We start from the raw sequence: 72089 nt of genomic DNA, 5'->3' as shown, positions 1-72089 counted from the left end.
CGGGATTCTAGTGATAAATATTAAATATTATAATGTTAAATATTTTAGAAGTGAATTGTCAGGCCATGCCCTTTAAAAAAGCTGTAACAGGGAAATACAAGTTGGGCAGAGGAAGCCTTGTTTGGTCTGATTGTTTTTACCTTTTATGCTGGGTTTAGCCTATCACAATTCCTAATGCACAAAATTGTCTGAACACTGTATAAGCCCCTGCTACCTCTTGTGTCACCCCCTCTACCTAATAGATTGTAAGCTCTTTTGAGCAGGGCCCTCAGTCCCATTGTGTGAAATGACGTTCTTTGTTATGTATGTCTGTCTGTATCTGAACCCTATAAATTGTACAGTGCTGCGGAATATGTTGGCGCTATATAAATAAAATGTATTATTATTATTATTACTGCTTCACTACTGAGGCTGAGTTTTTTTCTTGCTTTTCTCTCGTAGTGAAATCGATTTGATGTTATTGAGCTCTATGGGAGTGTTTCCTAGAACGGTCTGTACAGGCAGGAGGAGTCATGTCGTGCTATGACATGCTTTACTGGCAGGACTTGATACAATGTTGGGTCAGTGTTGTTATCTATACAATTGTTATCTACTATTGTGATCTTGATAGTCTTGTCTGTTATGTAAACTGTGAGGTCATTGCTCTAAAGAAAACTCCTACAGAATTGGTGAGCAATTAACAAAATTAACAAATTAACAAAAGAGTCAAAAATTCTAAAAATATGTTTTGCATACTTTCTGTTGAAATATTTCATTTATTGGAGACATATTCATAGGGATTGCCTAGCGCTTACATATTGTAAATGTTCATGTGACATTTACATTGATGTTTTTATCGCATGGCTAATGAAGTTCAACAATCAAATATAGATTTATTATATATATAGTTCTTTTTTTCTTGCATCTGCAAAGTTTTTCATTGTAAATGAGCCTTCAGTACTATTCTGTTATCTATTGAATCTTTCTGAGTAAATTCTGATCTTGATTCTAACAAGTAACAAATGATTCTAACAAATATGACACGTCTGTAATACACTAAAGATACAGCAAAATTTAGCTGGTCGTTTGCTTTTAGCATTTCTCTTTACTAATGAACTTTTGAAGAAAACAATCATCATTCATTTACGTATATTAAAAGAGAATACATTTCAATGACTAATGAGAACATTTCTCAATCGAGTTGCAACATTTGCAATTCATTTCCTGTGAATTCAATTTCCTTCTGTCACACGCTGGTGGAGATTACTACGGATCTCAGTAAAATATTGCACAGTACATGTCTAGGAAAAGGCAGTGAATTTAGTCTAGTTAGGGTTTATTCAAGTATTTACCACTTCACTGCAAATACTGCAATGTCTTTTAGTGCTGTTAATAAGTTAATAAGTGCACTCAAATACCTTTACCTGGTATCTTCCGCATTTGTTTACCTGAACAACTTTGTGTGTTTTTCAACAACTGCCATGATCCCTTGGGCTTCACTCAGAGCTCACACACACCACCTCCCTGTCACACCCTCTCCCTACCTTTCTCACTTACACCCCCTCCCTGTTTCCCTAGCTAGCCACTACTTGCCCTTCCTAAGTAACTCAACCCCTCACCCAATCATACTTACCTTTCTTCCAGTATAGACCTTCTGACATGTAAGTATGATGGGGAGGAGGGAGCGGGTTAGTGCAAGTGACATTCTGTTTCACATGACTACCCCGGAGATCAAGGTAAATATATATTTTAGGTATACTAAGTAATTTAGAAGGTAGGCGTGGGGGGAGGATGTTTAGCTAAGATTATGTTGGACAACCCCTTTAAGGCGTAGCATTTTTGTTGTAGATTTTACTAAGTTTGAAGCAAAGCTATGTATGGCTTTAACAGAAGAGAGAAGTATAAATGTTCCCTTTGTGTTTACTGTTCCTGCTGGGTTTGGCAAAAAAAAAAAAAAACACAAAAAAAAATCTGCAACCAAAGCAGCTTTTCCGTAACGTGGAGCCTTAGCTTAAAGGAAATAAAACGAGCTTAATTGATGAATAATAGCTGAAATTTTCCACAATTGCCACTGAAGTACATGCGGACACATTCTATTTTCTGCAGGTCACTTTTAAGTTTTACAATACAGAAGATTACAATACTGTTGTACTGCCATCTAAATGTAAGGGGTTAATATATAGGATGAAAGTACAAATGTAGTGCTAAAGGCCTAAATAATTTAGAGATAATAATCCTAGAATTTCTGATACATCTATTGACAAATTCTGCATATTTCCTACTAATTATGACAGTAGATTACATTTTAAGGCTAACTTTAATGACATAAGCACAATAGAGCCATTACTATCGTACTGCCAGGGACAATGTTCTACTTCTTCTTTTTGACAGCAAGGAAGTGGTTAGGAAAATGCGCATTCATTATTCCTAGAAAGAATAACCTTTAACAAAGCTAGAAATACTGAAACATTATTGAAAAATTACTTCTGACCTGAATGACCTTTCACGCCCATGTAAGTGGGCCTTGAGGGCCTGGCGGTCAAGGAAGACATAAGAGTTTTTCAGAACTTCTCTGATTTTAGATACACAGTGTTCAGTATAAATCATGTATGGAATGGAAGCAACAGCACTGCCGATTGGTCATGGGGGGGGGTGTCACATGACTGATTAAGTGATACTTATTGGGCCCTTTCACACGACTGAGTCTCGTTCGTGCAAAGTTATCCATGTGTGGTCTGTTTTTCCTGGACTGACCTTGGCCATGTGCATAGGAGTCAATGTATTGTAGTCAGTCATGAGGTTTAATAATTAGAGATGAGCGAACACTGTTCGGATCAGCCGATCCGAACAGCACGCTCCCATAGAAATGAATGGAAGCACCTGTGACGCTGACTTTGCTGACGGCCGGCTGGCGTCACAGGTGCTTCCATTCATTTCTATGGGAGCGTGCTGTTCGGATCGGCTGATCCGAACAGTGTTCGCTCATCTCTATTAATAATGAACTGACATAATGTTATCACTTCATTACTGTACAGTATACTTGACTATGATCTATCGACTCTTATGCACATTGCAGAGTTCAGTCCAGGAAATATAAGCCACTCACAGACCATTTTCCATTGATGGGACATGGTTATGTGAATGGGCTCTTAGGACTTGTTCACAAAACAGGGACATTTTTGACATTTTTGCATTCAATTCCAGTCCGTTTTTTGAAGGCTGAGTGTCATCCACTTTGCATCATATTTTAATAGACAAACTAAAATGGCCACTGCCTCTAAATTATAATACTCTGGAGTCTCTCTGGTGTGACAAAAATACAAGAACATTAATCCTCACCTTCCGTTACCTTTTCTGGGCTTTCTTGCAACATCCAGTGATGAATATCTTCCTCCTCTCAGAGGATGACATCACAGAAGGGAACTAGAGTCAGTGTTTGGCGCTCTCCTGATGTTTTGACACTCAGCATGCGCAAGTCACAGGCCTTAGCAGTGATATGGGCACGCCAAGTGTCTTCATGTCACAGAAGAGCATCAAGAGTTGACTTTGGCGCTCTTTGTGACATCAACTACCTGAAGAAGGATCGCCAGATGCCACTAGGAGGCCCAGAAGAGGTAATGGAAGGTGAGTATTCACGTTTTTATTTTTGCCACCTCCACTGGGCCTCCAGCAATTATACTCTGAGGTCTGAAGAAACCTCAGAGCATAATAATTTACTGGCGGTGGCCATGAATGAATTCCAAGATGAATTCCAAATTGTTTGGTTTTGTTAAAAACCGAACAACTTAGAAAATTTGTGCTGAACATGTCTAAGGAAAGGAGATTCGCCCATTTCTAATCATGGTATGAGTGCAATATTCAGACATGGTGTTAGGGTAATAATTAGAGATGACTGAACTGACTGAAGACGAGGCCATTTTCCTGTGGCCGAACAGACAATCACGTAAGGGGGACCGCCCCCAATGCTGTTTGGAGACTCATTTGCATACAGTGAAAACCGGGAGTATCACCGGAACAGGGGTGCGGAGAAGACTTCTAAAGGTAGGGGAAGAATGGCCTTTCTTAAAGGGATTCTACCATTAAAACACTTTTTTTCCTGCTTATCACATAGGAATAGCCTTAAGAAAGGCTATTCTTCTCCTACCTTTTGATGTCTTCTCCACACCGCCGTTCGCTTGAATCCCAGTTTTCGTCAGTATGCAAATGATTTCTCTCGCAGCACTGGGGGCAGGCCCCAGCGCTCAAACAACACTGGGGGCATCCCCAATGCTGAGAGAGAACTCTCCAGCGCCACCTCCATCTTCTTCAGGAACGTCCTTTTCACGTATCTTCTTACTGTGTAAGTGGCCATTTTCTTGTGGCCTGTGGGCATGCACAGTCAGCTCTTCCCGAGGCCTACAAGTTTCACCACCTGTGCCGGAATAGGATGGAGTCAGTGCTGCGGAGTTCTCTCACAGCATTGGGGACGCCCCCAGTTGTGTTTGAGCGCTGGGCCTTGCCTTTACACTTCAGCTCAGCCACGTATCGTACGGTCATTCATGAGAATTAAAATACATGAATGACTGTACAATAAGTGGCTGAGCTGAAGTGCACTGGCAAAGTAGTGAGGGTGTTCCAAATATGACACTTGAAAATAGGTTATTTTCATAAGAAAACCTCTTTAAGCAAGTCAAAAATCTGAGTTCAGAAAAACACTTCTGCACACAAACTGCTTCTGACTGTTCTCATGCTAAAATACAACTGGGGGACCTGAAAGTCCTGAGTCCCCTTATATCAAATATTGCTGGTAGTCCCAAGATCAAATTTGTATCCCTTATCTTTAGAATAGATGATTGAAGTTTATTGTTTGAAAGCCAAGTTGTGTCAAAAGCCTCAAGCTGTAGAGTTAATAATTGTGGAGCGTCTCTACAAAATACACAGTGCACTTTGTGTAGTATACCTTGCTTCATGATGGAAATATGCTGAATTGTTTCACCTTGGCATTGTAGTGACCATGAGCTAGGAAGAGATAACCTGCACACACAGGTTTTTGTTGTAATGGGAAAAAAGAGAATATTGCATGTCTGAAACAAATGATCAAAAAAAGATAGTGGGGATAACGTCTATCCTTAGGGAGAGACCACCTTCTCAGGTGTGTGGAGACTTATACAGCCATAGTTGCTCCACTGCAAGGGAACATGGGAAGAATATGCAAATCTGTCTCCCAAGATGTAAACAGGGAGACAGTGCTTCTGTTATGCTGCCCTCTATAGCAAGCACCCTGAACAACATGCCCGACTTCCCAGAAGCCTTCACTGCATGATGCGAGGTTATACCCAAATCAATTTCTCAGCTACGGACGGCACCGTTTCTGTCTCTTTGGACTTCATCAGCGCAGCCTAGAGAGAATTGATTTGGTTTAAGTGAGAGGCTGAGAGACCAGATTGTGGAGATAACGTCTATCCTTAGGGAGAGACTACCTTCTCAGGTGTGTGGAGACTTATACAGCCATAGTTGCTCCACTGCAAGAGAACATGGGAAGAATGTGCAAATCTTTCTCCCAAGATGTAAACAGGGAGACAGTGAAAAAAAAAAAGATAAAAATAATTATTTTCTAACAGGACTCAGGAAACATAACATAGCAGTTAATAGTAGAGATGGGCGAACCTCTGAAGAATCATTTAGTTTCAGGTTGGGACGGTTCAGCCTAAGGCTGAATTCACACGGAGCAATCTGGCAGGTATACGGCGTGTCAGAGTTTGCGCGCTCAAAAAGATCCCATTGATTTCAATAGGAGTTACGAGCGTATACGCCGCGTAATTTTGCACCCGTAATTTTGCGATCATTTGTGTCCAAAATTACGGGTGCAGAATTACGTGGCGTATACGCTCGTAACTCCCATTGAAATTAATGGGATCTTTTTGAGCGTGCAAACTTTGTATACATGCCAGATTGCGCTCCATTTTTCTCTGTGTGAATTCCCCCTAAAGATTTGTTTCAGGCCAAACTTGTTTGGATAGAACAGGAAGTGAAATTATTATAATCTGGGGTCTCTTTTATAATAGATGGAGGCCTAGGAGAGATGTAGAAAAATAACAAACAGTAAGGTTGAAGCACCATGATGCAGAAATACAACTTTTTTGGTTGCAGATTTTGTTGCGGTTTTTTGAGCCAAAGTCAGGAGTGGCTATAAAAGGAATGGGAAATATATAGGAAGTTCTTATAGACAGGGCCAGCTCCAGGTTTTTATGGGCCCTTGGGCAACAGAGCCTCAGTGGGCCCCTTGTAAAGGAGGTGGGGGAGTCGAGACACTGTGCGTCGCAGATGAAGTGAGTGACGTCACGCATCGCCATACCTCCCAATTTTTAAAGAGTTGAAAGAGGGGTAAAATGTGCGGCGTGCTCTGCGCGCCGCGGCAAATTTGGCTCCACCCACTTTTATGTTGACTCCGCCCATTCTCATTCTCATACCTATGGCGTCACCAACGCCATACCTCCCAATTTTTAAAGAGTAGAAAGAGGGGTAAAATGTGCGGTGTGCTCTGCGCGCCGCGGTAAATTTGGCTCCACCAACTTTTATGTTGACTCTGCCCATTCTCATTCATTTATCATGTGCTCCCACACAGTATAATCCTCCTACAGTCACCCGTAAATTATATGACCCCCTCCATCTCTCCCCTAGTTTCATATACATCCTTCCTCTGCCCCCAGTTTCATGTTCCCCCCTCCATCTCTGTCCCCAGTTTCATCACGTTCTCCCCCTTCGTCTGCCCACAGTTTCATGTCCCCCATCTCTGCCCCAGTGTCATGCTGTTCCACCCCCCCATCTTCCCCAGTGTCATGCCGTTCCCCCCCTTCCCTTCATTTGCCCCCCCAGTTTCATTGTCCCCTTCCATCTCTGTCCCCAGTTTCATGCCGTTGTCTCCCCATCCCCTTCATCTTCCTCAGTGTCATGCCGTTCCCCCCCTCCCCTTCATTTGCCCCCCAGTTTCATGGGCTCCCTTCATTATGTTCCACCTTAATATTTAATACAAAACAAACACTTACACTCACCTGCCATCATTCCCCCGACACTCCTCTCTCCGCTCTCCCACTCCATTCACATAGGCGATTAAAGCAGGAGCTGTGAGCTCAGCTCCTGCTTTAAAGCTGCGGCCGGCTTGCGTGTGTAGGCGCGATGTGATGACGTCATCGCGCCTACACACGCAAGCCGGCCGCAGCTTTAAAGCAGGAGCTGAGCTCACAGCTCCTGCTTTAATCGGCTATGTATTCAGCTCATCGGCATCCGTCGGACGCCGATGAGTTGAAATCAGGACAGGAAAGTGCTGGGGCGGGCAAGTGCTGGGGGGCCCCAAGAGGCTTTGTGGGCCCCGGCACTTGCCCAACTATGCCGTGCGCTGACGCCGGCCCTGCTTATAGCTTTCCCTTCTGCTCAATCCGCTCTTGGGTTTTGCTCAAAAATATGCGGCAAAATCTGCAACAAAAAAAAGCTGCGTTTCCGCAATGTGGGGCCTTAGCCTTATACTGACCTTCCCTCACCTCTTTTTTGCCTCCTTGTATCGTCCAGCACTCACTCTTGGTCCTTTTCTTGCTTCTTCTAACATACTGCGAACAGTAAAATGTTTGAGATTCGATATTTGTTTCGAGTAGCCCCTCAATATTCGACTACTCGAATCGAATATCGAACCCTGTCATAATCTATGGGGGAGAAAATGCTTGTTTCAGGGGTAGGCAACATTCGATCAAATTATACTTACCAAGTCCACAAGTGAGGGTCGGGCTGGATCCTCCGAGAAGTCTTCTCCATGCAGCGTCCCCGCGGCATCTTCCGGCTCTGAATTCACTCTGTCAGGCATCGGGCCTGGGCAGAGCTGACTGCGCATGTCCGCACTACAAGCGGGCATGCGCAGTCGGCTCTGCCCAGGCCCGATGCATGGCAGAGTGAATTCAGAGCTGAAAGACGCCGCGGGGAAGCTGCACAGAGAAGACTTCTAAAGGTGGGAGAAGAACCAGCGTTGATTGGCCGACTGTATAGCATTTGGCTAATCAATGCTGGTTCTGCATCAAACTTTTCCATTCGAACAGCGAGTGGTACTCAATTGAGTACAAGTATTTTGAATACCGTAGTATTCGATCGAATACCTACTTGATCGAATACTACTCGCTCATCTCTAGTTTTTACCCTAAGGAAAGTGATCATATATCTCTAGAATACATCATCACTTTCGAAACAGTGGAGGGCTAAACTCTGGACCTCTTATAATCCTGAGAACGTGAAAGCCACAAACTAGTGCTGCAGCAAATTTACTAGGTATGAATGAAGTGTATTCACATGTGGCAATGGAATCAGGATTTTGTAGAACCCATTGTATTTTGTCATGCCAAAATGATAAAATATATTGAGATGATAGAAATATATACTGAACAGGAGCATAACTACCAGGGATAGCAGTGGTAGCAGAAAAGATCCCAGAGTATAATAATTGTTCATGGGTGTCCACAATCGGGCATAATATTGTTTGAAGGGGCCACTATAGGGCATAATACTGTGTGCAGGGGCCACTATGAGGCATCATAATGTATGCAGGGGCCACTATGGGGCATCATACGTGTGCAAGAGCCACTATGGGGCATAATACTGTGTGTAGGGGCCACTATGGGGCATCATAATGTATGCATGGCCCATTATCGGGCATCATAATGTGTTCAGGGGCCACTATAGGGCATCATACATGTGCAAGAGCCACTATGGGGAATAATAGTGTGTGCAGGAATGCGGGCCAGTCGGGGGTTGGTCGGTCTGGGGGGAGCTCCAAGTCAAAAGTTTGTCATGGGGCACCGCCATTTCTAGTTACGCCACTGATCCTGAATATCTATGGTCTTGTGCATAAGCAACACCTTTCAGATGTATGACACACATTTTTAGTTGCAGAAATTTCTTCAACAAATCTTCCATATGTAAACATTGTGTAAGTCCTTATTCACACAAATGTCAAAAATGGTTGCTTTTGTAACGGCTATCTTTGGCACAGTATGGCGCATCTTTGGCACAATGTAGAGCATTTTACCACATCTATATTGGGCTTAAACTTTTCTACATACTAGACATATGGATTCTCAAAAAGGGGGTGTGAATTAAATGAGCGAAAAATGAGCCAAAATAGTGTTGAAAAATTATATTTTCTAAGAATATGCTGGAATTATACGTATAACAGAAATATATAAATAAATACATTGCGAGTATTTTCTTGGGGTCTTTGGAACATTGTGGTGATATTATGACTCTGCCACACCAGCTTTTGTGATCCCTAGAAAGTCCAGAAGGTCTGGGGAAAAAACAATACTCACATTCCAAAGAGGTATTTAACTTCTGCATTTTACTGTGTCATTGAACTTTGGAATTGTCCTAGTAAATTCTTAACTACATGTTCACAATCACATAGTGACATCCTTGGCAGAAGAAGACATGTTTCCTTGAGGTGCCAATACAGTAGAAAGCATAAAGAATTGACCCCATTTTGGAAACTCTACCACTCAATAAATTGATCAAGGTGCAAAATAATCATTTTCATCCCATAGACTTTTTCCAAAAATGAATACACAGCAAAAATTATTTTATGTGGTATAAAGGGAAATTGAAAATTTTAGAAACTATTTCAGTGCCTAATAAGTCATGGCCTCTTTGTGTCAATAGAGATACAGACTCCTACAACTTTATGCTGCAACCCAATGGAGGAACTGGAAGATGGGAGTAGTAGTAATTGACTCAATGGTAGGCCAAGGACTCTCAAATGACTTCTCCGGACCCACCTCCCAAGTTTGGCAGGGTTAAGGGAATTGTGGTGTACCTAGTGGTAGTTCCCCTGGGATCCCCTCCTCTCCTGATCTGGTGATGATATTCAAAAATGTCCTTATGGCAAGGGCAGGAATGACTCAGGATACAGAATAGCAGTTCAACCAATGGTAACAAGGAACCAATGCAGCTTCCTGGATGAGAGTAGTAGTTTGGAGTTCCACTGTGGGATACTGGTATTCAATTTGGTCAAAGGGATGCCCAGGATTGGATGGTAACTTGTATCTTTTATCTCCACTCCAACACAACTTTATTCTGAATCTCGCACTATCTGTGTGGGAGCTGTATGTGAATAAGTTCTAAGGTACCATGTTTATCTGTGTACTTCAGGGTCCAAGGCTTTGAGGATCTAGGAAACCTCCACTTTTACTCCAAACTAGGCACTTCTCTCCCTTCAGGAAGCTTTACAGCAATTCCTCCCTGTCTCAGAGCTACAGCAATGGTACATAGGCAGATGGCTCTGAGCCCAACACTCTTCCCTAAGGGGTCTCTCATCAAGGTCTGTTCTGCTCCACTGCAAGGACTAGACTCGGCTCACAGCTTCTGCTGACTTCCGGTCTCCTCCCCTAAACTCCAGACAAGGAAAGAAACCATGTCCTCGTGAAAAGAGGTGGGTACCAGTCCAAATTGGAATGCTCCATAGAACAGGCCAAAACACAAAAGGGAATCTGAAAAACATTACATACAGAGAGGAAAATACATAAAAACTTTTTGGCTTTTTGAAGTGCAGCTTTAAAAGGACTGGATTTTGTCTACCAGTTTACTTTTGTCCAAGTCTCAAGGTGCCAATATAGTGAAAATTTGTTTCCCCAATTGGTTCCCTAATCCCAGAGGCTGACAAAGTAGTCCTGAACAGAAAGAAGATGAAACCCAAGGAGGATGTGACCCTTGTGAAGCAATCCAGGATAGAGAGCCAATTTTGATAGTGGGCAAACACTATCCTGTTGGAGGTGCAGTAAGTGTTCACCAAGGATTCTGGTTGTGAAGGGGATACCTACAGTTGGGAGGAGGCTGTAAAAATGGTAGCATCCAGTGAGAGGCCCAAGGTAGATGTCAGGGAACATGTGTTACCTGGAGCGATACATTTTCAACATCTCCTCAGAGAGAAGTTATTTGCTGCTAGGTTGTGACTCTTTACAGGAAGGAGATATGATCCTGTGTAGATGTCTGATTGTCTGATGGCACTGATGTAACAATAGAGATGACTATATTAGACCATTAGAAAGTTACAGTGAGGGATTATTGCCAATGTCACATGGTTAGTGCTGGATATAGTATAGAGTGCCAATGCCATGCTAGTGTAGCTTTTTGGCTCCCTGTAGCCAAAGCCAAGCTCAACCTAAAGTTTGCGTGTGAGCTAGGTCTAGGGACAGTAGAATGGAGCCCAGAAGAGGAAGGTTTCCATATAAATAAATATACATACAATAATTTTTTTTTTTTATAAAGTGTTAATAGTTTATTTTAGTCAATTAACAAAATGAAGTTAATGAAGAAAAGAGAAGTCTAATCAATATTTGGTATGACTGCCCTTTGCCTTCAAAACAACATGAATTCTTCTAGGAATATTTTGTAGGAACTCGGCAGGGAGGTTGTTCCAAACATTTTGGAGAGCTAAGCACAGATCTACTGTAGATGTAGGCTTTATCAAATCCTTCTGTAGATGTAGGCTTTCTCAAATCCTTCTGTTTCTTCATGTAAACCCAGACAAACTTGATGATATCATTGCTCTGTGGTGGCCATATCAGCATTTCCAAGACTCTTGCTCCAAAGGATGCTCACACCAAATATAGATTTGATTTAGAGTTATACTTTGTTCAGTTTGTTATTTGACAAAAATAAACCATAAAGTCCTTATGCACATGTCAATGTTTTGGTTAGTGATTTGCATCAGTTCACATCTGCATCAGAGCCTCTGTTACCTTTTCTATCAGAAATCAATGGATGAAAAAGTGGTGTAAGCCTTCTTCATCACACAATTTTAGTTAAAAAAAGGACACGTGATGGACATCTGTCAGACCCCACTACAGTCACTGGGGTCCCTTTGGATCGATTCTTGTCCATCTTTTCTGGGATCCTGCAATGGACCAGAAGAATGGATAGGACAGTACAGATGTGAACACAGCATAATGCAGGGTCTATGCGTTAAGATCGAGGAGGATGCTTATTTTTTCATTCTGCTTTCATCCAGTGGATAAAAATCAGACCATCGTCATTTGATAGTCCTTGGTCATGTGATAGTCACTCAGATGTACAGATAAATATAATTGTTTGTGTATTGAAAAATTAATTTGCAAAATAAATAAATGAAAAATTAATTTGCTGAAACTGGACAACCCCTTTAAAATCTTTTTGCATCCCTTTTCTCAGGACAGATGCACTGGGATTCCACTACCTGGTCGAGAACAAGGTAAAATTGAAAGGTTTTTAATCTTCCTTAGTAAAACGTGCTGTAAATTCTCGAGCTTCTCTAAGTAGCGACTCCTTGTTATATTCCACACACATTTATTTTTTCAGCCTCATTACAAAGTAAATATTTGTTCTCTGAATGACCCTCAGCTAAATCCTCTGATGAATAATCCTGCTGTGACTGCAACTTTATCTGGAAAGGTGGTGTAATTTCCTCAAATATATTTATCATTGCCATCTACGACTATACTACACCAAAAATTCAGGAAGTTGAGCAGTAGGTTGTAGGCTGTATGCAGTCTGCTATACAAATGGTGATATTTTGAAATGCATTGCATAACTGATAAGGTCCCCATGGGTTCAAGACCTCTAGGGGGTCTAATACCCCCCCCCAAAAAAAAAACAAAAAACCAAACAAACTATTCCCCCAGAATACATATAAAAGCTAAAAACCACTGTGAAAAAGATACACATTAGATATCCTTTGCATATTATCAGATCTTCTCCAGGCAGTGCTGACACACTAGATGGGAAAACATCTTTAATCCAAATTGGCAGTTTGCTACTTTTAAACATGCCTGGAAAAATAAAATTTAATTTGTTGCAAAATTCTAAGACAACGAGAACTATGAAGGTAGCCAGAAGTCAACAGAGTTCTCCTCATGTGGAGCTGACAGGGATCACGGCGCCAACAACGTGCTGATTTTATGGCGTCCCAACGAGCTGCTAAGATGCCGGAACAATCACGGGCACAGCGCGAGGAATGCATTGAGTAGCAAGCCAGCTTAAACGCCGGAGCAGGTGGATAATCAAAGCCAACAACACGCTCATTATATGGCGTTCCAGCGAGCTGCTGAGATGCCAGAACAATCACAGGCACGGTGTAAGGAACAAGTTCAGCAGCAGGACAGAAAGAGCTGCCGAACCTACTGGAGTAGGCAAACCATCGATGGAAGTAATTTGCTGAATATAGACAGATCATCGATGCCAACAACACGCAGACAAAGTTGCGGGCAGAGACAGACACACAAATGACATACAAAATACATGAGTGCAAAACTGGGCAATTCTTATAGGGCGACTACACAAACAAGAAATGAAATATACCCGCGCAAAGCCGGGTCCTCCTGCTAGTAAAACAGAGTGAATGTCATATAACAAAGCCTGTAAAAAAGTCGCACAAATGTGCTTTTTATCTAATTCTACCCCATTCTGAGTTTTTTTTCCAGCTTTTCAGTACATTGTACAGAATAATAAATGGTACCATTATAAAAAACAATTTGTCCCGCAAACATTAAGCCCTTATATGGTTCTGTGAACAGAAGAATAACAAAGTTATGGTGTTTGAAAGGCGGGAAGGGATTAAACAAATTTTACTGTTAATATCTGGGATGCAGTTGATCATATGATGGATTATGTCTATAGAAGTCTATGGAAAGGGGAGGCAAGAATGAACAAGAAGTGCAGGAGAGAAGAGAAGACAAGTCTAGACTGATGTTGGAATTGAATAGAATTTTTTTTTTTATTTAGATTGTGAGCCCCATATGGGGATCACAATGTACATTTTTTTTCTCATAAGTATGTCTTTGTACAATGGGAGGAAATCCATGCAAACACGGGGAGAACATACAAACACCTTGCAGATATTGTTCCTGGTTGGACTCAAACCCAGGACTCCAGCGCTGCAAGGCTGCAGTGCTAACCACTGAGCCACCGTGTTGCCCCTATTGAACACAATTGTTCTATCACAACTAAAGGACTTTGCTCACACCAATAAAGGTCTTTCCTATGCAAAATTCAAGTCGTATAATGACCAGAAACAGTATGACTCCTCATGGACGCACACATGGCAGCTTCTCATGAAAAGTCAAATGAAAATACAGCTACACTTTAAAATCATGAGAAAATGACCAGAAGGAAAAACAGCACATGTAGGAAATAAAAAAAAAACACAAGACAGATAAACTAATACTGTCTAAGGGAGCCTTCACACGGAGTTACTCTGTGCTCATTCTGAACGCAAAAACATGTTCAGAATGAGCGCGTAAAAAGCAGCTCCCATTGACTTGAATGGGAGCGGGCATACGTGCGCTCCCCATTAAAATCAATGGGAGGCTTTTTTCCCTATTGCTTTCAATGTATTACGTGCGTGGAGCTGCTTTTTACCTCCATGTAACTCTGTGTGAAGGCTCCCTAACTTTTAGTCTTATACCATCAAATACCGTAGTTTGGTGCTTGCAGTGTTTTACAGTCACTACAATGCGAATCCCATCCACACATTGCAGAAAAATATGTGCAGCGGAAATGCTGCAATCTCCAAAACCGTTCCAAAACCTTCAGAAAGGTATAATGCAAGCAGAAAGTCCACAGAGGATACCTGGGCAGGTTTTCCCACAGTGCTTTTTTCTACTTATCTAGCTATCTTGAAAAAACAGTGAGCCAAACACATTGGTTTTACTTATTCTCATGTATGGAAATAAGAGGCAGCAGAGGCATCTGGAGACACTTGTTTCTGTATCTATCTATTGAAATAACATGAACTCTTGGTCAAGATAAAAGTGCATATTTGCAGTGCAGCGTGTTGAGTCTGATCAGTATCAGCTATCAGCTTTTATGTCTGTTCAACCTAAAATGGTTAAACAATCCCTTTCCATGTGCCTTGTTAAAGTCTCTAGATTCTAGAATGGGAATGGGTTCCCTCTGCTTTACTTAACACCCCAACATCTGTAGGATTAGTCGCTACACTGTAGAAACAATTCCCTGATTCCTATTGACACAGGCTTGAGAGATAACCACTGTCTATACTGGGCAATAACTGATCATCGGCAATGGGGGAAGCGATCCAATGATCAGAGAGTGTCCAAACCAAACAAACCTTTATCCTCTTTCCGACATTTGACATATAGTAACTGTGTCATCCACCCACTTCCTACAATGTATATTCAGGGAGGAACATTTTAACTAGTTCTGCTCCTGAAAGGTTAACCCATCAGATGGTGAGGTCAATAGTAAAATTGGCATCTGAGCAGTTGACCCCCCCCCCCCCCCTGTGATGAAATTTCAAGTGCTAAGCAGTGGTCATGGTGACCAAATAACCAAAAGCCTACACACAGACCTCAGGAAATCACCATACATGACTATGAATAAAATCTGCATAGTTTGCAGTGGCGTAACTACCGCCATAGCAGCGGAGGCAGCTGCCACAGGGCCCGGGACATTAGGGGCCCGGTGACAGCCGCTACTGCTGCTATCATTATACACAGGGGTCTTTTCGGACCCCAGAGTATAATGATTGGCGGACCGGGAGAGGTAAGAAACATAAAAAACATGTTACTTACCTCTCCACGATCCTGCCAGGCCTCCTTCCTGACGTCTCTGACGTCACATGAACCCGGCCTGCGTCCCGGGTCATGTGACGTCCGACGTCATTACAGAAGGACGGCAGCGCAGAAGGCAGCGCAGAAGAAAGCATGGGAGCCTGGGGACAGGTAAGTAACAGTAGTTTTTTATGCTTTTGTTCCCCCGGGTCTCCGATTATTATACTCTGGGGTCTGAAAAGACCCCAGAGTATAATAATTGTTTATGGGTGTCCACAGTGGGACATAGTACTGTGTGCAGGGGCCACTATGGGGGATAATACTGTGTGCAGGGGCCACTATGGGGGATAATACTGTGTGCAGGGGCCACTATGGGGGATAATACTGTGTGCAGGGGCCACTATGGGGGATAATACTGTGTGCAGGGGCCACTATTGGGGATAATGCTGTGTGCAGGGGCCACTATGGGGCATAATAGAACTCGCAGAAATGCGTAGGAGGGGGTCGGTCGAGGTCTTCGGTGTCGGTCGGGGGGGGGGGGGGGCCATGTCAAAAGTTCGCCACGGGGCCCCGCCATTCCTAGTTACCCCACTAATAGTTTGATCTTATGGCCATATTACCAGTGATTAAAAAGTGGAGGAGAAGGGAAGATGAGTACATTTAAAGAGGACCTTTCATGTCCTTGGGCCCATTTGCATACTTGAAAGCTGAAAGTGCGGTGAATTCAGCGGTGAGGAATACTTCCTCCAGTACTGGTCTATGGACGAGTACTGTCAGAGGTGGAAGAGGCGTCATGGCTGGGTGGTACGGAAAACGCCTTATGATAGTAAAGCGCTATGGACAGTACTATCAGGAGGGGCGTTCCCAGCTAGACTATCAGGAATGGCCTTCTGCACCGATATCTATTCCTCAGGGGCACGTAATGGGAAAGCCGACAATGTACTGAATTAATTGCACTGTCAGCTTTCTAATGGTGTATAAAACCGCATGTGCCCGAGGACATGAAGGGTCCTATTTAAAATACCACTGATGTCATTCCAAAGGCCAGAAGTGTCCAAAATAGGATGTGGGCCATTGTATGCTGCAAAGGAGCCATAGAGAGCTAAGACTGTTATGTTTATTCACCTCCCCTTGGAATCCTCTTATTATTCTCTGTGGTCTGAAGAGGCTCCAAAGTATCGTAATAGCAGTTACTGTAAGGACAAATCTTGCGAGGTTCACCCAACATTAGTAAAGGGAAGTGGAGACATAATAGAACAAAAGCAAATATATACATCAATTCATTTTTACTTAATTCAAGAATGGGACTGGAACACTAGTGAGCGAGATCACCAGTATAATACACACCAATACTCTTTCACTGTGGCACTGCCTTTGGCTGAATCTAACAGGTTAGCTTATGATGGTGCCTTCCATAGGTCCCCATTCACCAATACAATTCATCAGAACTTCGCAATTGCATTACAGATGGGGGGCCCTGAACCCTTACAAATGCCGCAGTCACTATTAATATGACAATAAATAATAGAGCAGCATGTTAGATGTATGTTACAACTGACACTTGCTTCCAATTGCGACAGCTCTGGTGCTGACCTGGCGTCATCATCATACCCTATAGCATTACACGTTAGTACGTCTTGGAACCTGGATTTCTTCTTGGTGCTGCTGACGCTCACTCCTGCTCCTGAATCCAGCAGTGTCCCTCTTCTATAGGGATCATGTTATGTGGAAAAAAAATAGATAGTCATAGAGAAGCTCATTTGGATTGAATGCCCTGTTTCACTTATGTATAGGTATCAAGGTGAGTCGCCCCGGCTCGGCCTATGTAGATTCACGGTGCGAGCAGGCCCGACACCGGGGGCGGCAGCGCCTTGAAAAAGGGGAGTTTTAAGCAAAAATGGATTAAAGAAAAATAAAAGTTTGTCGTGACGCCAGTTGGGGTTTCGGCTTGAGGTGAAGCTGGGCACTGTAGATAGGGCCTCTTGGAATAGGTGGTGATGCAGTGCCAGATGTTATACCCTCCCCAACCAGGGCAGGTCCCAGGGCCAGATGATATAGGTGAGGAAGGGATGATTTCCAGGAGGAGTAACAGAGGATTGATGAAAGAACACAGTCCAGACAGGGGTTAACCAAACACTTACAGTTTACTTCTGTAGTCAGCAGGAGATAACAGATGTTACAGGAGGATTCACCTTGCTCCAGTATAGTGAGATGCCAGTCTTCCCTTTTACCACCAGTATGATTCAGCCTTCCATTGCTGCTCAAACTCTCTAATAGATTTCCTCTGGTCCTGGGTTCCAGGAGCTCAAAGGTACAACTGGGTAGATCCCCCTTCTGGACAGCAGGTAACGCGAGTTCTTTGGGATGCTGGATACACTCACCCCAACTCTGTATGTTACTGAGCCTCCAGGAATACTGCATTCACTAGGCCTGGGTCCAGTGAGTCTCTCAATATTCTAAGTGTTTCACACACTAGTTAGGAATTGATGGTCCTATAACTGCAGCTCCGTGCCTGTGAGGTCTCATCTCACCTCTGCAGGTCTCCGGCCTCCTGTGCTATCACACCATGAGGCTGCAGCATACCCTGCACCTCAACACACCTGCTCCTCTCTCCTACACACTCCTGCACCCTCTGAACTGGAACTGAAAAAGAGAGAGATCCTCTTCCAGTCTGTAGCTCCACCCCTTTTCTTAAAGAGATAATGGCTGTGGAACTTTGTGTATGCTAACAAGTTGACTGGATCTCACTATACCTTAACAGTACACAGTATAGATCACATAAGATGACATTTGTAGTGACACACTCTGTGGGGCGCTACATTCCCCCCTTGTTAAAAGTAGCACGTCCCGGGCTACCCTTCCGGTGGACTAAGAAGAGGGTTAGTAGACAGTAACATGAACATCATACTGTTTGAAGGACATTACATACAAGTGTAAACTTCATATGTAAGTAAATTCCCTAAGGAGAAAAGTGCAACTTACTCAAGATCAATTTAAACTTTCACAAAAACGTTCAAGGAAACACAATTTCTGTAACCTGTTAGTCTCTGATTGTGTATTCCTTACAACCCAGCAACATTCACGGTTGCTTTCCTTGCGGATTACAGCCCCAAACCGCTTAGTCCACCTCCTTAACTCCGAGTGCAGCTGCGGAGGATTTTGGAACATTCATAATTCTTCACTGCACAGGCTGTTTTGATGGCTCCTATCCGACAGGCCGCCATATTTGAAACATCCCCCAACCCCTGAGAGCGTTGGTGCACCTGCATAAATTGCATTCCATGCACTTGAAGAGGTTGGGAGACAAATGGAAGTTTGAAAGTTTCAATACCACAAGAAAGTTATTGTGGTAGGAACCCTGAAAAACTAAACATGTTAAGCACTGGCACAGTTCCTTTAGTCCATTCTCTCTTGGTAATGCCATGTTCAGGAAAGTAAGTAGTAATGCACAGGTCGTATGTCTGACTGCACTGTAATTAAACCTTTAACGTTGCATAAACTGAATTGAACATATACAAATACAACACAACTATCTGTAAACATATTGGGTTAGTATGCCTCTACTTATTGTCCCTGTAACGTATGGGGAGTTGTCCCTGTGTATTGCGCTGAGATCTACGCAAAAATGGGATTCCTGGCAGTCTTCTCCTACTTACTGGAGTCACCAGGGAAACGGTAGACATACTTTCACTAGGAATCGGGCTTACTGGAATTTGCGCTGGTACATCATCAGGAACTGGGATTGGCTGTTCTTGAGAATCCGTTATCTCCTGAGAGGATGTTTGTGGGAACAGCATTACTGGTACTACTAAAGCACCTTCAATTTGCGGCCAAGAACTAGGAAACGGCCCAAGTATGGTCTGAACTTCTGTCTCAGATTTTCCTGATTGTTGAGGATTTTCTTCCACTTTGCTTCCTGCTTCCTCACGTAATTGAGACGGACATAGTTTCAGATTGTCTCTGGATACAGTTATACAAGTCTTTCCGCCATCTTTGGAAATCTTACATACTTTGCTGTTATCGCTATTAGATGGTTGGACAGTATAGGGTTCAGATTCCCATTGATCATCTAGTTTGTGGTGCCTTCTCTTTCTTTTCAATACTTGCTCACCAACTGGTAAAGGGGAAGCTGGGGCATGTTGGTTGTAGCTTTTCTCTTGTCTTTGCCTAGCTTGGTCAAGGCTTTGCTCTACACACTGCTGAACCTTTGTATACTGCAACTGTCTTTCAGCAATCCAATCAAGATGAGGTGAGTTGGGCACTTCCTCAGGATTTAGGACTCCCATCTCCAAGTCAATAGGAAGTTTACCTGGTCTGGCACGCATTAGGTATGCTGGAGAATACCCTGTGGAGCTAGTCGGGACATGGTTGTACATTTCAATTAAGTCAGGCAATTTTTCAGGCCATTGGTTTCTCTCTTCCAAAGGCAAGGTCTGCAACAAACTGATGACCAGGTGATTCATTTTCTCACAAAGTCCGTTCCCTTGAGGGTGGTATGGGGTTGTTCTGATCTTCTTACATCCATAGAGGAAGCAGAACTCTTTGAATACCTCCGCTTCAAATGCTGGACCTCTGTCAGTCAAGACTTGGTCAGGATAACCATGGAGCCGACAGAAATGCTCTTGGAATGCTTTTGCAGCTGTTTTTGCAGTCTGATCTTTAACTGGAACAACGACCAGGAAGCGGGAGTAATGATCCACAATGGTAAGGGCATAGGTGTATCCCGATCTACTGGGAGTCAGCTGCACGTGGTCTAAGGCCACTATCTCCAAGGGTTGCTTTGTCTGGATAGGTTGCAGGGGGGCCTTTTGAGTAGTAGTGTCTTTTCTCCTGAGATTGCACGTACCACATTCTCTGCACCACTGCTCAATGGATTTTCTCATACCCGTCCAGAAGAAACGGTCTCGGATCACCACTTCTAGTTTTTTCCACCCGAAGTGTCCTGCTTGGTTGTGATAAGCTCCTAGCACCATAGGTATGTCCTTTTGGGGTACTACGATCTGCCAAAGTAGTTCATGGGTTCTTGGATTGATAGCTCTTCGAACCAACTTCCCTTCAAAAACAAAGAGCTTCTTCCTCTCTTTCCAGAGCTGTTGAGCTTCTGGTGGTGCATCCACAGGTAAAGAGGTGTTTTCTACTCCAAGAAGTTCTTTGACAAGGTGCACAGCTGGATCACTCTCTTGTGTTTCGGCCCAGCCATGATGAGGTAATGGATTCAGGGAGATCTCTTGAGTTGCTAGACTTCTTCCAGTCATACAGCCAGAGTTATGGACCATTCGATTGTTGTAGAAGGCTGGCATTTCTACCTCCTCTAAGTCATCAGATTCCTCTGGATCAGGAGGGTTGGGCATGCGGGACAAGGCATCTGCATTCAGGTTCTTCTTGCCAGCTCGGTACTTGATGACAAATTCAAAATTGGATAGGCGGGCAAGCCATCTCTGCTCCAGAGCTCCAAGCTTAGCAGTGTCCAGGTGTGTCAAGGGATTGTTATCGGTGTAGATTGTGAATCTTGAAGAAGCCAGGTAATGCTTGAACCTCTCTGTCACTGCCCATACTATTGCTAGAAGTTCCAACTTGAAGGAGCTATAGTTGACTGGATTCCTCTCAGAAGGACGAAGCTTCCTACTTGCATAAGCAATGACTTTCTCTTTGCCTTGCTGTTCTTGAGAGAGGACAGCTCCAAGTCCATTGTTGCTTGCATCTGTGTACAGTATGAAGGGCTGACTGTAGTCAGGATAGGCTAGGATCTCTTCTCCAGTGAGGGCTTGCTTTAGCTTCTGGAAAGAGTCTTCCAATTGGGGGTTCCACTCCACTAGGGGGCTCTTGCCTTTAGACTTGTTGGATTGGCCGACAAGGAGATCCTGCAAGGGGGCTGCTAGGGTAGTGAAGTCCTTGATAAATCGTCTGTAGTAGCCAACTAACCCTAGAAATTGGCGGATCTCTCTGATGGTAGTTGGGGCTTTCCAGTCCTTGATCACAGTCACCTTGTCTGGGTCTGGGGCAACTCCTTCTGCACTGACCACATGTCCTAGGTACTGTACCTTTGGTTTCAGGAGGTGGCATTTGGAAGGCTTGACCTTCAGGCCAAAGTTGGACAAGGCCTCAAAGACTTCAGCCAGGTGTTGCAAGTGATCCTCATATGTTCCGGAATAAACAATCACATCGTCTAGGTACAATAAGACTGTCTCAAAATTCTTGTGTCCTAGGCAGCACTCCATCAGCCTTTGAAAGGTTCCTGGCGCATTGCATAGGCCGAAGGGCATGACATTAAATTCGTAAAGACCCATGGGAGTCGTAAAGGCAGTCTTCTCCTTATCAGCCTCTGCTACAGGAACCTGCCAATACCCGCTGGTTAGGTCCAGGGTAGAAAAGTACTTAGCCGTCCTGAGCGCTGCTAGTGACTCCTCTATGCGCGGCAAAGGGTAAGCATCCTTGTGCGTGATATTATTAATTTTTCTATAATCCACACACATGCGCATTGTCCCATCTTTCTTGCGAACTAACACTAAGGGTGCTGCCCAGGGGCTATGGCTTTCCCTGATTACCCCAGCACTCTTCATGTCCTTAATCATGTCCTTAGTACACTGATAATGTGCGGGTGGAATGGGCCTATACCTTTCTTTAATTGGTGGATGGTCTCCTGTGGGGATGGTATGTTGTATTACCTTCACCTGCCCAAAGTCCAAGGGAGTCTTACTGAATACCCTTGCATACTCTTGTGCTAACCGCACAACCCCATTCCTTTGGTATTGAGGAGTGCTGTCAGTGCCAATGTGTATTGCTTGACACCAGTCCTCTAACTGTTTTGGGGAATCATTAACATCTGTCTGATCAGAGGAAGCCAAGGGCTCTGTTGGCTGGATGTCATTGTTACTGACAGCGAACAGTTTAGCTACTGTGGCATACCTGGGTAAGCAAGCCTCCTCCTCCCCACAGTTCAATATGCGCACTGGTACTCTGCCCTTCTTCACATTAACTATCCCTCTAGCTATCATAACAGTGGGTCTACAGTCAGAATAGACAGGTTCCATCAGGGCCTGGTAGTCTTGCCCTTTGATGCCTATTGCTGCTCTGCACCAGACAATGATTTCACTCCTGGGGGGAAGCATGATGGAATTGGGGTCACTTACCCTCACACTGCCAATCTCTCCACCTGCTAACTCCACTTGTTGACGCTGGACAAGGGCTTTAATCTCCTTATTCAGAGCATATCTTTCTTGGTAGGGGGTAGATCTCAATGCGTCCTGTAAGATGGCAATTACCTCATCTAGACAATTCTCCAACACATTAGTCCCCAATGTTAACATATTAGCAAATTCCCCTTCATCCACATCAACAATTATTAGACCTTGGGATTTAAGATCCGTGCCACCCACTCTCATGGTGACCTCTTTATATCCCACCTGGGCCAGGGGCTGACCATTACTAGCAATTAGTACTAAGTCCCCATTTGGATGTTGGGTAATATCAGCATCAGTCCAGTACCTGCGAAACAAAGTCTGAGGAATAGTGGTTACCTGTGAACCAGTGTCCAGTAGCGCTGTGAAAGGGACACCATCAATTGTAACTGGAATTATAGGACGTCCACCTACATACCTGCTTTTCCAGCTAGTTGGACCAAATCGTCTTACTCCTGAAGGTTGGTCCTCTACTCCAGGAGTTGCCCATTTAAAGGACACTCTCTCTCAACATGACCAACCTTATCACACAGTCTGCAGATGGGTCGGCCAGAGGGGTCAAACTTGTCAGTGGTCCTCCTGCCGTTGCGCGTCAGTCGCTGTTGAGGAAACAATGTTCTTCTTGAACGTCTCCAAGGTAGATCCTCTGGGCTGGAAGCAAGCTGGATCTTTGCTGGAGAAGAAACTTGGAGATCTTGAACAGTTTTGGTTAATGCAGCTACATGTTTAGTTAGCTCAGTCATTTGTAACCGCAGCTCTGCAGCATCATCAGATTGGATCTGTGCACACTGTACAGTAGATGGAAAAGGTGCAGCATTTGCAGGGCTCACAGGTGTTTGCCTGTGGAGAGCAACTTGTTGCTCCTCCGTCTGTCCGCATGGATAGACAGGTTCCCTCAGGATACGGATGGATCTGTCCTTGAATTCAATAAAGCTCATATCAGGATTCTGCAGCGCCATCATGCGCAGTTGGGCCTTACCGGATTCTGACAATAGGCCTTCTACAAACTGTTCTTTTAGCATCCTGTCCTCATCCTGAATACTATCTGGATCTACTTGTTTAATAACCCACAAGGCTTCTTGCAGATTAAGGGCAAAATCTCTCACAGTGTCCTGCGGTTTTTGCTTACAGCTGAAAAACCGCATCTTTATCTCTGATGTTGTGCGGGTGTCAAAGGTGATCCTGAGTTTGGTAAAAATGTCCTTTACAGATCTTTTATCATTCAATGGCCAGGATTTAACTTCCCTTTGTGCTGCACCACCAAGTTGACTTATTAATATTCCAACCTTTTGCTCCTCTGTCATAGGGTATAGGTCAAACAGGCTACTCAGCTTTTCTTTAAAGTCTCTGAGGCTATGGGACTCGCCTGTATACTGGGGCAGCCAGGATGCACCTGGAATGTATGGCATTGTTAAGGGTAATATAGGTGCCATAGTTACTTGGTTGTGACCACGGTTAGAGTCTATGGGGGATTCAGAGGGGCCTGGGGATGAGGATCCACTTGCTTGATACATCACCCCCCCTTGTTAACCCCAGCAAGGCCACACTCACCGGACTTGATACTGTAAGGCGTTGATCCGGATGGATTTATCACTGCAGTTGAGGATGATGCAATCTGTATCTTTCACTGCTCCTTGCACAGGCATGTCACATGTTCTGCACTCAGTGTGGCTTGCAAGGAAGAGAAACCAACCCTGCAGTTCAGTGTAACTTGAATCATGCAATTGCTGTTCATTGCTATTGTGGAAAGCAGGGAAAATTTTGAAAAATGCAACAGTCTTTTGAACAAAAATAAAAGTTTTGCGCACTTTCGCTATCCTGTTCGTGACGCCAAAAAGGTGAGTCGCCCCGGCTCGGCCTATGTAGATTCACGGTGCGAGCAGGCCCGACACCGGGGGCGGCAGCGCCTTGAAAAAGGGGAGTTTTAAGCAAAAATGGATTAAAGAAAAATAAAAGTTTGTCGTGACGCCAGTTGGGGTTTCGGCTTGAGGTGAAGCCGGGCACTGTAGATAGGGCCTCTTGGAATAGGTGGTGATGCAGTGCCAGATGTTATACCCTCCCCAACCAGGGCAGGTCCCAGGGCCAGATGATATAGGTGAGGAAGGGATGATTTCCAGGAGGAGTAACAGAGGATCGATGAAAGAATACAGTCCAGACAGGGGTTAACCAAACACTTACAGTTTACTTCTGTAGTCAGCAGGAGATAACAGATGTTACAGGAGGATTCACCTTGCTCCAGTATAGTGAGATGCCAGTCTTCCCTTTTACCACTAGTATGACTCAGCCTTCCATTGCTGCTCAAACTCTCTAATAGATTTCCTCTGGTCCTGGGTTCCAGGAGCTCAAAGGTTAATTACAACTGGGTAGATCCCCCTTCTGGACAGCAGGTAACGCGAGTTCTTTGGGATGCTGGATACACTCACCCCAACTCTGTATGTTACTGAGCCTCCAGGAATACTGTATTCACTAGGCCTGGGTCCAGTGAGTCTCTCAATATTCTAAGTGTTTCACACACTAGTTAGGAATTGATGGTCCTATAACTGCAGCTCCGTGCCTGTGAGGTCTCATCTCACCTCTGCAGGTCTCCGGCCTCCTGTGCTATCACACCATGAGGCTGCAGCATACCCTGCACCTCAACACACCTGCTCCTCTCTCCTACACACTCCTGCACCCTCTGAACTGGAACTGAAAAAGAGAGAGACCCTCTTCCAGTCTGTAGCTCCACCCCTTTTCTTAAAGAGATAATGGCTGTGGAACTTTGTGTATGCTAACAGGTTGACTGGATCTCACTATACCTTCACAGTACACAGTATAGATCACATAAGATGACATTTGTAGTGACCCACTCTGTGGGGCGCTACAAATGGAGCCCAGGGACGACAGGCAATCTTTTGTAAGTGACACAAAGCAGCACACTTCCTTTTAGGACAGTTAAGGCCAAATCTGTGACAAGAATGATACAGTAACAGCCCCATCTCCTCAAGGAAAAATTGTAGCTAGTTCTGTGTTCAGCATTATGTGCTGGTAATCACCTTTTATTTTTGGGTTAATTTTGGATTTTATATTTTGACTGTCTACATCAGAGGTAGGCAACCTTTTTGTTTGGCGTGCCCAGGGGTGAACCTACCTTTTTTGCCACCCGAGGCGGACGACAGAAATCCGCCCCCCCCCCCGGGAGGAGGGGGCGGAGTGGAGGGGGCGGAACAAAGCAAAGGGGGGCGGAGCGAAGGGGGCATGGCGGAGCGGTGTTAGCAGGCAGAGAGCAGGCAGGGAGAGGACCTGCTCTCTGCCTGAGCGTGAGGGGCGGCCGCTGGAGCAGCGCTGTGTCCACAGGGCCTCCCCAATCCACCGCTCGCTTCCCGTGCCGGGCTGCTGAGATGGTGACGCTAAGCTTGTCCTGGACTGGCTTACATAGGCAAAAATGCGCCCCCCCGGTCGCTTCAGGTTGCCTCATGGGAGGTGCGGCACTGGGCGTGCCTATTTAAATGAAAAATAAATAAATAAAAATATGAGGTCCTCGGAGTGTCGGTCAATAATTGTAAGGCTGCCGACCCCTATACTAAAGTCATATATCACAAACCATAACACAGAAGTGCTGGTACCAGATGCTTTAGGACATGTGCGTTTACAGTTATTTCCTGGGATCCAGCTGTACTTTCTCATTAGAAGCAATGAAAGTCCTTGTGCAGCCCCCAATTAGTTGTAAATGAATGCATCCAGGAGCACCGAATGGCAGCATCGTTATGGTGGAAACACACTATGTATCTGGATGCAGATATATTCTTAGGTCACTGGAACTTTTACTTCAATGTAAAACTGCATTCACATGGTGCATTTTGCAAAAAAAAAAAAAAAAAAAAAAAAAGCTTGTGTTTTTCGTGCAAAAACAAACCTTTATACAAAATAATGTCCCATAGAGGCCACTGCAAATTTTGTTATGTCCCATAGCGGCCACTACACATGTTATTATGTCCGATAGCCACCCCTACACATGTTATTATGTCTGATAGCCACCGCTGCACACCTTATTATGTCCAATAGCTGCCCCTGCAGACAGTATTATGTCACATAGCAGCCCTGTACCCTGCACACAGTAGAACGTCCAATAGCGACCCCACCACAAAGTATAATATTCTAACTTTAATGCAATTCCAATTTGTGCCACTCTTATTTATTATAATACTGTGGGGTGTCTTCAGACCCCAGAAAATAATAAGCGGACGGTTAAGAGACAAACATGAAAACCAATGTTACTCACCTTTCCTGCACTCTGGAACCACTTCATTCTCTTAGACGCTTCTGCCTAAAAACAGTGACTACTGATTGTGTCTCAGGGGTCACCTCTGAAGAGAGCCCTTAGTATAATAATAGAAGTTTCGCTGAGGACTCAGGCTGCCATGTCAGGGAAATAAGCATAGCGTGCCACTTGGCACATGTGCCGGGGGTCGCTGATCTTGGTCTACAATAATGTAATTTCTAAAAGCATCCACAAGGACAAATCCCAACAACGTGAACTGTGATTTTTGTATTATTTATAGATACTGTTGATTATCAACGATATCGAGGTCTGGACCCCCACAGATGGGCTGGTTAATTCTCACCAGACCAGTAAATCCAGTGATCAGTCATCATCTGGCTACAGTCTGATCTTCACAAATGCCCAAGTGAGAAAGCGACTCAGAAATATTAAGACGGGCAAGGGCCGCAGGGCCAGATGGAATCAGTGCCAGGACTTGTGGGGACCAGCTGTGCAGTGCTATTACACATATATGAGCCTGAAGCTGGGAGCGATTCCACAACTGTGGAAATCATCTTTTGTAGTACCAGTTCCAATATAGCCAGGACTACTGAGGGACAAGCTGGTCCTTGTTGGCCACCACCTGTCCAACTGCATCCTAGACTACCTCACAAACCGACCACATTTGAGCTATGACTAAGAAACAACAGTTTCGAAACACGTCAGTTTAAACAACCAGGTCTGTCATAGAACCACATAATTCCAGCTTGTCCATGTACCATCTGATTTCGTCACCTGCATGTCTGCAATTTTTAAATATGATTTAATAAAAGGCGTTTTTTAAAGAAAAGTGGATATCGCTGGACTCCATATCTATTGGGATGCAGTTTGTGTGGTCACGTTCCCAGCCAGAGGAACTTGGAGTTTCCGTGTGGATTTTCCACTACATATAAGTGAGTGTTCCAACTATCTTGATTATTCGAATTTGAATTTGGACTTTGATATTTGTTTCCACCTAGGGGGGCTGTGTGTTCCTTTTCCCCTTTTTCCTTTGGATTGTGCTACAGTATGTGAGAGCCGGGGGCTGTTTGTCAGACACTGTGATCTGTAATACGGGGGCACAACAAGGTACAGTTCTTGCCCTTTTCCTCTTTATACTGTACACTGCAGATTTTAGGTGCAACTCATCTAGCTCTGCAATAGTAGGCCTCGTCACAGACAGAGATGACAGGGAGTACAGAGAATTAAACCAGGATTTTGTGGATTGGTGCCAGTGAAACCACATCAGGATTAATGCTGGGAAGACCAAGGAGATGATGGTGGACTTTTGAAGACCAGTGAACATCCAGGGGATGGGCATTGAGATAGTCAAGACCTATAAGTACCTGGTTGTGCTCCTCAATAATAAGCTGGACTGGGCAGATCACCTGGAGGTGCTGCACAGAAAGGGTCACAGCAGGCTCTACCTGCTCAGGAGTCTGAGGGCCTTTGGAGTCCAGGGGCCACTTCTTAGGGCCTTTTTCAACTCTGTAGTGGCATCAACCATCTTATTTGGAGTGGCCTGCTGGAGTAACATTTCAACCAGGGATAGCTGACTAGAAGGGTCAGCTCTGGCCTGAAGGGCCACCTGGGCCCAGTGCAGGTTGTGGGTAACAGAAGGATACTGTCCATGGTGAGCCCCATGTTGGAGAATAACTCCCATCCCATGTATGAGACCATGATAGCACTGGGCAGTACTGTCAGTGACCGACTGCTTCGCCCCAAGTGTGAGAAGGAGCACTATCGGAAGTCTTTCCTCCCCATTGCAATTAGGCTGTATAATCAACACCAAGCTAAGCGGAGATCACTCCATACAGAGAACTGAAAGATCCTTAAATTGTGATATCCCTCCTACTATCTTCTTTACCTTTATCTTTTTATCTGTACCTACTGTCACTGTAATGCCTCTACCGTGGAGCTTTTTGTACTCGTATTTTGTATTTTCTATTATTATTGTACTACCTATCCTGCTGGAACACACTGAATTTCCCCATGGTGGGACTATTAAAGGATTATCTTATCTTATGTAGACCATCAGTTTTCACGGAACACGATGACACCTTTTAAATATATTGCTAAATATCTATTTCAGCAAGTTAGTTGTGATCCAGCTATGACTTAGACAAAGTTGACAAAAGGTTACACCCAGAGTTCAGTGAGGTGACACCACGGGTATATAAGTGCTAAATTCCACTTTCTAACATTGTCAGTCTCAGTATCTGCTAAGGCAACAACACAGGAACTGAGAACTGCTTAAAGCTACAATTGCATAAGAGAAAGAGGATGGCAAGCAGGAATGAAGGTATGTCAGTATGTGTGTGCATGTTAGTGTGAATGGCCAGTGCATAACTGTAATATAATACAATATTCTACTTTTTGCATTCATGAGTGATTTTTGATTCATTCACTGTAATTTTGATGAATAGACCCTGGTATTAGGCTAGACTTCACTGAGTATATTATAAAGGTTATGAACTTTTATTGTGTACTAATAAAAATAAATAATATATAAATATTATAAGGAATACTGAACAAAAATGTGTGCTAACAAAATAATAATAATAACAATAACAATAATAATAATAATAATAATAATAATAGAAACAATGTTAACATTATTATTAGCAGCAAAGAGTATAATATTGTGTATTGTGTATAATATTGTGTCAACATAGATCTATCCCTTGTAATAGCCATATCAGAGCACCATAGTGTTATAATAGCAGCACTATGTATGGTAGTAATGGAGTACTTTGCTGCTAAATTGTAATTTTAACATTATGATTATTATTTTTTGATAGCACATTTTTGTTGAGCACTTATTATATCATTTATACTTGTATTTTAGACCACTTTAGAACATACTCAGTGAAGTCCATTCATGAGTACCCACAAAATATGGGATTATGTGTCTACGTATATGTTACTGTTTAGTAGTAAATGTATGAATAAGATCAAAACATAACGATTGTGAAGCAAGTAAAGGTATGGAGATTGTTACACTCTGCACATTGCTCATTAACCACTTCCATAAATGACATAGTGAACTCCAATCCTTTTGGGTTCTCATTTTTCATATACATGCACTTGTGTGTGTATGTGTATATATATATATACATATATATATATATATATATATATATATATATATATATATATAATGAGATGGTGACAGGGAAGGACGCTATATCTCCCTTAGATTCCTCACTTATGTGTGGTGAGTGAGGTTAACACAACAGGGCTGTAGCAAAACCTCTCCTGTGCGCTTAACCACTTCTTGTCCCACTGCAGGAAGGAGTTCTCATGCACAGGTGGGAGCTGGGCCTCATTGCAGGCCTATAAAGCCTCAGTCCCGGGCAGTTCCTGGGGGCGAGAGGAACTGCTGGGTCCTGGCACAATAACCTGACCTATGGTGAGAGCTGTGTGAACGCAGCCTCTTTTGTTTTTTTCGTGTGGCTGGAGCTTGCCACACGTATAGTCAGGCTTACTTCACACGTGAATACTGTGTGGCGCAATTTGGTCTGGGAAAAAAACGCTTCCTAATTAGGAAGCGGTTTTTGGACCTTGAGGCGTTTTTTCGATCCGATTTTGGTAAAAACCGCTTCAGAAAACGCCAGGCACTTTTTCCCTCCAGGACAGTGAATGGACCAGAAAAAACCGCGTTGCGTTTTTTTGCCAAAAACCGTGATGTGGTTTCTGCCTCCCATTCACTTGTATTGACTTCCTGAGGCAGAATCCACCCCAAGAAAGGTCATATCGCTTCTTTTTTCCGCTAGCAGAAAAATGGTGGTCTCCATAGACCACCATTGTGAGGGGGCGGATTATGACGTGGATTCCGTGCCATAATCAGCCCCCTCTGTACCCGTGTGAATGGGACCTCAGCGTCCCTGTGTTTAGTTAGCAGCTCAGGTGAGCAGGTTTTGTTTTATTAGTTTTCCCTGAAGTTAAGGCCTGTTTTTGTTTCTCCCAGTTTTGTTAAATAAACGCACAGGGTAAAACCTGTTTTATACTAGATTTTTGCGTGTCTGTCTCTGTCTGGGTCTGCTGCTGCTATCGCTGAGCTTACTCCCCTACTGTAGATCCCATATTACATATCTGCATTTGGATGCCTACACCCTGTCTGGTACTCTCCACAACATGATCGTTGTGTATTGATAGTTAATGCACATACAGTATTATGTCTTAGCTATAACTAATATCCCAAGCATAAAATGGGTGCCCTATTCCATATGACCAATTTGAGATACTTAGAAAATGATAATGAAAAATAATCCTTACAATCTTAAAAATCCTGCACCACTCATAAAAGTCGAGGTTCTACACCAATAAGGTTAGAAGGGACCATTAGGTGGAATTGTGAACATTAGAGATGAGCGAGTAGTACTCAATCGAGTAGGTGTTCGATCGAATACTACGGTATTCGAAATACTCGTACTCTGTCGAACACTACTAGCTGTTCAAAGTTAAGATTCAATGCAGAACCAGCGTTGATTGGCAGAATCAACATTGACAATCAACGCTGGTTCTTCTCTTACCTTTAGAAGTCTTCTCCCTGCGCAGCTTCCCCGCGTCCTCTTCCGGCTCTGAATTCACTCTGCCAGGCATCGGGCCTGGGCAGAGCCGACTGCGCATGTCCACACTACAAGCGGGTATGCGAAGTCGGCTCTGCCCAGGCCCGATGCCTGGCAGAGTGAATTCAAGGCCGGAAGATGCCGCGGGGACGCTGCACAGGGAGAAGATTCCAGCCCGACCTTCACTCATGGACTTGGTAAGTAGAATTTGATCGAATGTTGCCTACCCCTGAAACGAGCATTTCCCCCCATAGACTATAATGGGGTTTGAAACCTGTTCGAACAGTTGAACAGTGTGCGGCTGTTCGAATCGGATTTCGAACCCCGAAAATTTTGGTGTTCGCTCATCTCTAGTGAACATATAATTATTTATTTAGTCTTTTTTTACAGATCATGATTGTGAATGTACAGAAATGCTCATATAAAACCTGTGTCATTTTGCGTGTTTTATTTATTTATTTTTCTAGAGGGGTAGGATTCTGCATCCTTTAATGGAGAGTCGCTCCTCTGACTCTAGCGCAGTTGCACCCACTGTTCTCGAGCAATTGTCAGTTAGCCTTGGTGCCTGATAAGCTAATTCTGTTCTTTACTCCCAGATTGATAGTCATGGACCAGAGCAGAGAAGGGATGTGATTCAGAGTTCTTACATTGTCTGCCTCTGATTGGACAGTGCCAAAGAGCTCAGAATTCAGCCCCTTATCTGCTTGTAACTGAGACCACCCACCCACCATTAGAGCATCTAATTGGCATATTGGGAACCAAAAGAAACAGCACTTATTGCTCAGGAACTGTGCGTGATAGAGAAAAATTCCAGTTGCATTGGAATCAGTGATGCACCTATTACAGGATGCAAAGAGATGGAATTGGTGGAGATGGTGAAGCTGCTCTTTAACCCTTTGGTGACCAGTGTATAGAGTTTCTATGTCAGTTACTAATGGGATTTATTCCACCACTATTGACTTTCTACATGACTTGCAGCAGAATAATGTGGGGTCTTCCACATTCTCAGATGTGGGTGTCCGGCTGTGAGTACTACTTGCAGCATCTATGTGGTTTTGGAGGGAGGGTCAGATACTTTGCTACAAATGGAACATCCTTTTAGGGTGTGCCAAAGGTGAAACATGTAAAATCTGGAAAACACTTTAGCACCAACAGTGTGGTATGGTGGCCTAAAAGAATTGCTCCTCATGGCCGGAAAAGTCTCTGCACATTTCAGCTGTTCTTATTTCATTACCAAACGATCTGCCTTTGTCCCTCCTTATCTGTACCAACTTGGTGGTATCTGTGTAATTCTGATGTACAGTAAGTGTCTCTGAAATTCTGGTCTATATAGAAGAGTTACAAGGTGGGACCTGTATCTATTGCAGATTCAGGGCATGTGCTGTGGATATGGCATACATGTGTAAGATATAAGTAACCCTTTAGGAGATTTCTAATCTCTTTGTACTGTAAAGTGCAATATTGTCTAATGAATGAATTAGTGCCGGTACCTCAGACTAATCTCCTTTGTCTGGCTTCCTCTCAGCTCAACAACATTTTGACTTATGTATCACTGACAATAATAAAAGTCACCAGACTGATGAAATCTCTACAAAACGTCTAATAGTCAGGCGTGGCCAAGACTTCAAGATCTTGTTGCAAAAATCGGTCAATGGTGGCTCTGAACTGAAGAGAGAAAATATAATGTTTGTAATAGAAGCAGGTAAGTCATTGACCACCTACCCATTATAAAGAGCTTAATCCTATTGTGTAACTACAAATGCTTGAGATTGACAATACCAGCCGGTGCAAGAAGGCGAAGGGTTTAGTAGCGTCATCATAGAATGATGGATGAACTGAATATGTCCGAGGATGTTCTTTTGTGTTAAAGGGAGTCAGTCACCAGAACAGTCCCTACTAAAATGTTACATAGCCATGGTTTTGTTGATTAAAATACTTCTCTGCCTGTCCTCTCTGCGCCGCAGTTCCATAGGAATCCCGGTACTTGTCGGTATACAAATGAGTTCTCATACAGCACTGGGGGCGGGCCCCAGCGCTCAAACAGCAGTGGGGGCATCCCCAATGCTGCGAGAGAATTCTCTCCAGCGCCGCCTGTATCTCCTTCAGCAACGTACTCTTCATCCTCTTCTTCCTCTGCCCAAGGCCTAGAGGTTACAAGCCACCGCCGGATGAAGAGGACGCTGCTGACGAAGATGGAGGCGGTGCTGGAGAGAGTTCTCTTGCACCATTGGGGATGCCGCCACTGCTGTTTGAGCGCTGATGGACCCCGTTCATTACAATGGGATCTATTGAATCTGTATTGTATTATTATTAGTGTCTATCACCATGCTGGATTAAGTCATGCAGTTTGCTGCTCTGGTACATTCTTCAATGTATTACTTCCATACTAATGGCGTCTAAAGCACCGTCTACATTATATACTAACACAGCCTATACTATATTTTCAGACCAGGCTGCCTCACTATATAAAAAAAAGGTAAAAGTTCATCCATAGACCATAAAGCATGTTATGTGAAAATCATTCATTAACTCCATAGTATAGTACATCATATAACAATATAGAGGAAATTAAATAGGAATTTGGAATATGTGACTAGGTGCGTCCAGACGGGCGATCTGAGCAGGGTGTGTTAAAGAGCCACAGTTTTAAGCTACATTGGCACCAACACTGAGAACAATGACTGACAACTTCCTGTTTTTCTGATTGCCATTTTGCATTCGTGATGCATACATCTTCAAGGATCTCTCATAGTCTCGAGTCTAGACTTGAGGAATATTCTATTTTTTTCATGGTCTGATCATTGTGTTCTAAAAAAAGCTGTACCCTGCTCACTCCTCAGTTATTTGCATCAATTAGTTTACAGCCTTTGTTCAGTTTACAACATACTGTGAGGTCACGTAATACATGCATTTTATACGTAATTTATTTTTCTTATGAAACGTTGATTTTGGTTTTTATTTAAGATGTTGACAGTTTGCGAGAAATTGAAGAAAGCAATTTCCAGTCTAAAAAATTAATTTCCTTCTGTTGGAAAGATTATTTTATTTATCAAAGCAAATACGCCTAATATTCTGACAGCCCTCGCAGTAAAGTTCTCCTACAACTACGCATGAATATTGCTTTCATTTAATGTGGTAATGATCATTTTTTATTGATTTTATTCTCTCTTAGGAAACCCAAACCTTAGACAATCTGGGAAGAAGAAAGTCTTCGGCTTATCAAACAGTAACAATAAGAATGACTGGAATGCATCAGTGATCTCTGAAGACAAAGCCTCTATGGGAATAAAGATCTTTCCTCCAGCGGATGCTATCATTGGACTTCACACCTTAGATTTGCAAATATCTGATGCTCGACAATCCAAAAGCTATGCCCTTGGGGAGTTCATAATACTGTTTAATGCTTGGTGTACAGGTATTATTTATAGGGCTCTTCATGTATTACTGACTGGTTGAGTCTGTCTGTGGCTTATCGCCCAACCGATGAACACATATGCATTATGAAGGAATCTGAAGCTACCAAATTAAGGTTGGACATCTGTATGCAACAATCCTATACAGATATAGCCTTCCTTTACTCTTGGCTCGGCATAACCCAAGATATGGTGCCAGCTTTAGCAAAAAAAAAAATCATACTTTGTCACAAGCAGGAGTCTGGCCGAAACAGTAACTAATGGTCCTTGGACCCAAAGGCCTCTGTAGAGCGTAATAATTACACCTTGTTTGGGTCCTCACTAACCCTGGTCTATAGTAGGGATATCTTCTAGTAATGGTCATATTTGAGGTACTGTATATACTCGAGTATAAGCCGAATATTTCAGTCCAGTTTTTGTGCTGAAAAAGCCCCCCTCGGCTTATACTCAGCACAATTTTTTTTTAGGATGGGAAGGGGGGGGGGGTATATGACCAGCCACTATATCAATGTATAGAATCTCCCATAAAACAGTACAGAGAAAAAAGAGTAGATTTAAAAAAAATAAATAAATAAATACAAGTTCTAAATCACTCTCACTTTCCCTCTTATACATACAAAAGTAGAAAATTACTGCGAAACACATACACATTAGGTATCCTGTGTCTGAAAGTGCCCGGTCTACTGAATATAGGGGATCTGCAGTGCTCCTACATTTCCCCTCCTAGGCTTATACTCGAGTCAATAAGTTTTCCCAGTTTTTTGTGGTAAAATTAGGGGCCTTGGCTTATATTCGGGTCGGCTTATACTCGAGTATATACGGTATTTGTTTTGTCCACCAATGATGTAGACAGGGAAAATGTCAGTCTGCAAATAATAATACGTTTGAGGCAATCACTATACACTTTACGTTCCAGATTTATGGGTGTGTTATTATTGTAGTACTTTAGAATGTTAGTATGTAGAGATGAGCGAACAGTGTTCTATCGAACACATGTTCGATCGGATATCAGGGTGTTCGCCATGTTCGAATTGAATCGAACACCGCGTGTTTGATTCCCCTCCCACCTTCCCTGGCGCCTTTTTTGCACCAATAACAGCGCAGGGGAGGTGGGACAGGAACTACGACACCGGGGGCATTGAAAAAAATTGGAAAAAGTCATTGGCTGCCGAAATCAGGTGACCTCCATTTTAGACGAATAGTGGATTTCAAATCCGGGTCATATGAGAATGTGAACTTTGTGACTATGAGACAGGGATAGCTGTACAGGCAGGGATAGCTAGGGATAACCTTTATTTAGGGGGGAATGTTATTAAAAATAACTTTTTGGGGCTCTATCGGGTGTGTAATTGTGATTTTTGTGAGATAAACTTTTTCCCATAGGGATGCATTGGCCAGCGCTGATTGGCCGAATTCCGTACTCTGGTCAATCAGTGCTGGCCAATGCATTCTATTGGCGTGATGAAGCAGTGCTGAATGTGTGTGTTTAGCTCAACTACACCGGTGGAGTAGTTGGCTAAGCACACAGATTCAGCTCTGCTTCAATCAGCGCTGGCCAATGCATTCTATTAGCTTGATGAAGCAGAGTGTGCACAAGAGTTCAAGCGCACCCTCGGCTCTGATGTAGCAGAGCCGAGGCTGCACAAGGGTTCAAGCGCACCCTCGGCTCTGATGTAGCAGAGCCGAGGGTGCACAAGGGTTCAAGCGCACCCTCGGCTCTGCTACATCAGAGCCGAGGGTGCGCTTGAACCCTTGTGCACACTCTGCTTCATCACGCCAATACAATGCATTAGCCAGTGCTGATTGGCCAGAGTACGGAATTCGGCCAATCAGCGCTGGCTCTGCTGGAGGAGGCGGAGTCTAAGGTCGGACCTGAATGGAGACTGGTGTGGAGCGATCTTAGACTCCGCCTCCTCCAGCAGAGCCAGCGCTGATTGGTCGAGTTCCGTACTCTGGCCAATCAGCGCTGGCCAATGCATTCTATTAGCCCGATGAAGTAGAGCTGAATGTGTGTGCTTAGCACACACATTCAGCTCTACTTCATTGGGCTAATAGAATGCATTGGCCAATCAGCGCTGGCCAATGCATTCTATTAGCGTGAACTGAGTTTGCACAGGGGTTGTAGTGCACCCTCGGCTCTGCTACATCAGATTGCTACATCTGATGTAGCAGTGCCAAGTGTGCATCAGATGTGTAGTTGAGCAAAACTGACTCAGCACTGCTAAGTCTCTGCATTCGCATAGGAATGCATTGGCCAGCCTTCGGCCAATCAGCGCTGGCTCTGCCGGAGGAGGCTGGTGTGGAGCGATCTTAGACTCCGCCTCCTCCAGCAGAGCCAGCGCTGATTGGTCGAGTTCCGTACTCTGGCCAATCAGCACTGGCCAATGCATTTCTATGGGGAAAAGTTAGCTTGCGAAAATCGCAAACTGACAGGGATTTCCATGAAATAAAGTGACTTTTATGCCCCCAGACATGCTTCCCCTGCTGTCCCAGTGTCATTCCAGGGTGTTGGTATCATTTCCTGGGGTGTCATAGTGGACTTGGTGACCCTCCAGACACGAATTTGGGTTTCCCACTTAACGAGTTTATGTTCCCCATAGACTATAATGGGGTTCGAAACCCATTCGAACACGCGAACAGTGAGCGGCTGTTCGAATCGAATTTCGAACCTCGAACATTTTAGTGTTCGCTCATCTCTATTAGTATGCATTATTTTGATGTAATTATTTATTTCATTGTAGATGATGCAGTGTTTATGCAGAATCAAGAAGAGAGGAAAGAGTATGTAATGAATGAGAATGGTTTTGTCTTTGTTGGCAATGCAGACTATATTTCAAAAGTTTCCTGGAACTTTGGCCAGGTAAATATAACTATTATACAGAGACACAAACTAGTGCATTCTTTCACAATACATCATAGATAAGAGGAGGAGACATGTATGAAGATATTGGTGAATCGGAAAATGTGGTCAGTATCTATGAAATGATATCTCTTAGGTCTATTTCAAATGGAAATGTTCTACATCAGTATTTGTAAGGCACAGGAATAGAACCTGCACATATAAAAAGTTTCATAGAATAATTAAGGGCTCATTCACACAACAGTTTCAGCTGTGAAACTCGTTCAAGTATTAGGTTGATTTACCAGCCTGCATCTTATGGCAGAAGAGCGACTACTTCCAGTATAGTTATCTATGGTGCAAGAAGTTCCTGCCTGTCAGTGACATACTGTCCCGTACCGATTAATGTTGCCATAGCACCATAGATAACTGTACTGCTAGGAGTCCCTCTCCCGGAATAAGGTTGCTGTTGTTGATGGCTGGGTATCATCCATTTTTCATCAATTTTTAACTAATTGGTCTTTCTTTTTGATCCAACCCACTGATCTGGTATTTATTGGACATAAAACAAAAATCAATTAGTTTTCTCTCCACTTGGTATAAGGAAAATGTTTGTTTTTGTACCGTGTTAGCCAGTGGTTATGAAATATAAAAAGTTTATTTCAGAGAAGGAGTGATTGAGCATCACCTGTACGTTCACCTGTAACACACCTAATGTAGTAAATTTGATCATGCGCACCAAATGTTCCACTGAAAATCTGTATGTTGGAGAGACCAGCCAGAAACTCTGAATGATTTCTATTTCTATGCGTCCATGTCAAGGACAAAGAGCATGTCATTTTTTTTTGATGGCTATTAAAAATGGACAGTAAAAAAATGGACACATGAATAGACACAATGAAATCAATGTTCTCTCAAAACGCCCTTGTGATGGAAGTTTCAAAAATGACCATTGGATAGCCATTATTCACAGCCTTACACCTCTTCTGTGTATTGAACACACTCCTAGTTTTGGCTTAGGGTCCATTCACACGGAGTAACGCGAGGCGTTTTTTGTGCTTATTTTGTGCTTATTTTTACGGCTGTAAAAAGACGTTTCCATTGAGTTCTATAGTAAAATACGCCTGTATTTTTACGTCCGTAATTTTACATCCGTTATTTTACGGACGTAAAAATACAGGTGTATTTTACTATAGAACAAAAAACGTCTCGCGTTACTCCGTGTGCATGGACCCTTACAGTGCAAACATTGACTAAAATACTAATGTGCAAAAGTGGCCACAAAGAAAATGTCCACTGTTAAAACTCATTATAGTTCAACAATATAATATATTTACTTCCACTATCAGTTTCTTCTATGAACAGTATAGTGGAAGAGGGACTCCTACCATTCTAGCCTCATAACTAAGAGCCTGTAACATCTTTGCCCATCCGGGCTTTGGCGTCATCATCCGGCGGTTGTGATTTATTCCTTTGGGTTCTTCTTGCACTGTCTGAACACTGCCCTATTCTTTCACCTTGGTAATTGATTTTACACCACACCCATCTCCTTCACCATCAGTTTTCTCAGCTCCTCTAATGGTTAATCTGGCCTTACCCTGTGATTGACAGCCTGCCTTCCTGTCAACTCCTTGGGTTCTTCCTCCCTATTTAGGCTTGGCTCTCATTCACACCAGTGCTTGCTATTGCCTTGTGCGTACTTGCTCCTTACTGTCACTATTTTTGCTTGCATTCTTATCCTTGACCTTTGGCTTTCCCTACTGACTATTCTTTGGACTCCGATTTGCCACTGCTTCGCTCGACTGTAACTGACCTCTGGCTAGTTGACCTCCCTTTGTTGTTGTCTGTCTTGTCTGCGTTTTGTGTCTCACCTATACAGGAAGGGACCGTCTTCGTGGTTGCCACCTATTATGTAGGATAGGGCCTGGCAATAGGAAGGGACAGTTGGGGGCTTCAGCTTAGGGCTCACTGTCTCTTGTGTCCTGTCCCAGGGTTCAACAGCTACTGGGGAATTGCTGTCCTAGCAATTCCCTAACAGAGCCCCTGTCCCCAGGCATATACTGTCTGCCACTGACTATAGTAGGAGACAGTATGTCACTGGGAGGCAGGGACTCATAGTTCAGTGTATTCATACAGCCATATTTTTTTCCACAAAACATGGGTCCATAAAAGAAAAATGTGTGCCTGTCCGTTTTTTTTTTGGTCTACGATATGGATGCATCACAGATGAATCAAGTCAATGTAAGTCTATGGGTCTGTATAACAAAATTGGATGGTATACTGTATGTGTGCTATCCATCTTTAACAGACCCAAAGACAATGACAGATATAGAAAAACTTTGAAAAAATCAAGATGCGTTTTCACCAATGTAAAAAAACAGATTAACCACAGACAGCTTATGACTAAAATCAACATGGTTGTGTAATGTCCGTGGTCATCACCGATATAACATGAGATTAAGCCCTAACTATATAACACTTTAAAAAAGAAAACTTGTTACATAGAAATAATTTCTTGTTATTTTTTGGATGTTATTCCAGTGCTTGGTCAGAACTGTAACATATGTTGTGTGTTTTTTAGCGATTACTATGTGCTATGAGGTACAGACCTGTGATAACTAATAATATCTACTTTCTCCCACAAACCATGTACAGTTTGATGAAGACATAGTAGACATCTGCTTGAAGCTACTGGATGAAAGTCTAGAATGCCATAAAAATGTATTAAAGGACTACACAATGAGAAATGATCCAGTATATGTTAGCAGAGTGCTCAGTGCAATGGTAAGCTATAGCCACTGCGACAACTAACATTTGTATATAAAGAGTTTATAGATTTCTATGCACCGCTGATGTTGTCATGATCATACCCAAACCTATGACTAAGCCTATGACTAGGCATTGTTGGATTTGTCTTCATGCCTACATATCCCAAAAATCAGTAGATTTTGGATAAGAACCATAACTAAAGATCATGGAAAGTTCAGCAGTTTCCTATAGACATTACAGTACTTAGTAAAATCATTTAGGCTAGGGATAAACCGTGATTTTTGCAACAAGACCAAAGTTCAAAGTTCACGAACTCAGGTTGCAAAAAGTTGAGCAATGCTCAACTTACATTCTCCGTTGTAACACTCTCATATGCATTGAAAAGAGTGAAGTTGTTGAAGGATGATCTGGTTATCTTTGGTCGCATGACCGGACTTGCGGCCAAAATCACCATCAAGCCCTAGCCATAATAAAACTGAAGACCCCTTAGTACTCTTTATTGTTCTTTTTGTATGTTCATAAAGCAAACATCTGGTCAGTTTAGTAAAAATGGTGACATACATACACTTACAAATTTTGTGAAGTTTAACATTACAAATAATGTGTTATCTACACTGTGACATTTGTCATCTTCGACAAGATAATACAGTTCAGCATCCCATCAATGTAATATTAAACTTTGCTACCGATATTTTAGCATTCATGTGATACTAAGCGGATTGTCGAGGATATACAGTTTTGTGCAAGGAGGCTTGGGAAAGTGTAAAAAAGAAAAATCCAGCATACTCGCCTGTCGCTAGTGCTCCGATGTCCATTGCCACTGTCCAGTCTAGTGGTGCCCCAGTAACAGAAGACGTCTTCCAGCTCCTTTCTTCTTTTCACCCTACAAGCAATCTTATCCCTCCTCCAGTCTTTCCAGTCACCTCTCTCTCTTCTGAAATTTTTCCCTCCTTCATGCTATCATAACCTCACTACTGAAATACTGAAAAAACCCTTCCTTGACCCATCCTGTGCTTCTAGCTATTGACCAGTCTCTAATATCCCCTTCATCTCTAAACTCCTGGAACTCCTGGTCTATTCGCTCCTAATCCACTATCTCTCCGCTAACCCTCTTCTGGACCCCTTACAATTAGGTTTTCCCTTATATATGTAAGACTGTATTCAATATTCAATCTAATATCTAACATTATATTACCCTATAGATCAACTGTAATGATGACAAAGGTGTAATGTTAGGCAGATGGGATGGAAAATATGATGACGGGACAAGTCCAACAAAGTGGAATGGGAGCTGCGCCATCTTACGTCGGTGGTATTTATCTGGATGCCAGCCAGTGAAATATGGACAGTGCTGGGTTTTTGCAGCAGTCTTATGTACAGGTAATACATATTATAAATGAACTTTGGAATGTATGAATAAGAGCTGCACTCTTGTCTATGGGCCAGGTCTAATATTGTAGCTTAGCTTCATTTAAGAAAAAAACGGCAGGGCTGCAGACCTATACGGAGCCCATAGACAAAGCTGGCACTATTTTTTTGGGAAAAAAACAGACATTATTGTAAGATGTGCAGACTTTTCTATGACTGGCTCATTTATTTAGTAGCAAAAAAGTCAATGGTACCGCACACTCTAAAATTATATGTGGTGCTAGCGAAAAAAGGTCCTTCGACCCAAATATACTAGTGAAAATAGATTTTGCTGCACACACTGTTTTGTGATCAAAGGAATATAGAGATTTATTTTACAATATAGTTAACGCCTTTTGACACAATGCAAAATATTGGCATAGAAAGACAGGCTAGATCAATTGGATATGACGTTTCGGTCCTTAGACCTTCATCAGACGCGATCTAGTGTGGTAGCAGGATCAGTATAAGTGTCAAGGCATGATACTTATACTCATCCTGCTACCACACTAGATCGCGTCTGATGAAGGTCTAAGGACCGAAACGTCATATCCAATTGATCTAGCCTGTCTTTCTATGCCAATATTTTGCATTGTGTCAAAAGGCGTTAACTATATTGTAAAATAAATCTCTATATTCCTTTGATCACAAAACAGTGTGTGCAGCAAAATCTATTTTCACTGGCTCATTTATTTAGACGTGCATAAATCCATGTGTTTGCCCTATTCGAACAAATGCAGACATTTTTGAAACAGATGTGCCAATACTAATGTCTGTAGATCTGGATATGGATGGCTTCGTGAAACTACTACATAACTAGCAAAGAGGTCAATCCTTACACATAAGCACTAGGGATAGAAGTAGGATGAATCAGATCCAAAAACAATTGTGGTGAAAGAAACGGAAACAAAAAGGGGAAACAAGGTTTTAGAAACAGAAACAAACTGTAAATGTCAGTGAAAGTTCATAGGGCATCTCATATGACACAACACAATCCATATACTAAGAAATAATTATTCTGTGAACAATTCTCTGAGATAATCCATTGAGGCCAAAGGTGGTCTTTCCCCATCAGCAGTGTCAGTGGAGTATCAAAAAAGAAAAAGACATGGCGTGGCCCAGAGCCTGGGGGCTTGGTCTGGTGGCAGGGGTGTTGCTGGACCACTGGGTCGCTCGCCCTGCGGGCGCTGTGTTGTTGTTGTGGCGGGCGCTGTGCAGCGTCACCCCCAGTAGAGTAGAGACCCACTATAAAGAGGTCGCCATGAAGTGGCTAGTGGGCTTATGCACATAGATCAATATGTATACTAAGAACCTCATGTTCGGTATTTTAAAATTTGCTGAGAAGCACCAGATCAATGTATAAGGTTGGGATGTGTGGGCCATGTTTTTCTCTTTTTGTACATGTAAAGTGTCAGTGAAGTGTCTTGCGCTAATTGGCTTCAAATTTAAAAGGCATTATTTGTACATCCATTTTAAATTTTTTTTTTCTGTGGACCATACTTCATGAATTTTCTGTCCATGTGCACAGCCTATTCCATCCGTTATGTCAGGATCACTTAGAGATTCTTTGGTTGCACAATGGGAGTCACAGCCAGACTCAGTGTGTGGCCCTGGCCTAAAACACACCTCAATTATGGTGTAAAAGCAATTTGGCTGCTATAAGGTAAAAAGTCGGGAAGTGTTAGTTTAAAGCAAATTATTTAAAAAATAGGTTTAACACTAAAAAATTGATTTTAAAGAATAACTAAATATTTGTACAACTTTAGATTTTAGGGCCAATCCCAAACTGCAAACTCAGTGTGATAAGAGAGAAATGACTGTAGGCTGTAGCAATGACTGCTAGATCACTAGGTCTTATTTTCAGGGGAGGCCTTATAATTGTATTTCTTAGCTTGTAAGAAATTGCTATAGGTCTTATATTTGAGGACTGTCTTAATTTTGGGGAAACGTGGTACTTGGGGGCATGTACAAAAATAAATATTAAATTTTGTAATCTATGACAGTATTGGACTGAACTAACGTGTTATGTAAGGAGTCATAATGTTGTTAATATATTAAGTAATAAAACAGAGAGACAGAGTTGAATGTCGTTTTTGTTCCTATTTACTAGGTTACAAATAATACATTTTTATATCTTTTAGCACTAAGATGCTTGGGAATCCCAACAAGAGTAGTAACCAACTTTGACTCTGCCCATGACGCTGATGGAAATCTTTCTATTGATGAATATTATGACATCAAAGGAAAAATTATTTCAAAAAACAATTGTGATAGTGTTTGGTGAGTTGCTCCTTTTACTAAATACATTACTTTTGTGGGTGATATTTAATAGTTGCATATTTTTATAATGATAATATCTCTGCCATTCTGTTATATACAGTAGATATGAATACAACGACAGGACATTCCCAAACATTGCCATATCTCATATTCCTTGTAGTGACTTGGTATTGTTAGAGAGGGCATATTCGTCCCTATGCGGACTCCCCCGAATGGATTACTGACGCAGATGTGAACGAGGCCTTAGCCACCTTGAGCCCCAACAAAAACAAAAGAAAACAATACAAAAATAAATACCTGCCTGGCTAGGCTCTAACTAAGCATAGAATAGGTTATCTCACCTAGAATAACATAAATCAAAAGCCACTTGAATAACTTAGGACACAGCTCCAAAAATATGACCTTTCTGTTAGCTCTCCAGCCAAACTCTGCCACAGTCTGCTGCTGGAGCTGGCTTCTTAAGCCTCCTTGATGAGCAGACTCTCAACAGCTGAGTCGCTGCCGGAACATCCCCAAAGTGTGGACTGGAGGGGGTGGAATGACAGGTCCCACTACCAATCCTACCTGGCATTCCTAAAAATCCAGCCCAGACGAAAGTTGTCTGCTGAGAACAAACATTCCTTCTGGAGCTTTCTCATCTCACCAACCTGAGTAGTCTGGGCGAGATTACCAGACCACCAACCAGACCAGCCATCAGCTTACTATATATATATATTGTATATGTGCTAGCTGAACAAATAAGTAATCATATTATATAAAAATATGCATGTATGTAATGTAAGGTGTGTGAAGTGAAAATATTGATGTGTGAATTGATGCCAATTAGCAATCAAACCTGTTTTCCTTGTAATTTACAAGCCCACATCAGTGATGGGTGATTTAATCTGAACAAATACCCTTACCTGGGAAAGCAGACGTGTTAAACATGTGATAGTTTAGTACTACACCCTGATATCTGCACCGCTATTGTTACACTGCCCCAGGGCTATACATTGGGTGTGTGATATATGGTTTTATTATACATTGTCACACCATTTTTATTTCTAATGTTCATATTAAGTTACGTTTTAGCTGCTCCTTTCAGTGAAACCTGGAAACCCCATTTAGCATTGTTTTTACTGCAGCATATCAAAGGAGACTACTAGGAAAAGGAGGAAAAATAGGACAATAATAACATTTAGGTTATGGTAAATGGAAGCCAACATATTGATAAAAAGATTGGGATTTATTAGACTAATACAGGTGATACACCTAATAACTGTCATATAATAATAGTCTCTATAATTCAGCCCTGTTTGTGAAGCCCTGCCACTGTTCATTTAATAACTGAATTAAAATTTAGTTTTTAGAAATCAATAATTCATTGCCAGTGCATGTGTCACTCCAATTCTACCTAAAAGATCATGTTTAGGCGTCTATGTAATACCCACTAACTATATATTTTGGGAACACATTCAATCTATGGTTCTCTCTTTGCACAGGAATTTTCATGTCTGGAATGAAGGCTGGATGGAACGCAAAGACTTACCTCCAGGATATAATGGCTGGCAAGCACTGGATGCAACACCACAAGAGACAAGTGATGGTAAAGATTAGAGATGAGCGAACAGTGTTCTATCGAACTCATGTTCGATCGGATATTAGGCTGTTCGGCATGTTCGAATCGAATCGAACACCGCGTGGTAAAGTGCGCCATTACTCGATTCCCCTCCCACCTTCCCTGGCGCCTTTTTTGCTCCAATAACAGCGCAGGGTAGGTGGGACAGGAACTACGACACCGGTGACGTTGAAAAAAGTAGGCAAAACCCATTGGCTGCCGAAAACATGTGACCTCTAATTTAAAAGAACAGCGCCGCCCAGCTTCGCGTCATTCTGAGCTTGCAATTCACCGAGGACGGAGGTTTCCGTCCAGTTAGCTAGGGCTTAGATTCTGGGTAGGCAGGGACAGGCTAGGATAGGAAGGAGAAGACAACCAACAGCTCTTATAAGAGCTAAATTCCAGGGAGAAGCTTGTCAGTGTAACGTGGCACTGACGGGCTCAATCGCCGCAACCCAGCTTTCCCAGGATCCTGAATGGAATACACTGTCAGTGTATTCCCGTATACCCGATATATACCCCCGATACCCGTTCCAACGGTGTGCCCCCCCACCTTCACCCCAGAAATACCCTGCAAGTCCCCTAGCAATAGAATTGGGGCTATATACACCCACTATTTTTGCTACTGCCATATAGTGCCATTGTCTCACTGGGAATTCAAAGAATATATTGGGCTTACATATAACTTCAATTCCAGGGAGAAGCTTGTCAGTGTAACGTGGCACTGACGGGCTCAATCGCCGCAACCCAGCTTTCCCAGGATCCTGAATGGAACACACTGACAGTGTATTCCCGTATACCCCATATATACACCCCAAATCCCCGTTCCAACGGTGTGCCCCCCCACCTTCACCTCAGAAATACCCTGCAAGTCCCCTAGCAATAGAATTGGGGCTATATACACCCACAATTTTTGCTACTGGTATACAGTGCCATTGTCTCACTGGGAATTCAAAGAATATATGGGGGTTATGTGCACCCACAATTTTTAATACTGCTATACAGTGCCATTGTCTGACTGGGAATTCAAAGAATATATGGGGGTTATGTGCACCCACAATTTTTAATACTGGTATATAGTGCCATTGTCTGACTGGGAATTCAAAGAATATATGGGGGTTACGTGCACCCACAATTTTTAATACTGCTATACAGTGCCATTGTCTGACTGGGAATTCAAAGAATATATGGGGGTTATGTGCACCCACAATTTTTACTACTGGTATACAGTGCCATTGTCTGACTGGGAATTCAAAGAATATATTGGGGTGACGTGCACCCACAATTTTTGCTACTGCTATACAGTTCCATTGTCTCACTGGGAATTCAAAGAATATATGGGGGTTATGTGCACCCACAATTTTTAATACTGGTATACAGTGCCATTGTCTGACTGGGAATTCAAAGAATATATGGGGGTTATGTGCACCCACAATTTTTAATACTGGTATACAGTGCCATTGTCTGACTGGGAATTCAAAGAATATATGGGGGTTATGTGCACCCACAATTTTTAATACTGGTATACAGTGCCATTGTCTGACTGGGAATTCAAAGAATATATGGGGGTTATGTGCACCCACAATTTTTACTACTGGTATACAGTGCCATTGTCTAACTGGGAATTCAAAGAATATATTGGGGTGACGTGCACCCACAATTTTTGCTACTGCTATACAGTTCCATTGTCTCACTGGGAATTCAAAGAATATATGGGGGTTATGTGCACCCACAATTTTTAATACTGGTATACAGTGCCATTGTCTGACTGGGAATTCAAAGAATATATGGGGGTTATGTGCACCCACAATTTTTAATACTGGTATACAGTGCCATTGTCTGACTGGGAATTCAAAGAATATATGGGGGTTATGTGCACCCACAATTTTTACTACTGGTATACAGTGCCATTGTCTAACTGGGAATTCAAAGAATATATTGGGGTGACGTGCACCCACAATTTTTGCTACTGCTATACAGTTCCATTGTCTCACTGGGAATTCAAAGAATATATGGGGGTTATGTGCACCCACAATTTTTAATACTGGTATACAGTGCCATTGTCTGACTGGGAATTCAAAGAATATATGGGGGTTATGTGCACCCACAATTTTTACTACTGGTATACAGTGCCATTGTCTGACTGGGAATTCAAAGAATATATGGGGGTTATGTGCACCCACAATTTTTAATACTGGTATACAGTGCCATTGTCTGACTGGGAATTCAAAGAATATATGGGGGTTACGTGCACCCACAATTTTTAATACTGCTATACAGTGCCATTGTCTGACTGGGAATTCAAAGAATATATGGGGGTTACGTGCACCCACAATTTTTAATACTGGTATACAGTGCCATTGTCTGACTGGGAATTCAAAGAATATATGGGGGTTATGTGCACCCACAATTTTTACTACTGGTATACAGTGCCATTGTCTAACTGGGAATTCAAAGAATATATTGGGGTGACGTGCACCCACAATTTTTGCTACTGCTATACAGTTCCATTGTCTGACTGGGAATTCAAAGAATATATGGGGGTTATGTGCACCCACAATTTTTACTACTGGTATACAGTGCCATTGTCTGACTGGGAATTCAAAGAATATATGGGGGTTATGTGCACCCACAATTTTTACTACTGGTATACAGTGCCATTGTCTAACTGGGAATTCAAAGAATATATTGGGGTGACGTGCACCCACAATTTTTGCTACTGCTATACAGTTCCATTGTCTGACTGGGAATTCAAAGAATATATGGGGGTTATGTGCACCCACAATTTTTACTACTGGTATACAGTGCCATTGTCTGACTGGGAATTCAAAGAATATATGGGGGTTACGTGCACCCACAATTTTTAATACTGGTATACAGTGCCATTGTCTGACTGGGAATTCAAAGAATATATGGGGGTTATGTGCACCCACAATTTTTAATACTGGTATACAGTGCCATTGTCTGACTGGGAATTCAAAGAATATATGGGGGTTATGTGCACCCACAATTTTTACTACTGGTATACAGTGCCATTGTCTAACTGGGAATTCAAAGAATATATTGGGGTGACGTGCACCCACAATTTTTGCTACTGCTATACAGTTCCATTGTCTGACTGGGAATTCAAAGAATATATGGGGGTTATGTGCACCCACAATTTTTACTACTGGTATACAGTGCCATTGTCTGACTGGGAATTCAAAGAATATATGGGGGTTATGTGCACCCACAATTTTTAATACTGGTATACAGTGCCATTGTCTGACTGGGAATTCAAAGAATATATGGGGGTTACGTGCACCCACAATTTTTAATACTGCTATACAGTGCCATTGTCTGACTGGGAATTCAAAGAATATATGGGGGTTACGTGCACCCACAATTTTTAATACTGGTATACAGTGCCATTGTCTGACTGGGAATTCAAAGAATATATGGGGGTTATGTGCACCCACAATTTTTAATACTGGTATACAGTGCCATTGTCTGACTGGGAATTCAAAGAATATATGGGGGTTATGTGCACCCACAATTTTTACTACTGGTATACAGTGCCATTGTCTAACTGGGAATTCAAAGAATATATTGGGGTGACGTGCACCCACAATTTTTGCTACTGCTATACAGTTCCATTGTCTGACTGGGAATTCAAAGAATATATGGGGGTTATGTGCACCCACAATTTTTACTACTGGTATACAGTGCCATTGTCTGACTGGGAATTCAAAGAATATATGGGGGTTATGTGCACCCACAATTTTTAATACTGGTATACAGTGCCATTGTCTGACTGGGAATTCAAAGAATATATGGGGGTTACGTGCACCCACAATTTTTAATACTGCTATACAGTGCCATTGTCTGACTGGGAATTCAAAGAATATATGGGGGTTACGTGCACCCACAATTTTTAATACTGGTATACAGTGCCATTGTCTGACTGGGAATTCAAAGAATATATGGGGGTTATGTGCACCCACAATTTTTAATACTGGTATACAGTGCCATTGTCTGACTGGGAATTCAAAGAATATATGGGGGTTATGTGCACCCACAATTTTTAATACTGGTATACAGTGCCATTGTCTGACTGGGAATTCAAAGAATATATGGGGGTTATGTGCACCCACAATTTTTACTACTGGTATACAGTGCCATTGTCTAACTGGGAATTCAAAGAATATATTGGGGTGACGTGCACCCACAATTTTTGCTACTGCTATACAGTTCCATTGTCTGACTGGGAATTCAAAGAATATATGGGGGTTATGTGCACCCACAATTTTTACTACTGGTATACAGTGCCATTGTCTGACTGGGAATTCAAAGAATATATGGGGGTTATGTGCACCCACAATTTTTAATACTGGTATACAGTGCCATTGTCTGACTGGGAATTCAAAGAATATATGGGGGTTACGTGCACCCACAATTTTTAATACTGCTATACAGTGCCATTGTCTGACTGGGAATTCAAAGAATATATGGGGGTTACGTGCACCCACAATTTTTAATACTGGTATACAGTGCCATTGTCTGACTGGGAATTCAAAGAATATATGGGGGTTATGTGCACCCACAATTTTTAATACTGGTATACAGTGCCATTGTCTGACTGGGAATTCAAAGAATATATGGGGGTTATGTGCACCCACAATTTTTAATACTGGTATACAGTGCCATTGTCTGACTGGGAATTCAAAGAATATATGGGGGTTATGTGCACCCACAATTTTTACTACTGGTATACAGTGCCATTGTCTAACTGGGAATTCAAAGAATATATTGGGGTGACGTGCACCCACAATTTTTGCTACTGCTATACAGTTCCATTGTCTCACTGGGAATTCAAAGAATATATGGGGGTTATGTGCACTCACAATTTTTAATACTGGTATACAGTGCCATTGTCTGACTGGGAATTCAAAGAATATATGGGGGTTATGTGCACCCACAATTTTTAATACTGGTATACAGTGCCATTGTCTGACTGGGAATTCAAAGAATATATGGGGGTTATGTGCACCCACAATTTTTACTACTGGTATACAGTGCCATTGTCTAACTGGGAATTCAAAGAATATATTGGGGTGACGTGCACCCACAATTTTTGCTACTGCTATACAGTTCCATTGTCTGACTGGGAATTCAAAGAATATATGGGGGTTATGTGCACCCACAATTTTTACTACTGGTATACAGTGCCATTGTCTGACTGGGAATTCAAAGAATATATGGGGGTTATGTGCACCCACAATTTTTAATACTGGTATACAGTGCCATTGTCTGACTGGGAATTCAAAGAATATATGGGGGTTACGTGCACCCACAATTTTTAATACTGCTATACAGTGCCATTGTCTGACTGGGAATTCAAAGAATATATGGGGGTTACGTGCACCCACAATTTTTAATACTGGTATACAGTGCCATTGTCTGACTGGGAATTCAAAGAATATATGGGGGTTATGTGCACCCACAATTTTTAATACTGGTATACAGTGCCATTGTCTGACTGGGAATTCAAAGAATATATGGGGGTTATGTGCACCCACAATTTTTAATACTGGTATATAGTGCCATTGTCTGACTGGGAATTCAAAGAATATATGGGGGTTACGTGCACCCACAATTTTTAATACTGCTATACAGTGCCATTGTCTGAGTGGGAATTCAAAGAATATATGGGGGTTATGTGCACCCACAATTTTTAATACTGGTATATAGTGCCATTGTCTGACTGGGAATTCAAAGAATATATGGGGGTTATGTGCACCCACAATTTTTAATACTGGTATACAGTGCCATTGTCTCACTGGGAATTCCACAAATAATTTGGGGATTCATTCACCCTACATCTCAGGCTCTTGCCATATTCACCCAGGTTGTCAGTGCTGCACCAGCTCGTTCCCAGACAGCTCGGCCCGAAAAACGCGTTACCTATATAGAGGATTTGGACAATGAAGACAACATGTTCTAAATCTAATGTCTGCACCTTCTCCAGAATTAAAATAAAGGCAGCGTTTAACTTTCAAATAGCACTGCACAAAGGAAGAGCTTATCAGCTTGTCTCATGACATGCTACTGAAAAGTTTCATTTGTGTATCTTAATGTAAATATAGTTGTATAAGCTTTTTGGGTTTTAGGCACTGCCAAGTTATTTATTACCACCCACTCCCTTATAATGATGATGACGCCAAAGTCACTGTGGGTGTTCAGAGCTCACAGCTTTGGGTGACATTTGTCTTGCTCTCTGTCGGTACCAGCTGTCTTTTTGGATACCGTAAAGTTATGTTGACTTTATTAACAGCTATAGAAGCTTTAGCCAGGTTGTGACGGTGTGTAACCCTAACAACACTAAGTGGGATACACATTAATAGTCAGTCTATGTACGCTAAACGTATCACTGAAGTAATTTTTTTTCCCTCTCCCCTAATATAAGAAAGGAACAGACATTAGACCTAGACCGGGGTTCGAGGCTTGAAAAAATCCAGTATTATTTGTTCTTCATGATGTGAAATATGTGTTGAAAAGCAACCCAAGATGAAGTCAGCCATGTGTGCCAGTGTGTTACTTGGCATGCCTTTGCTGGCCCCAACTGTAAGGGTCACTCTCCATTTCCTCCATTTTCCACTCCCCTTCACACCATTTGTGGTGAAGCAATGGGATGCACTGAAGTGCACCCTCTAGCCTCGTGTGGGATAGGGACATCAGATGCCACTCCAACCCCCTCGTCTTCCTCCGCCAGCCAACGGTGCGAAGATGAGAGGAGTGTGCTCTGAATGTTTTCTGCCTAGCAGAGGCTAGTTCTCACTTACGAAAATGGCCCCACTTTGACCTGTATATCAGGCACAATGGTGTAGGTTTCAAAGAAACATGGCACCAACAAGTTGGAAAACGTGGGCCATGCGTGGACCGTGTTTGAGTCTGGCAAGCTCCAGATCTGCTACCAGGTTCCAGCCATTATCACAGGCGCAAAAATGCCAGGCCCCAGGTGTAGCAGGGAAAAAAAAATGCCATCTCAGCCAGGATGGCATCCCTGACCTCGGAGGCACTGTGCTGTCTGTCCCCCAAGCTGATCAGTTTCAGCACGGCCTACTGACATCTCCCCATGCCAGTGTTACAGTGTTTTCCGCTAGTAGCTGGGGTGGAGGTTGCAGCTTCGTAGGGTTTCAGTCTACTCCTGCCATGAATTTTGGCCTGGGAGAGGAGATAGGCCACCCCAGTTTGCACCCGGGGAACAGACTCCACCACATTCACCCTGCCTGTCATTAAAGATAAGCACTGCAGCATCCCTGACCACAGGCGCTTGTCCATGTGTCGGTGGTCAAGTGGACCTTGCAGCAAAGCGCAGAGCTCTGGGCCCGACTGATGTTATGGGACACATGCAGGCGCAAGGCAGAGACAGCACACCAAGAGAAGTAGTAACGGCTAGGCCCAGCATAGGGAGGTGCCCCAGCTGCCATCTGCTGACGGAAGGCCTGGGTCTCCAGAAGCATAAACAAACACCAACATCTCCAGGGCCAGCAGTTTATCGATGAGGCTGTTACAGGCTTGGGCATGGGGGTGGGTTGTATTGTACTTCTGCCTGCAATGAAAAGCTTGGGAAATGTGGAGTGGCTGGGAAGAGGCGCATGATGGTGCAGGCCAAAAGGGCGCATGAGGGTGAACTCCCCAATGTGTCAGAGATAGGTGTGTAGGTGTCCTTGCATCATATACTTGCACCATATTTGGCTTTGGAAGTTAATTTTGTGCCAAAAAGTGGTTAAGACAGCGATCCCTCAGCTACTCCCGTTACACTGTCTATTGAAGTTACCATCTGTGGAAGTGGACCACCATTTCTAAGATCCCAAAGGAAGCAGGCAAGAGATGTGCAGTTCAGAAAAAAAGATGAGAAAATAAGTTTAGGCTGTAGAGCACAGAGGGATCGGAGAGGACAGAGCTGGTGTCGGCCAGGTATTCCCACAACATGCGCCTATACTTGTCCCTCCTGGTGACACTAGGCCCCTGAGTGGCAGTAATTTGTCCAGGGGGGCCATTAACGTGTTCCAGACCTAGGAATAAGTCTTCCAACAGGGTAGAGTTTTGCATGCCTTTGCTTCTACCCACTGTTTTTGCTGCTTAGCTTCCCTCCACATCTACTCTGCTTTCACCCCTAAACATCACCCCAGTTTATGCCTTTGCTTCTACCCAGGTTTTTTGTTGATTTAGCTTCCCTCTACATCTACACTGCTTTAGCCCCTAGACATCACCCCTGTCCATGTGGGGTCGGTGGCCTCGTCATCCACCAACTCCTCTTCCAATTGCGCACTGCCCCCTTACTGCAAACCGCACATGACCACAGCTTGCCTTGATGGCAACTGTGTCTCATGATCCCCACTTAGGTCCAGACAAGTCGGTGGCGGGTCCAAAACCCCAAAATTGGAAGGAAATGGCAGATGCTGCAGTATTTCTAACACCTGTTCCTGGTGCTCGGGCCTGGTCTGTGTTGTACCCTGCACCCTGCTTAACGCATCTGCCATATCCGAAGTTGTGCTGAGCGCATGCTAATGTTTCGTGTCCAGTGCAATGGATGGGATGGGATTTCACATAAGTCTGCCACCCATGGCCACTCATGGTTGAGCAACTGAGGGAGTTGACTTTGACGAACCCGAGGGTTTTGGAGTTGGAACTACATCAAAGGTCTGTGCTGCTCACACACTCTGCTCAACACATGATATGTTTAGTGCCAGCAGTGTGGAGACGTCGCACAACAGCCGTTGTTCCAGCAGGTACAGGCGTTGTAGGAGTGCATAGAGGCTAGCAGCGGCAACTATACACTTTAAAAACTATCCGCACAAGCGCCACACTTTCACCAGTAGCTCAGGAACATTGGGGTACCTTTTTCAAAAGATTAGCAGCAATGAGTTAAAAACGTGGCCCAGGCATGGAATATGTTGCAGGCTGCCAAGCTACAGAGCCAATCCCAGGTTACGGCCATTATCACACATGACAACATGCCTGGGCCCAGGTGCAGTGGCAAAAACCACATTGCCGTCTCATCGAGGATGGCATGACTCACTTTGTAGGCAGTGTGCTGTCTGGCCCCCAAGCTGATGAGCTTCAGCACGGCCCGCTGACGTCTCCCCACACCAGTGTTGCAGCGTTTCCAGCTCGTAGCTGGGGTCAATTTAACAGCGGAGGAGGGTGGTGTTTCAGCCCTCCTCCCAGGAATGTTGTGTGGGGAGACAAGTCAGGCCACCACATTTTGCGACCCGGTCCACGCCTCAACTACATTCAACCACTGTGCCCAAATTGAAAGGTAGCGTCCCTGTCCGCATGCACTTGTCCATTCGTAACTGGTCACATGGAACTTTAGGGCTAAGCGCTGAATTTAGGGACCGCCTCATGTTTGGGGGAAAGTGCTGGTGTGGACGGCACAGTGCGGTGGCGCAGTAGACACTCTGCCCAAAAAGGGCAGAGTGTCCCCCAGCCGGGATTCCAACATCTCCTGGGCCAGATTTCTTGAGATGAGGCCGTTGAAGCCTTGGGCATGTGGGTGGGTTGCGCTGTACTTTAGCATGAAATGAAAGGCTTGGGAGATGGGGAGTTGATGGGAAGAGGCGCATGATGGCGCGGGCAAAAGGAGAAATGGCAGGAAAAGGTGAGGATAAGGGTGAACTCCCCAAAGTGTCAGAGGCAGATGTGGAGGTGTCCTGGCTCCTGGTCTGGACTGCAGCGCCAGCCCTGTCAACAGTGGAAGAGGCAGTGGCCGCCAGGCCAAACGACGATTATCCTGCGCTTGCTCTCACCCACTGAGCCCAGGGCTTGCCTTCCAAATGATGGCACCCGCAAGAGGTGGTGAGATTCCTCTCCGCAGATCTCCAAACCATCTTGGACTTGCAAATTGCACTAAATTTGTCATGTAACTGACATGTATATGATGAGTCTATCCATTGTCTGTTCATTTTGGTGAAAGTCAGCCTGTCAGCTGACAGACAGCTGTGCTTGTCAGTGATGATGTCACCGGCTGCTTGTACCCCCAGTTTTTGCTGCTTAGCTTGCCTCCACATCCACACTGCTTTTGCCCCTACACATCACCCCTATCCATGCCTGTGCCTCTAGCCATAAGTCTGCCACCCATGGAAACTCATGGTGCAGAAAGTGAGGGAGCTGACTCTGAGGAACCCTTGGGTTTTGTAGCTGGTACTCCATCAAAGGTCTCTGCTGCTCACACACCCTGCTGAACATACGGTATCTAGGGTTAGAGCGTGTGGTGACCTCGCACAACAGTAGGTGCTTCAGGCAGATGTAGGCCTTGCTGGAGTGTATTGCGGCTAGCTCCAGGTACTGTAGACTTGGGAAAGTGGGTGTCCAAGTGCCGCACTTTCACCCTTAGCTCAGCTAATTTGGGGTATGTTTTTAAAGATCATTGCACCACTACATTGAACATGTGGGCCAGGCATGGAACGTGTTGGAGGCTGGCAAGCTCCAGAGCCCTCCAACAAGCTAAAAAACCTGGCCCCAGGGGCAGCGGGGATAAACAAATTGCCATCTCATCCAGGATGGCATCCCTGACCTCAGAGGCAGTGTGCTGTCCGTCTCCCAAGCTGATGAGCTTCAGCCCAGCCTGCTGACGTCTCCCCACACCAGTGTTGCAGCGTTTTCAGCTCGTAGCTGGGGTAAATCTAACAGCGGAGGAGGAGGAGGGTGGTGTTTCAGCCCTCCTCCCAGGAATGTTTTGTGGGGAAACAAGTCAGGAAAATTCTTGAAACGGGAGAGTTTTGCATCTTTGCCCTTGCTGCCTATGGACATCCCTTTGCCTCTAGCCACCATTTTCCCTGCTTTGCTTGCCTCCAAATCCACACTGCTTTTGCCCCTAGACATCACCCCAGTCCATGCCTTAGCTTGTACCCCCAGTTTTTCCTGCTTAGCTTGCCTCCACATCCACACTGCTTTTGCCCCTAGACATCACCCCAGTCCATGCCTTAGCTTGTATCCCCAGTTTTTCCTGCTTAGCTTGCCTCCACATCCACACTGCTTTTGCCCCTAGACATCACCCCAGTCCATGCCTTAGCTTGTACCCCCAGTTTTTCCTGCTTAGCTTGCCTCCACATCCACACTGCTTTTGCCCCTAGACATCATCCCTATCCATGCCTCTTCCCCTAGCCATAACTCTGCCACCCCTGGAAACTCATGGTGCAGAAACTTTGGTTGCTGACTTTGAGGAACCCTTGGGTTTTGTAGATGGAACTCCATCAAAGGTCTGTGCAGCTCACACACCCTGCTCAAGATATGGTATTGTAGGGTTTCAGCGTGTGTGAATGACGGACAACAGCCTGTGTTTGGACAGATGTAGGCCTTGCTAGAGTGTTTTTAGGCTAGCAGCGACTCCTGTGCACTTGCAAAAGTGGGCGCACAAGCGCCGCATTTTCAACAGTAGCTTCGGTACATTTGGGTATGTTTTTAAAAAACTTTGCACCACTAGGTTAGACGTGGGCCAAACATGGAACGTGTTGGAGGCTGGCAAGCTCCAGAGCCGCTACCAGGTTCCAGCCATTATCACAGGCGTAAAAATGCCAGGCCCCAGGTGTAGCAGGGAAAAAAAAATGCCATCTCAGCCAGGATGGCATCCCTGACCTCGGAGGCACTGTGCTGTCTGTCCCCCAAGCTGATGAGCTTCAGCACCGCCTGCTGACGTCTCCCCACACCAGTGTTTTAGCGTTTGCCGCTAGTAGCTGTGGTGGAGGTTGCAGCGTCGTAGGGTTTCAGTCTACTCCTGCCATGAATTTTGGCCTGGGAGAGGAGATAGGCCACCCCAGTTTGCACCCGGGGAACAGACTCCACCACATTCACCCTGCCTGTCATTAAAGATAAGCACTGCAGCATCCCTGACCACAGGCGCTTGTCCAAGTGTCGGTGGTCAAGTGGACCTTGCAGCAAAGCGCGGAACTAAGGGCCCACCTGATGTTGAGTGACACGTGCTGGTGCAAGGCGGGGACGCCACACCGGGAGAAGTTGAGACGGCTAGGGACGGCATAGTGAGGTGCCACAGTTGCCATCAGGTCCGGGAAGGCGGGAGTTTCAACAAGCCGGAACGCCAACCTCTCCTGGGCCAGCAGTTTAGCGATGTTGGCGTTCTAGGCTTGCGTGGGTGGGTGGTTAGCGGTGTATTTCTGCCGGCGCTCCAATGTATGAGAGATGGTGGGTTGTTGTAAAGAAGCGCCTGATGGTGCCTTTGATGGTGCAGGAGAAGGAGATAAGACAGAAACAGGGGAGGATGAGGGAGAAGTCAACAAAGTGGCGGAGGCAGATGAAGTGATGTCCTGGCTCGTCCTCTGGAGTGCATCGCCAGCACTGTGAGCAGAGGCAGTGGCATGAACGGCGGGCGACGTTTGTCCTGCCGTTGCTGCCTGCCACTGATTCCATTGCTTGGATTCCAAATGACGGTGCATTGAAGTGGTGGACAGGTTGCTCTTCTCAGGGCCCCTACTCGATTTCGAGAGGCAAATTGTGTAGACGACACTATATCTGTCCTCGGCGCATTCCTTGAAAAAACTCTACACCTTCAAGAAACGTGCCCTCGATGGGGGAGTTTTTCTGGGCTGGGTACAAAAGGGAACATCTTCGGACATTCCGGGTCTGGCCTGGCTTCGGCAAAGCAGCTGACCTCTGCCTCTGGACATGTCTCTGCCTCTAGCTACCCTTTTTGGTGCTGCACCTGCCTCAACATCCACACTACTTTCCCAGCTTGACATCTGCCTTGTCCAGGTGGGGTCGGTGTCCTCGTCGTCCACCACCTCCTCTTCCAACTCCTGTCTCGCCTCCTCCTCCTGCACAATGCGCATGTCAACTGGCTGCCCTGACAGCAACTGCGTCTCATCGTCGTCGATGAGGGTGGGTTGCTGGTCATCCGCCACCAAATCGACCGGAGATGGAATGGAGGAGACTCTAGTGTTTGAGCATCTGGACACAGATACTCGTCTGTTAGGTCCGTGGAATCGCGAAATGGAGGGGCAGGTTGCGGTACAGTCAAAGGAAGGGAGAACAGCTCTGGGGAGCAGGGACAGTTGGGGTTATTGTTCTGAGAAGATTGGGAATTTTGGGTGGAAGGAGGACAAGACTGTTGGGTAAGAGGAGGTAGAGGCTGACTGGCTGGTGGACAATGTGCTTTAAGCGTTATCCGACAGCCATTGCAAGACCTGTTCCTGGTTCTCGGGCCTACTAATCTTTGTACCATTCAGCCTAGTTAATGTGGAACTTTTGTGCAAAGCGCAGAACTTAGGGCCCGCCTGATGTTAAGGGACACACGCTGGTACAAGGCTCAACTCACCCTAAGTGCCAAAAACACTGCTGGTGCAAGGCTCTACTCATGCCAAGGGCCTCAATCTCTGCTGGTAGCTCAGCTTAAGGTCATGTAACTTTGTTTGGAAGGGCTCATGTTAAGGGCTAGAAAAGTGAATTTTGGAAGGTCTTACCACATCACACACACACACACACACACACACACACACACACACACACACACACACACACTCAAAATGACAGTTAAGGGTGAGGGCTTTTGGAATTCCCATTGCCTATTCCATTTGTGGTTGTCATGGGGAACGTGATTTAAAGGGGTGGTTGTTACTGTTTGTTGAGCTTAAATTGGGGTTTGTGTCCATCCATTTGGGGAGTAAAGAAGGTTTCCAGGTATTTTCCCACTTTGATAGAGGTTTTTTTGAATGTGGAAAGTGTGTAGTTGTTAGGCAGTGATGTTGGGGTAATAGAGGGTCTTTGGTGTGTTAGATGCCCCCAGGCATGCTTCCCCTGCTGTCCCAGTGTCATTCCAGAGGTGTTGGCATCATTTCCTGGGGTGTCATAGTGGACTTGGTGACCCTCCAGACACGGATTTGGGTTTCCCCCTTAACGAGTATCTGTTCCCCATAGACTATAATGGGGTTCGAAACCCGTTCGAACACACGAACATTGAGCGGCTGTTCGAATCGAATTTCGAACCTCGAACATTTTAGTGTTCGCTCATCTCTAGTAAAGATAATAGGGCAACTATACTAATGCAAATAGGGCAGACATTTGGTTAAATTCCCATACATGCCATACATCACATTCTTCTGTTAATGTATAAACTATTTACAACTCCTCCAACTAGGTGGTGTGACTTCCCAATGGGTATTCCACCATATGCCAAATTTTGTTGCTTTTTGGTAAAAACAAAACCAAAAAGCAGGTGGTGTAAAGAGAATTTTGGCGTATCTATAGACTATCTAGTGTACAAGATATATACATAAGTATGTGTATATATATATATATATATATATATATATATATATATATATATATTGAAAATAATATAAATAGACTGATAACGTACTGAGAAAGCTATAAGTTTTTTTTTATTTTAAGAAAATAGTACTTTTTAATTGTTACTTATTTAAATACCCTTTTTCCTCTCATTTTCTCAATTGATATTAATCCTCACAAAGCCATTTATATAAGATATGTACTGTATATATGAGAAGTCTATTACTTTTTCCTTGCTATTTCAGGAATATTTTGCTGTGGACCTGCGCCTGTAAAAGCTATTAAAGAGGGAGACATTCATCTGAAATACGATTGCCCTTTTATATTTGCGGAGGTCAATGCTGACATCATAAAATGGGTTGTAAAAAATGATACAATTGGACCAGAAAGGGTTTACCAAGATAGTAAAAAAATTGGAAGACAAATAAGCACTAAACAAGTTGGAACTAGTGGGAGACTGGATGTAACCAACCATTACAAGTATGAGGAAGGTAAACTTAAATTCCTTGATATAGAGTCTGCCTAGAGATACTGGAGATAAATATGTCTACACGCAACATAGCTCAAAATTTGGTTAACCACTTCAGTACCGGGCCAATTTGTGGTCCAGGACCAGACACATTTTAGGTTTATTTTGTATGTGCGGTTTTGAGGTCTGTAAAATTTTTCTCGTATGTCTTAGTCAACTAATTTTTGCGTCTTTTTTCGGGGACACATAGGGCTTTATTTTTATGTTATTTTTATTTTCAAATGTGTTTTAATTTTTTTTATATCCAGGAAAATATAAACAAAATAGGAGGGAAATTGTGTCTGGTTTTCAATTTATATTTTTTTTAAAATTTAATAACACAAAGTGTCACTGAAAAACTTTATAAAATAGTTTTTCCTCTCCATTACGGTAATTTTTATTTTGTATGGTGTAGTCAGGGGCGGGGCTATAACCTTTAATAACGGCGTTTTATTAGCGTATTATTTATTTATTTTTTATTATTATTTTATTTAAATTTTTTTAAAACTTTTTTATTATATTTTTATTTTATTTTTTTTCCAGATTGTGTCCCCATAAGGTGATAAGAGACCTTTGGGGACATCTGATGACTTTTTTTTTGTACTTGAGGCTGATTTCTCCTATAACTGGGGCTGCTACATTTAACCTCAGTTACAGGAGAAATACAGACTCCTGCACGCTGTATACACAGTATGCAGAGCTGATCTGAGTCCTGTAGGACCCAGCAGCTCTGGCAGGACACTGAGCCCGGAGGATCACATATCTGCCGGGTCAGAGGGCAGCTGATTTATGGCTGCGTCCATAGCTGTGTATACAGCGCTCATTGAGCGCTGTATACACAGCGATTGAGAAGGCAGGGGGGGTAATAAATCTGCCCTGTCTTCTCTCTGGGAGCTCCGGCTGAAGTTACAACCGACTCCTAGTGAAAGCAGCTACACGATCTCCGTGCAGCTGCTGTGTTCTGGTGGACGTACAGGTACGTCCTGGCAGAACTAGACAACCACTTCCCGGACGTATATAGTCTATGGGCGGTCCGAAGTGGTTAAAGAGTCTAATTTCTTATTATAAAAATTCAATACAATATCACATCAGTCACTGAAAAGTTGCAATGCACAACAAAACCACTAGGTTGCTGCACATAGACAAATATACTATATCACTTTTATCACTTTGTTATACAATATGACACAACATTATTGTATTGAAAAGCTGAAATTCTTGTGACACATTTATCTACACAGGTCACCCAAGAGAAAAGGTAAGGAAGGGCTCATTGTAACTGAAAGAAAATAATCCAAGATCAGAAGATCTTTTTATATGTTTTTGATATCCTATTTTCCTAAATAATTGGGTAAATGGAAATGGATACTATAGATAAAAAGATGTGTTAGGGGACGTTCACACTACTGTTCGTACCGCCAGTAGTGTTCACTAGTGTTCCTTACAAGATTTTAGCAACAGACTCTAGCAGAACCATCATAAATCCATTAAAAATCCCATTGTTTTCAATGGGATTTTATCTGGTGTCCATGACTGTTTGTGTCTGTTTGCAACAAATCCATCACATGTCCGTTATGTTTTGCGGAAAAAAAAAAATCCGGAGTGCAGGACTTCTGTGTTCGCAAAAAATAACGGTTTTATGATGGATGTCAAGCGTCCATTATTTTTTAACATTAATGTCTATGGGTCATCCGTTATACTGTCTGTTTTTTTTCTGTGCATGGTCAGAAAGCAGAGACAAAAAAACAGACTGTAAAAAAACCTACATTAACGGACTCTAAGTGGTACTAATGTGTCCATTTTTTTAACTGATCCATTAAATGGATCAGTTAAAAAAAAAAAAGAGTGTGGAGGTTGCAGCAATGTGTGGAGGCCATACATTGATCCAGTGGCAGAGTGTGGAGGTTGCAGCAGTCTTAGGAGGCCATACACTGGCCCAGCAGTAGTATGAGGAGGCCATATAGTGACCCATTGGCAGAGTGTGCAAGTTGCAGAAGCCTTAGGAGGCCATACAGTGACTCAGTGGCAGAGTGAGCAGGCGACAGCAGCATGAGGAGGCCGTACAGTAACCCAGTGGCAGAGTGTGCAGGTTGCAGCAGCTGACTGACTGCTACCGCCACTGCCTCCGTGAACCTCTGCATCACTGCTTTCCGGGCAAGTAGGTCCCTGCGAAGCAAGTGGTCTTCAGAGGTATGTTTGGCTCCTGACCTCTACTGCTGCCACCCTGCTGACTCCACCCCTGGCTCATGGGCAACCTGCCATCTTCTTCTTCTGATAATGATGAAGCCCCTTTGTCACCATGCTCCCAATCCTGATCAGCTATATCGTCATCCACTACTGTCTGCAGGTCACTGAAGTCTTCCTCAGTGGTCTCTGAGCAAGGAGCCTGACTGCTCACAACACCAGCTCCATACCACTCTCCTCATCACTCCTTGAGGAAACGATGGATGTCTCCTTTGGCCATTGGCTGTGCACTAGCTGCTGAACATCCTGTATTAGCTCATCCTCACTGTATAATGGCTCTGAGCCCACAGCACAGATTATTTCTCTGGCTGAGGGAGCAGAAAATGAATGAGCCAGGATCAGGACACGAGGGCACAGGGCCTGCTGCTGGGCCATGCCAAACAAAGGATTGTGTCTGATGAACCCACCGACTCTTGGCTGGGGGTGTCTGATGTGACTTGGGACCAAGTCAAACAGTCTACAACCATTGGGTTGCTGGTCAAGATACGACCACTACTTGACACTGGAAGAACTAGAAAAATTTAGGCCTGTGGCCCTCCCCTGTGCATGGCCTGTCGCTTCTCGGTCTGACACATTGTTAGATAAAAAAAAACATAATTGCAAAAGAAATAAATACAGGGCAAAAAGGCCTGTAATTTTCTACTTTGAAGAGAACAGCGAATATGCCCCTTATTCCTTTCCTCACTAATGAACAACTTTAAAAAAAAAAAAGCGTGATTAAGGCAAAGATTACTGGATCAGAATTATGATTTTTTTTTGTCAGTACTGTACTGCAAAATGGCCTTTAATTTTATACTTGGAACAAAACGGCTAATATACCCCTTATTTGTTTCCCCACTAATAAACACCTTTAAATAAGCGTGAGAATAATAGGTAACTGCTGAGATTAGTGGCTAAGAATTATTGACTTTTGCCACTATTGTATTGAGAAATGGCCTGTAATTGTATACTCTGAACTAAATGGTGAATGTGCCCCTAATTTCTTTCCCCACTAATAACCACCTTTAAAAAGGCATTCTAATAAGTGACTGCAGAAATTACTGGATAAGAATGCAGTTTTTTGGCACAATAGTACTGAAAAACAGCCTGTAATGTTGTGCTTTGAAAGAACAGTGAATAAACCCCTTATACTAAACACCTTCAAGAGGCGTGAGAACAAATAATTGCAGATATTAGTGGATGAGAATTCACATTTTTTTGCTGTACTGAACTGCAAAAGGCTTGTTGTGTTTCACCTTGAGCACACAGGTATGAGTAATGAACAGCAGTATAACAGCAGTGAGTGCTGCAATGTGTATTACAATTCTTGCTGTTAATCATGCTGCAACCACCATTCTTCTTTAAATTCCTCCCTATCATTTCCCTACACTTGTAATGCTCTTTCCCTGAACATCTATCCATTTCCTAATTCTTTCCCTAGCTCCTGCTGACATCTGTCTCTGTAGTAAAAGCGATGTGAAATGACTGCACCTGAAATGGCCAATGGTTTTTATAGGGCTGTTACATCACAGGGCCGGCTAGCTGCCGATTAGCTGCACACATGGCATTGTGGGTGATCCTGCATTCCCAGAGTTTCCTGCCCCTTATCCTAACATGTGCAGCAGCCAATTTATGAAAAAATGTGATTCACTTCACTGAGACGTCAGCAATAGAGATGAGCGAGTAGTACTCGATCGAGTAGGTATTCGATCGAATACTACGGTATTCGAAATACTCGTACTCGATCGAGTAACACTCGCTATTCGAATGGAAAAGTTCGATGCAGAACCAGCATTAATTGGTCGAATGCTGTACAGTCGGCCAATCAACGCTGGTTCTTCTCCTACCTTTAGAAGTCTTCTCCGTGCAGCTTCCCCGCGGCGTCTTCCGGCTCTGAATTCACTCTGCCAGGCATCGGGCCTGGGCAGAGCCAACCACGCATGCCCGCTTGTAGTGCGGGCATGCGCAGTCGGCTCTGCCCAGGCCCGATGCCTGGCAGAGTGAATTCAGAGCCGGAAGATGCCACGGGGACGCTGCGCAGAGACTTCTCGGAGGATCCAGCCCGACCCTCACTCGTGGACTTGGTACGTATAATTTGATTGAAAGTTGCCTACCCCTGAAACTAGCATTTTCCCCCCATAGACTATAATAGGGTTCGATATTCGATTCGAGTAGTCGAATATTGAGGGGCTACTCGAAACGAATATTGAATCTCAAACATTTTACTATTCACTCATCTCTAGTCAGGAAATCTGGATTTCACTTAACTCTACTCATAACCTATACACAGGATAAATAATCAGCATATGATTCATGGGGGACCAGTACTCCTTCCCCACACAAAAGCTGCTGCAGTGGAATGGGAAGTGTGCACTGCCCCACCCACTGAGTAGCAGTGGTTCCAGGGAATTGCAGCACTGTTCCTATTAATAAGCAGAGGACACCCCAGAAGGAGCAAAGGACAGGGTGAGAAGGGTACCAAAATGTTTATTGAATAAAAGCAAATAAAATCTTTAAAGCAATTCCGAAATGGGTATTGTTGCTTTTCCATACTATTACTTCATTAAAATATTCATCACATATGTTAAGGTACTTATTATGGAATGACTTTCCTCTACTTTCCTTTGTTTCTAATTAGGATCAGAAAAAGAACGAGCTGTGTTTAGGAAAGCCCTGGAAATGAGGAAGAATCCACATACTGGAAACAACGACCAGGCTGACCCACTACCTCCAAGTCCTTCCCTGACTACAGTTGGGATAAAATTGCGGCTCAAGCTGAAGGAGTCTCCAGTTCTTGGTCAAGATGTTCAGCTAATTGCCTTGCTAACAAATCTGACCTCTTTACACAAGCAAATTAATATTAATATTAATGTAGATGCCATAGAGAATAATGGTGTACATGTCAAACAGGTGTGCCAAAAATCAGATTTAATAAATCTGAAACCCCAATCAGGTAGGTCGTGAATATTTTCCATCTAAGTATCTTTAACTTTTTTTGTCCAAAATTGTATCAAAATAATGATGTGATGGCCTGGGGACTGGATTCTTGATTCTATTTGTGTATATCGCCAGCAACTTGTGCCTGCCAGTGTACAACAGTCTTCTAGATAGAACCGCAAGCTAACCATTGTCCCTGCTCCTCCACAGTGTCATACACTTTCTCCTAACAAATGCAGCCAATAACTTGCCTTCAGTTTAAACCTTGTGGTGTATGACACTCCCTGGTCCTGTCTATTCCCATCAGTATAGCGTGTGGTCCAACCCATAAGGCGCAATGGGGCACAGTTATTAAGCTGCTTGCAACTTTTTTGTCTTGAATTGCACCTTTTTGTGGTCTTATTCTGCCCTGTGCATTATTTATGAGCATTTGCACTGTTTTTACCCAAATGTTATGGTGCCTTCGCCACTTTGGTTTTACTTTTATCAGATGGTCAGCCAACCCTATAGAAATCCATGAGCTTGGCAGATACATATGTAATGTGTAGGACCAGCTAAAAGTTACATATTGATTGATTGATTCCTTTCTTCTCGCGTTTGCAAAACTTCTGTGTAAACAAGAACCATTTCATTGAAGATATCAAAGTCAAGATATAAGTGAAATAATCAACAGAGAGAATTAGAGTTGGCTTTATTTCTGCAGGCCCAGAGTCATCTACAGTCGAGTTGTACAAGAACCCACTTTATAGAGTTATTGTTGGAAAAATAATTGGCTAGTTTAAACCCAGAAACCCTCTTCAGTTATAACTTCAGTGACAGATACAAGTAAGTGAGGGCTGGTAGTTTCAGATCTAGTATTAGTGTGAACTGAATTTCTGAAGTATTAGAGGCTAAATCTGTCTGGATACCAGGGCACTATGCAAAGATGGAACAGTTTCTCCAGTGGGTTAATTTTTCAAACTGAGGAACAGGCAGATATTTAGGAATGTCCACTGAATTTGGCAGAATTAACATCTTATAAGATACTTTCTAGAGGGGAGGCAGCAGGAATAGATGAATGTTCTGAGGAGTTGTTGCTGTTACAAGTCTATAATTATTTATGTGAACAAGGTTCCTTGATCCCGACAATGCGGGATTTATTTGTAATACTGATAAAAAAAACCCCATAAAGAGCCATCTGAGATGGGATTGTATGTCTCTATTTCATTTCATTTTGATTATAAACAATTATTGAAAGTCTCAACACTGAACTAGTCTTTTAGAGGCTCCTTTGTATGTTCCCACCTTCCAGGAACAGTGTAGAGAAGCGGGCACAAGTAATATTCAGCTGTGATTGGGGAGGCTCACATGCTGATCTCAGACAACAGGGGAGCTGTCAATCACACCTTCCAGTAATTGAATACCAGCAGAGATAGTGTGACAAGCTGCAGGTGTCGCCTACTGTGATTAGTTAGACGATCTACATTTTCTAAAATATGGATCTTCACATTTCTGCTAGTGACAGTTTAGTGAGGGATATCATTAGAATGGCCTTATCTGGTTGCAGGGGCCTGGGGTATTGATAATCCACCTGACAGGTTCCCTTTAAAGCCTGGGGAAAGGGAAAGAAATTCCTATTATATATTCCTATTATATATTTTCTCAGTTCACATTATTATTACTATATTATACTAGTAGAAGGATCTGGCTTTGCATGGGTATATTTCAGTTTTTGTTTGTGTAATGGTCCCATAATAATTGCCAAGTTCTGCACTGGTGTATTTTGTATGTCATTTTTGTGTCCATAAGCATCATGTGATCTTGTGTATCTCAGTTTGGACATCCTTGAGTAAAGCTGTGTGTATGTGACCTTGTGTAATAGTGTCATCCACAGCGCCCTGCCCCTTTAACCCCTTCCCGACATCCGCCGTAGTAAAATGGCGCATGCTGGGTGTTTAACCATACCTGCCGGGTGTCTACTGTTTTATACAGTAGACAACCAGCGGTAATGTCCTCAGTCGGTGCCCGCACCGATCGGGGACATTAACTCTTCTGGTGCCTAGGTCAAAGCTGACCAAGGCGCCACTTTCCTTGTGATCACCAGCACCCGGAGTAAGCTCCGGCTCCGGCGTCACATTGCTATGATAGCCGGGAGCCTTGTGAAGGCTCCCTGGCCTGTCATTCTTTTGCTTCTATTGCAGGCTATGCTAGATAGCCTGCAATAGAAGCACCTGTATTTTGCAATGTATTGCAATGCGTTAGCTACATATGAGGTTATTAGCGTTGGCTACATATGAGGTTATTAGCATTACAATTTACACATGCAACTACTTAAAGTCACATCTCAGTTATTGACACAGATTTCAAGACCACAGTGACCACATGAACAGCAATGTGGATTTCCCATTAAAAAAAAGCATGAGGTTATTTTCATGAAGAATACATACCAATACAAATTCAACCACATGAACGAATTCTAAGCCCTAAGGAAAGTTGTCATGGCAGCTTCATTTTAAGTGTTCAAAAGTGACTCAATACTGTAAAGTGTAATATGATATTTTTGGGTACCATATTACTACAGAGGCTGTTTAATGAAGGATTTATTCTGATATGTTTGGAATCAGGAAAACATTTTCTGAAGATGGAGAAAATGGCTTCTACTATAGTTGTAAAGAGTGTTTGTCTTTCTTCTATGTTACTATGTTACTTGTCTCCTCTTGTTTCCTAGAGTACTCTGCTGTGTACCAGGTGTCCTATGCACTGTACAAGGCATGTCTTAGTGACAGTAACCTGCTGAAAGTGTCTGCCGTGGGAGAACTGACTGACACCAAGGAAAAGGTTTTGGCTGAAAGAAAAATCACATTAGATTCTCCTACGCTGCAGATGGAGGTGAGAACGTTTTTAGACTTGCCTTCATTAAACTTTAAGACCACCAAGTGCCCTTGTCTATGACTTCCTCTGCAGTCTCTTGTAAAGGAAAGTAGTAACGACTTCCATGTATGTGTTATCCTGTCACAGTCACTTGCCAACTCTTCCAAATTCTCCGGGAGACTCACGATAAATGGGGAGACCTCCTAGACTCTGTGAATAGTTGGCTAATATCCCGGGTCAATTTCGATTTGAACTCTATCTGCATCCACAGGATAATGTTCTATTTTTGTAGAATGGGTTGACAGACACACCAATACCAAATATACCTATTTTTATTAATATGATATTATTATATTATGTATTTTATTTTTCACTTAAAATATTGGGAAATGGCTATTTATGTTGTATTTTTTTATATTCTATTTAATATTTTACAGTGTTTTTCAACATTTCCACATAGTTCCATACTAGGACTTTAATACTAGGGGACGCAATTGCCTATATAATACATTGCAATACTTCTACATTGCAATGTATTATACTTTACTAGATGAAAGTGAAAGTAGCACAGAATCTTATAAGAGCTCGTTCACATGGAGTTTTTGGGCAGTGGATTTTGACACGAAATCTGCTTCAAAATCCGCTACCAAAAACTGCTCCCATTGACTAGTAGTGGAAAAAAGAAGCAACATGCCCCTTCTTCCCGCAGCTGACTCAGCGCAAGACTCCATCCCAATTAGGCCCATTCATTTGGCCTAATCTGGAGCAGAATGCTGCAATGGGTTGCTGGTGCACTGCATCGACATTGCGTCGTGACTAGCCTCGCAGTATATATACACGTAGAATCCATTTTGAGGGGCTACTCGAAACGAATATCGAACCTCGAACATTTTACTGTTCACTCATCTCTATTTATTATGTCAGTCTGTAGGAACCAGCACACACCATTGACATTATAGTATGTCACAGGGTGGGAAACACTTAAAAAATATAGTAATTTTGTTACAAAAAATGGCTAATCAGTCTATTTTTGCATATATGAAAATCAGATCAAGCATTAATATGTTCATAAAATTAATAGGACTGTGTGCAGTGTGTAGTAAACAAACTGAAAGACATATGTGTTCAGGAACTGTTTTCTTCTTGCTACTGAGACAACATGTTTATACTATTGACTTGTCAGCTTTGTTACTTAGCTTTTCTAAAAAATAATTTGTTCCCTTTACAGAGATCTGGAAATGCAATATTGTTTGCCCCATGTAAGGTTATAGTAAAATTTAGCAATCCACTGACTGAGGAACTGAGAAACTGTAAACTGCTAATGGAAGGCAACGGACTGGTGCTCGGCTCAATAGAAAGAGAGTAAGTCCCATTTTCACTAACACCATTAAGATATATACAAGTAGACTAAGTAAATCTTAAAAAATGAACAGTAAGTTACCTCTGGCATAATATATTTTACTGCAACTCCATAGGCATGGTAGATATGTTATATTTCATGTGATGCTTGTAGATCCCAACTATAGTAAATGTCCATTATTAACTTGTTCCAAAAAATGGCAGATGTAATGAATATTTTGGTATTTCACAACTCCTCTTGTCTATGCTCTTTTTCTGGTCATGACAATATAATACATTATATATTCATATTATGTATTGCAATATAATATTATTTGTAAAAATCTTATGCAATGGTATTCTTCATAGGTTGGGAAATTTGAAACCTGGCAGTACATTTAGAATCAGCGTCGAATTGATTCCATACAAAAGTGGGAAGAAGACCCTCCAATTGCTTTTCACCAGTGATAAGTTCACACACATCAAAGAACATTTGGATATTGCTGTTCTGTCCCTCGGTTTATCTGATCTGTATAGTTTCTAATAATTTCAACAGGTTATTGCTTTTACTAATCTGATTATACTATGACTTTTAGCGTGAGTATGAATATGCATGTACTGTGTGTATGGTTTTGTTTAATGCCTTGAGGAGATAATGCAAATTGACTGAACGTTAGTGAATTTGAGGTCTACACTTTTTATTTGGTTCTGCTTTCTGAATTCACACAAAAAAATTAAACAATATAAAATCACTTTGGATGTGGTTTTTTTTTAGTTCAACATTTGACAACATGTACCATATATACTCCAGTATAAGCCACATTTTTCAGCACAGTTTATGTGCTTAAAAAGCCCCCTTAGGCTTATACTTGAGTCACGCAAATAAAAAAAATAAAATAAAATATTTATTTTTATTTATTTATTTATTTTTTGGGGGAGGGGGGTGTCTATGATCAGCCACAATAGTAATGTATAGAATCTCCCATAAAATAGTGAAAAAAAATGTAGCTTTAAAAAAAATATAATACAAATAAATGCACGGCCGCAAACTAGCGCGGCGCATACGCTCCCCGCTCCCATTGAAATGAATGGGAGCGTGTACGGCACGCAAAGGGTCACGCGGCGTCTACGTGCCAAATCTCGCGGCACGTAACTCCGTGTGAACCCGGCCTTAATCGTCCATTTAGCGCCATATTTTTAATTTTTGCAAGTAGTTAGAGAATTAAGAGCCCCCCACAGTTTGTTACACAATTTCCCCTGAACACGGCAATACCCCATATGGTATCATAATCTGCTGTATGGGTACATGTTGGGGCTCAGAATGGAAAGAGCGCTATTTGGATTTTGGAGGGCATATATTGCTGGAATAGTTTTGAGGTGCCATGTCGCATTTGCTGAGCCCCTAAAGTATCAATACAATAGAAACCCCTCAAAAGTGACCCCATTTTAGAAACTACACCCGTCAAGGAATATATCAAGTGGTATTATGATTTTGAGACTAAAAATCCTTCCCAAAAATTGAAATTTTTAAAGAAATATGCCATTTTGGTATCCAATGCATTGCACCCACTTTGTATTGTCAGAGACCTGCACTCCTAAAACTATTAAGTGGGCCTTCCCGAGGGGCAAAAAAATTATATATGTGGGTGTAAACTGCTGCTTGGGCGCACAGCAGGGCTCAGAAGGGAAGGAGCACTGCGCTTTTTAGCTTTTGGGGTACAGATTTAGAGGGACTTCCTGGGCGCCATGTTGTTTTTGCAGAGCCCTGGAGGTGCCAGTAAACTGCAATTCCCCAAGAAGTGACCCCATTTTGTAGGGGAAATTTTAGAGTCTCTGCAAAAGTGCCATGGCATCCAAAAACCAAACCGTCTAAGTCTGTGCTCCAAAAACCAAATAACCTTCTTCCCTTCTGTGTCTGGCTGGGCCCTAATATCAGTTTATACCCACATATGACATTACGTACGTTATCCGGGGTACACCAGTGTCATATATGTGCCCTAATATCAGTTTATACTCACATATGACATTACCCCGGTTACACCAGTGTCATACATGTGGCATAAACTGCAGTTTGGGCACACAGC

The 72089-nt window shown here is 43.1% G+C and overlaps 1 protein-coding gene across 1 annotated transcript; it reads left to right on the top strand.

Moving 5' to 3' along the window:
* The first annotated feature begins 33114 nt into the window (after nt 1-33114).
* On the top strand, nt 33115-70578 carry LOC142212592 (protein-glutamine gamma-glutamyltransferase 5-like). Its single transcript, XM_075280556.1, has 12 exons — nt 33115-33260; nt 34731-34973; nt 37713-37831; nt 40466-40594; nt 41782-41959; nt 44128-44266; nt 45748-45851; nt 60395-60640; nt 65519-65833; nt 68525-68685; nt 69896-70029; nt 70375-70578. Exons 1-12 carry the CDS (start codon nt 33242-33244, stop codon nt 70547-70549), a joined length of 1962 nt encoding a protein of 653 aa, XP_075136657.1. The 5' UTR covers nt 33115-33241; the 3' UTR covers nt 70550-70578.
* Nucleotides 70579-72089: the final 1511 nt, after the last annotated feature.

The sequence above is a fragment of the Leptodactylus fuscus genome, chromosome 7 (genome assembly GCF_031893055.1).
Source record: "Leptodactylus fuscus isolate aLepFus1 chromosome 7, aLepFus1.hap2, whole genome shotgun sequence".
In the NCBI taxonomy this organism is placed as follows: Eukaryota; Metazoa; Chordata; class Amphibia; order Anura; family Leptodactylidae; genus Leptodactylus; species Leptodactylus fuscus.
The sequence above is the reverse complement of the archived record's forward strand: the minus strand, read 5'-3'. Positions and strand labels throughout refer to the sequence as shown.

Excerpts from the sequence above, each read along its gene's own strand:
- LOC142212592 (XM_075280556.1), top strand. Across the intron at positions 41,960-44,127 it reads TGCAGCAGTCTTATGTACAG|CACTAAGATGCTTGGGAATC; the intron begins GTAATACATATT and ends TATATCTTTTAG. Across the intron at positions 70,030-70,374 it reads CTCGGCTCAATAGAAAGAGA|GTTGGGAAATTTGAAACCTG; the intron begins GTAAGTCCCATT and ends TATTCTTCATAG.